At 41.9% G+C, this 62,502-nt stretch overlaps 1 protein-coding gene across 1 annotated transcript; it reads right to left on the bottom strand.

Moving 5' to 3' along the window:
• Positions 1-6,558: 6,558 nt before the first annotated feature.
• ABCG1 (ATP binding cassette subfamily G member 1) lies at positions 6,559-59,104 on the bottom strand. The gene is made up of 15 exons (XM_075772603.1): positions 58,928-59,104; positions 55,478-55,721; positions 24,095-24,212; positions 23,198-23,330; positions 21,117-21,167; positions 17,188-17,333; positions 16,370-16,493; positions 15,167-15,281; positions 14,330-14,478; positions 14,055-14,156; positions 11,619-11,787; positions 10,757-10,857; positions 10,125-10,283; positions 8,630-8,748; positions 6,559-7,377 (listed from the first exon to the last, which is right to left on the bottom strand). The coding sequence occupies exons 1-15, from the start codon at positions 58,967-58,969 to the stop codon at positions 7,149-7,151; spliced, it is 2,001 nt and encodes a 666-aa protein (XP_075628718.1). The 5' UTR covers positions 58,970-59,104; the 3' UTR covers positions 6,559-7,148.
• Between the last annotated feature and the right edge of the window lie 3,398 nt (positions 59,105-62,502).

Raw genomic sequence — 62,502 nt, 5'->3', positions numbered from 1 at the left:
TGTTGGCAATCGGTCTCAACAGAAATTTAAATCTCTTAAAAGAAGGTTCTATGCTTCACAAGTGCATAAAGTTATGGTTCATTTTAAGACTTCAAAATAAAAAAAAAGACTGAAGCTAGATTTTGTGCTCTACAGAACCATTATTCCTTCACAAACTCTACGTGAAGTGTGTTCTGAAACAGAAATATGCTAACATACACACACAATTAAAAGGAAACGTTATGCTCGCAGGCTCAACCTGCAACTTTTGGACACATCATATGCAGAAGGATACCTGGGGTTATAAAAACCACTCAGTGGGATACAAGAATCTTTTTATATGTTATGAAAACAAGTATTTAAGAACAGGACAGTAGGAGCTGATCCCTGAAAATGCTGCTGCCCCTGTCCACAAATAGCAGAGCTCATGATTAACTTCAGTGACACTCAGCACTTAATTTCTGCACTCACTAGAGCTGTGTGGCAGGGTTAATAGGACCTGTGTCACAGGCACAGCAATGATCAGCCTGTCACAAACTGTTATGGAGGACATGACACAGTGTCATTTTCAGCCTACTTCTAGTTCCCAATGGCTTTTCAAAACGCCTTTGTTATTACTATACTTTAGAAATGGCTTTCCACACAGAACCAAAGGAAAGGCATTCCTGAGCAATTGCACCCTATTGGGTTGTTCTGCTAGGGAAACGGATGCACGCGAGAAGACCGTCTTCTCAAAGAAAAAAGAACACCACGCGGGACAGTGTCTCTGCAGCTACCACTGAGATCCCCTCTGCAGAAATACAGACTGATTATCTACCACAGCCAACCTGCTCTGGAGGAGTCTGGGGTCAGCTACTGCCAAAACCTGTGTTTTCTAATATTCCTGCTTTTGGCAGGGATCTTTGCTGCCCTATGTGAATGTTAAAGGGAATAACAATCCGAACAGTCAGATCTCAGGGCAAAGTCCAGATGTTTTCTAACTTACAGTAGGGCTACAGAAACAAGGTAACTTAAACTACCACATCTATTTTTTAAGTGTGCTGCTGCACTGACAATGCAAGGCCAGTTTTAACGAGTTTACATCTTAGCAACAAACTGCTGGACCTGGCAGCTCCAAAAATCTTGGGCTCCAAAGCTTTAAGCTCTAAAGTTTAAATGTATGGGGTTTGTCTTCTCTAACTTGACGTGATCAGAGCAGGTAGGCAGACTATCTAAGGTACCTTCCTAGGCTCCTTTGATCCTCAGTGCAAGAGTTATGTACCTCCCTGAGGGCAAACCGTACTTTTTTGCCACCTTACCTAATTCCACATCTTCTGCCAGTGCCCAAAACACATGCCTAGGAAAGTCCACGAAGGAGATGGTCAGTTCAATGTGAAGAACTGCCTTCCATAGCTGCCTGTCTAGTCCCCATTAAGTAGAGAAGGAGCTCAGGAAACCAGAAGAAATGCATAAACTACAGCTTAGTAAATGCAGGAAGCTGAATTACACTGCTCTTGCTCTTGCAAAAGCTGAAACCACACTGGCAAAATGAGGATCCAGTGTTGCTTCAGCAGGAGTCCCTGCTCCTTGGGGAATTAGGAAGTACCCGAGGCCCATTTGTCCCAGAGATGGCCGTTTCTTTCATTACAGAGAAAAGTAAATGATTAACTTAGACTGGGCGTCTTGTTTTCAGACAGCTACGGTTCTGTGAGATAAACCAGCTCCAAAACCACTCTCCAGCTAATGAAAATGAAAAAGAATTTAATTGCATTGGCTGAATCCCGGTATCCATAGTTAAAAGCAGTATGCATGTAATTTCCTCTTACTCCACACCCGGATCCTAACAAGTAGAGCAATGCTGCAGCCAGCCACCTGCACCCCGAGCTCTGCCCATGCATTCAGAAGGAAGATCTGCCTCGCTGCTACTCCTGCAGCTAATGTCCTTTTCAACCGTATCCATACTAACTCACAAAGCTTGGCCCAAAACAAACACAGCTCAAGAGAACTGTTCTGGCCGGGAAAGCATTCGAGCTTGTGTTTACATCCCACTCAACCCAAGACAGCTGATGCACTTCAAAATCCTCCCTGAATGAGAATACATCTGAGTAGAGCTGGTGCCAAGCTGGGACAGAAAATGCTGTGCTCAACCCCCATAAGAAGACTCCAAGCCAGATTCTGCTGCACTAAGATCAAGGAGCATCAGGGCAGATCCCACAGGTACCAAAAACTCCCCACAGAACTGCCTTGACCCCAATGAAGGAGCCGATAACCAACCCTGCAGTGCTGGGGGGGCCTCCTGCATTATGCAGGACAAACACGCAGACCCTCTGTCGCACACGGCCACCAAATGAGGCTGGACCCGAAGCTCAGTGAGCAAAGGCAACATGGAAGAAGGTGCAGCAGGCTGCATAAAGAGGTACGCAAGCCCTTCGCACCTTCCTCGCTCGCATTTTCTGAGGAGAGCTCTTTTAAAACATCATCATTGCACCTTAAGTCTCTTCCTCTGCCCTTTGTTATCATTCCTGAATATGATTGTCACAGAGCAGGAGACAAAAGAATCATATTCCAGTGAAAGTTAACACTGGAAAATAATTAATTAAGATCCTTTCCTGCTCAGTTTGGAAAGTAAAAATGCATGCTGACATTATTCAAATGTAAAGCAGTCCTGGATTGACATTTCTGGTACAGAAAGAAAAAAAATAGAAAGTTCATTTTTCTTTACCAAAACTATGCAGATAGCAAAAGCAATTATGCAAAGCAACAGTAAATATACAGAAAAATATACACTCATCTCCACGCTTGATTTTTGTTCTCCTCTTCCCCTCAAAAGAAGTATTTTGTGATTCAAAAGATTAATTCAAGATCGCTGTAAAGCTATAATCTCCTAGAGATTAACTGAAAGCAAATGGACTTTTCAGTATAGTCTCCAAGTCTGTTTAGACAGCCACCATCTCAGTCTTCCTGTGCAACACAGCCCTCACTGAGCAAAGCACTTAAGCCTGGACTTAAAGACATTACTTGTTCCTCTGATTCACATGAGACTGCAGATGTGAGAAGTTATTAAGATACTTAAGCACTCTGTTGGAACAGGGCTTCAAAGGATCCCATTAGAGTCAAAACCATCCATCTGGTGTTGAGTAAATAGGACGGACAGGACCTCCTCCGTGAGGATCACTGGGGCAGTACACGTCAGTATGTACCAAGCCTCTTTCCAGAATCAAATGTTTAAGGAAACATTCATTTCTGTTGACAACACAGACTTTGACACAAAAGAGTGGACTGAAATGCCACTCACCTGATACATCCAGCACTTGGACTCTGGTGTTTGTTATCTCCCACTTACATAACCAGCTCTCCCTATTCTGTGTGTATATATATATTCCTCTCCTCTAATGGAAAAAGGCTATCTTGGGCTCCCAATATTAAGAAGCAAACAGGATTTCAGCACCAGATAGTCTTCTGTTACTCTCTCTGACCTATAAAGATGAAATTTTCTCAATTTCTTACGTGAGTAGAATCTGCTTTCCAAATTTTTTATCTAATTGTAAATAATAATGTTTTAAGTTCTTTTAAAATACTTTCAGGGTTTTTTAGATTATATGCATGTTTCCGCAAGGAAAACAACAAAAAACATTTGAAACACCTAAGTCTTAACTGATGCACACAGTAACCAAAGCAACATGTCAAAACAAGTCAAAATAAAACAAGGAGGCCAACAGAACACTCAAGTCTTCCTGCAATCCCAACAGAAATCACACATTCAGTCTTCAAGAGACCTTTAAACACCTCTAGCTTCTTACATGACTTTTAGCCAGACTGTGACTGGTTCGAATGGTAATAATGGCATTGATTTCAACCAGTTTATGGCTATTTATATGTGGCTATATAAATTGAGGATTTGAAGTCTTTACAATCTTGCTGGCCTCATTATTCTTCTGCATGAAGCCTCCAAAGCTTCACAATGTGCTTGCTTAACATGACAGCACATGCATGCTCAGTCCATAAAGCTGGGAATGCGTTTTATACCAGCCTGTTGGAATTTATTTCCACATAAACAGAAAAAAGCCAAGCTGAGACTATGTTAAAAATCTTTGCAGCATATGAAAACATAATCGCGGATGGACTTTAAATACTTCTGTCCCACAGTAGTGACAAAGGAGATATCATTAGTTAATTTTAGAGCTAAGGAGGGAAAGAATGATTATCTCATTTACGTGTAGCACTGAGTTTCAAGAGAATTAATTTATTTCTTTACTGGGATACTACAGTCTGAAAGTGTTCTTTAGAATAGTAACTTTCAGCTAAATGCTGTCAGCAGATGGCTGGGAAAAAGCATATCTAACAAAAAAAAGGGGTGACGAAAAATATTCCAGAGCATGCATTTTCTTGGGAACACCCATGGAGGACCAGACTTTTGGCTACCATAATACAATACAAAGTTACAGTACAGGAGGACATGATGCAGACTAAAAAGGTAAAATAAGAAAGTCTACAAACAGAGGAATAGGCACAGGTAACAGGACAGCATCCAAGGAACTCACACTGCTAAATTGGTCTAGATCGGGAGAAGACAGCACTGTCATCGTGTAAGTTAACAGTGTTGAAATGTCAGCACAGTTACTTCATTTGGTACACTGCAATGGATCTTCAGTGGGCTATTTGGTAAATGACATTGGTAAACACAAAACATGAACCCTGAAGGTATTTAATGCCATGGACATCACACGCTTTCATATGCAGCTAGCCTACAGCTGGACCAACAGTGTGCAACAAAAGAGTAATTTGGCAAATATAGTCTTTTATCTGCTTGCAAACAGCATTTGAACCGCCTGTAATATTCACAAATATTTTGAGTGTCTTGAAATAATCAAGGCACATTGTGCCAAGGGATTTCAGCTTGTGACTTATTTAAAAACTGTTCACAGTTATGAGTATTATTTAGAATAGTCAAATTCTTAATTTGTCATATCTGACAGCCGTACAGGTCCATACCTGCTTGTGATTATACCTGGAAAAGCTGCAAAACTGTATGAAAGCAACAAAACTACGCAAAGAGGTTGTGTAAGGATTATTTTTTTTCTTCTACAGTAAAGATTGACCTTGCTTTCACTGGTCAATCTTATTTTCAGGGAAAGTTCAGCTAACCTCCTAAAACATGTGACTTGACTTAAAGTCTTCCAGAACGCAGGCTTAATTCAAGGATCCTGAGTTTAACAGATAGACATGGTCTATGTCTGTAATGGTAAACTAAACAGAGCCTGCGCACGGGCCAGGAAAACTGGAAAACAATTGTCTTCATTGCTAAATGGCAGAGCTGCAGCCCAGCACAGCCAGAGCTTTCCAGACGCTGTTTGGGCTCTGTTTAGAAGTTAGTACAGTCCAGTGACCATTCCTATTAGCCCCAGTTGCCTGAGGACTAACAGTGCTGGCCCGGGCACTATTTAGTTAACTAGTATAGATGTAGCCATGGAGTCTTTGAAAACAGGCTGTGAATTGTGACTGCTGATGGCCAGCAGATGCACAAGGTCTCTCTTCATCTACTACTCTGCTGTTATGAGCAGCTTCCAATCTACAAGACTTCAGCATCTTGATAGGAATAATGCATTTACAGAATTTGTAGGTCTGACTCTGAGGTCTGTGACACTAAGGTAAACACACAGTAATAGCAGAAGGTAGTGGAATCCGCACAGAAATTCACCAAAGTGTCCAACATGAGTATGGGCCCCACAATTTCATTTTGGGTTGAAAATCCAAACCCATGAAAATCAGTGACAAAATTCACATCAACTTGGAACCAGAATTCCCCCTGCCAAGTTTACAAAGGTGAGATATGCAAAACAAATACATGCCTCTTTTAACAGTTTTGTTGGTGTTTAGATCAATTAGCTATTAATTCCCATGTCACGTATGTAGACTTTGAGATGAGAACAAAACTGGTTGGCATAATTAAATCTGCAGTATTACAAGGTCATTTGTACATTTTGAGGAGATTCCCACATGCAGATATAATGAACACTGCCATATGAGGCAGTCACAAGTGTTTTAACACAATACCCCAATCTTTGAATTGTGGATAGCTCTTGCACTCCATCAGGCTTTTGCAATTGCTCAGGCTTTAGGGATACATTCTGCTTTCACAATTTCAGAAAAAAAGATGAAGGTTTGGGCAATCTGGTCTAGTGGAGGATGTCCCTGCCCATGGCAGGGGGCGTGGAACTAGATGATCTTTGAGATCCCTTCCAACCCAAACCATTCTATGATTCTATGAAGAGCCTTGGAGTGCTTTGATTTTTTCATTAGCAGGAGGTAGATCAAACTGATAATGAGCAGAGTTAGTATTTTAAATATCACAAATACTGAGGATTTAAAAGACACTGCAAAAGAATGTTTTTTCAATCATTCAGCGACAGCTTGACCATGTCTGACTGCCTGTGCTGTGTACTAATGCTTCCATATACTGACCATAGGTTTAGTGCAGACTCAGAATCTGCCTTTTCCTCCTATCAGTACAGTTTTCAGATATGAGACCAGCTCGACAAGTAAAGCACCAGAATTCTAAATTTAGACAGAAACACAAATAATGACTTGAATCACTTTAGGTTTGTTTTAAAAAAGTATCCATATTAAAAAGATATCTTTACCTTATTAATTAATACATTTACAGACTTTTGGCCAGAAGGGGTAATTCTGTGGAAAAGAATTGCAAAATAATACATAGAAAACTGCAAAGATGAAACTCTGAATTCAAAAAGATGAGAGAATCCTATTTTCTTTGCATTGCTCACTTTGCATCTCATTAGCTTGTCAACTATAGATGACATTATACTGTTCTGGCTACCAGGACTAGTACCTTAGTGACCTTATCACGAAATTGGTTTTCATAAGCAAAGAAGTTCCTGCAGCCAGGTTTTTTTATTACAGTTACACTGCTTCAGTATTGATATTCTGTGGTGTAAAATTCCCTTCTATTTCTTCTTCCTAGTTAAAGCTAGAAAGTGTAATGAAAACATGACCCAACCCAACTGGACTGATTGGCTTAACACTATATGTTCACTATCCCATTGTGGTTCTAGGTCATAACAGCATCTAGCTGGGCACTGGAGACCAGCCTGCCACAGTGAGACAATGTCAAGTGCCCTCTATTGCATGTCTAAAGGTCTTCCTACTGCATTGGTTTAGCTGTTTTTCCTTTACCTCTCTGCTCGGATTTTGTATCTGAGAACAAAATAGGCAATTAGGCGCAGAGAGAAGAAGAAAATTCCAAGAACAATGAAGTCCAGGTAAAGTTTGGCATTTTCTACGTCCAGTTCTCTCAGAATGGCCTCTGATTTTTGAAAATGGCAAGTGTCATCTTTGTCACAATGCAGATCTTCTCGATCCAGTCCATAGATGGAGAGAATAACTCCTTCGAACCCATATCTAGAAAGAAGAAGGATGGATTACAAGGAAAAGTCCTGGCGATCTGGTTAGAAGTACCCTACCAGCAACACAATCCCTATGAGAGCTTGGCTGAAACATCGAGGGGTTCAATATCGTTCTGACGCATGTGTCTTGGGGCAAGTTCTATCCCTGTTACAATCAAGCAGATGACATGTCACTGGCATTTTACATAAGATTGAAAAAGGACAGAAGTTTTGCCTTTTACTGCTTCCAGTTAGTGTATAGTGCAATTTCTCCTAAGAAAAATCTCGAAAGAGAAAGCAGACTAATTTCAGCTCATACTCAGAAATTCCCCTTTTAAAAGTGACATCATTAATTCAGTTTTTTAAAAATAAGCAATGGGGATATAATTATGGTTTGAAGTCAAAAATATATTAAACCCACCATCAATCTAGAACATCTCCTCTCTTTCCTTCCTATATAGTTTCACTAACACTGCACAGGTCCCACATCTCCCCTGGCACTGGGTGCACTTAGCACTTGACTTTGTGAGCAGATACACACACCACCATGGATCCCATGTGTATGACAGCTCCCTCCAGCTTCAGGAGACTCCACAAGGACTAGACAATGGCTTAAGGCCTCATCTTGAATTCTAGCTGCTAATTCAGGGGGTGCGGTCTCTTAATCTTTGATAGGTCTCTGTGGAAAACCTCACCTGCCAAATGAGAGGATATTTCAGCTTGGGTGTTCTCAGTAATAGTGCAGTTTGGGCAGGCGGGGGAAAAGGAGGATGGGAAAATTCACCTCACCTAATTTCAGCTATAAATATTTAAGTGTATAGTCTAAACTATCCCTTGGTGCCAGCTACTGCAAAACTTAAAAAACAGGTCTTTATCCAACAATTCTACCTAGGATACAGCAGCGATTTATGCAACATTTTCTTCCAAAATGAGGTGCTGGCATCAATTTCTCAGTTGGGCATACTGTCCCTATTATTTCAGAAATCCACTATTGCAAAATCCGCTAAGATTTGCATGCTGTGCAATCCCACTGAATTCAAGGGGACTGACATGGACTTATGGCCAATAATTTGTACTGAATGTTCCTATTTATTTCACATCATATACAATGTAAAATGTAGTGAGATAATGTGGTATACATCACATGTACGTTTCTACTCGAACATGCCACGAACATGTCTCTTTGGCATACAAAATAACCAACCAAACAAGCAAAGGCAAACAAACAGCATTTCCAGACGGGAGGTTAATGGCCTCCCTAGCAGTACCTGACATAGGAAATGTAGGACATCCACTGGAGGTATGTTGGGATGGTATCAAAGCTGACAAAAAACCCAGAAAACAGAAGCACCGGGATGGCAGTAACTGGGCCCACAAAAGTGGCCACCTGTGAAGTGAAGGAATAGACAATCTCTTGTCAGACAGCCAGAGGAAAAAAAAAAAAATTAACTTGCTCTTTCATGTGATGTTCTGACTTCCAGTGAGGAAACCAGCCTTTGAAAGAGCTGACTTTCCTTATGGCAAATCCTCTGTTCTGTGCTAAACCCAAACAAGCAGTGCAACTTACTCTTTAGGTAGTGGGGAGCAAAGCCATTCAAGTCCTTCTTCTAATGCTATTCCCCAAAATTATCGCAGTTCCAAATACTAAGAAATTACTAATTTTTTTTACGAGATTTCTTGTGAGGGGGAGGTTAGATGCTGTTAGTGGAGGAAAAGGGGTCCCCCTCCTCTTCCTAAACCTTCTACTAGTTGATGACGTTGCTGTGCTAGACCTGTCCTTTGAAGGACTTGAACCCACCAAGAAGTTTACAGAGCAAGATGGGTGCTGGATTCCTTTGCTTCTCTGGGTATGAGACCACTTTTTCTAAAGATCCTTTCTCACTCACTCCCCACCAAGGACACACAGACCTCTCTCCTCATTAACCCCACATGAAGGGTAGCTTCAACTGGTCCTAAAACGCTGTAGAAGAAAATAAGGAAGATCTCCAGGTGGGTGGCTTTTGGTGGGGAAGATAGATCTTGACCCAGCTCCAGCCTGTCCTCTCTACATCCCCTCCAGGGCAAAGGGACATATAGGTATCTCTGGGGAGAGCAGAAGCACAGGGATCACACAACAGGACTATGCTGGTCTCCACAGGGTGGCACAGAGAGGGAATCAAGTCTTCTACTGCAGAAATCTTGATAGCATCAATGCATATCAATGTCAATACACTGTCACAAGCACCACAAAACAGTTGTTCTGCAGAATGGTCACTTCAGCACATCTCTTGCCAGGAAGCAGAATGGAGTTAGACAGCCAGCTTCCAGTTATGCCAACAGCTGCTTCTCTCCCTCCCTCTGCAGAAGTTTAGTTTCTGCGCAAGCCATTTCCTACCTTGCCTCCTTTTTGTATGTGTATGGAAGAACCCTCTCCTGAGCTACGGATCCTCATGGCCTACCTCCACTTTGCAGATGCACAGAAATGCATAAGTCTTGCATTTTCTAGGACCTGTTCAAGCCGGGATAAATAGCAAGTGACAACCCCTTGAGCAGGGGCAGGCACAGCCCCATTCAGGTGGGGAAGGAACTTCAGAGCCTCATATCCTGTGTGTGTAGATGCTGTTTAAGTTGATGCTAGTGGGAAGCATCAAGTAGCTGTATCAGAACAAGACAACTTTTTGCCTGTCATCTATAAACAAACGCCTTGGGGACACAGCAGCAGTCATAGTAAGCAGTCGGTGTTAGGAGACAAAAGGTTTTGGGACCACAAAACACCATCAGTACCTGCAGGGATGTAGAGGCTGCACCAATGAGAAGACCCAGTGACTGAGCCACCAGGGATGTCATGGTTCCCAAGGCTGCGAAGAGGACAAATCGCAGTGCATCAGATGGCTGTGAAGTCATCCAGTACACAATGCTGCAGTAAGCCACAGGAAACATGATCTGCAAGGAGATATGCTTGGAGTTAGTCCATTAAAGCCAAACATTCACTGTTACTCTGAATAGAATAAAAACATGAGGAGTTCTAGGTAGTCCAGAGCTCTCAGCCTTTCCATTACATGAGAGGCATGGCTGAAGAGAAAAAACGTATCTGCCACAGACTGTGATATCAATCTTACTACTTGGGCATTAGAAAACAGATCCCACTCACTTACAGCCCTTTTCAATTCCCCTTCTGCAGAAAAGCAAAGATGGTCATCTGTTTATTAAAAAAATATTGGGTCAGGTCTTGGCTTTTGTGAAGTCCTGCTGTTTATTCTTAGGGTGCTTCTGATTTGGACCTGAAGCTTCAGCACACAGATATGGACAGTTTCTCTGCTATTCAGATGAACATAATACCAGTACTAATCTTCTTGGCAAGTGGATTTGCCATGAACTTAAATGGTTCTTGTTTTATTGAAGAGTAGAGCATATACCTGAAAAGGAACATCAGCCATGGTTTTGGCGAGATAGTAGGCTTTCAGGCTGTACCAGTAGTTCAGATGCTCTCTAAGAAATACTCCCATCTCAAGAGGAACTACAGAGAACACAAATTAGTATGTTAGGCTGTCAGTGTGCAATATTGTTGCGCATAACAACATAGTTTATCCACATCTAATCCTGCGCTGCTGCGGTCCCATAGTGGGACTGGAACTCTGAGGCCTTTGACAAACCAGCAATAGTATCAATCACTTGTAAATGTAAGAGGTCAGCCCTCAGAGTTGTTCACTGTTTAGACTACGTACCAGTCTACTCAGATGATCTGAACCTCCCTTAAAGAGGCTTTTTGAATTAAAAGTGGGGTCAAAACTTGAAAGAACATAGTTGTTCCTTTTGGTCCAACAGGGAATCCAAAGTAACAGCATTCCCAGGGGAAGTATGGAACAGCTCATACTGCAGGAGTTTGCTTCTGACACCACATGAATACACTGATCTTATGCAGGAGTGACGACTTGGAGGTCCTAGAGAAATTACATCCTCCCTGAGACCAACCACAAGCTCAAGACACAGTTGAGATGCACTGGCACAAGGGGAAATTCCAGTTCAGGACTGTAACGGTGAACTTTCCAAGTTGAGAAACACTGGCAAAATTAGAGAGAGAGAGGTGCCACTGGAGAAGCCTATCTCTGTTTGCCTCTACACTGCAGGTTAGTGAGTGCAAGATTTATCCCCACAACTGTGTTACAAGTAGAAGCACAAATCAAACCTTACCTACACGAAACAGACACATTACAACACCCTCTCAGCTTACTGCAATATCTCCTTTTCAATTGATGTAACAGTATGACTGGTACTCACATGTAAGGACAGTTGGCATGAGCGCAGCAAACATAAGAAACAACATGGAAAAAAACAGGAAGCCGGAGTTGCTGAGGACTTTCTTAGCTTCATTGCCAATGCCTAAGTAGAGCAAGCCGATGAGTAACCCAATGCCAATGTGTGAGGTGATACGCAAGTGTGTCAGGACCTACAAGCACAGAAAGAGCAGTATTTCTGATCAGAACATCTGGGCTCAAAAACAATGGCAGTATGACTGAAATCAGATATACAGGCTGCAGAAAGGGAGTACTTATGTCCAGAAGAACTTATACAGAAATGTTCATTTCCTACTAAGGAAAACTTACTGTAATGAGCTTCCCAGTGTCAATGAGACACACAGCTATTACAGTAAACACAGGCAGAAACTGCAAATGGTGCAACCTGAAATCTTACTGTTTGACAATGTGATGGAGCCATTGGCCCTCATTCATCAGGAGGAGGAGACTTTCTCTCTGACTAAAAGATAAATTTCCCAGCGCAGAAGAGAGGCAGACAAGGTATTTCAGGCTTGCACAGACCAAACTAACTTCATCAGGCATAATTAGCCTTCTGTGCCTTCTCTGCAATACAATATATCTACAACAGGTACGGAAGAACAAAAGAAATAATACAATTTGGAACAACTGCAAGCCTTTACAGTTGAGCAGAAAAAAAAATACCTTAAAAACAGCACTGTTCTTCAATCTATGCATCGGAAAATAAGTTACAGTTTTCCCTTGGTGGAGACAAGGAGAGGACCATATGATCCATGATTAGTGCTCACACACCTCTGAGATATGCCCTCCAAGTGTACCAGAGACAATCTGATCAGCTTGTTGAGCAACATGGAGAATGTGAAGCTGTATGTACACTTTGGATTACAAGAGCTCTTCCACATGAACATGTCAGTTTTTATTTTTGACCAAATATTTGGTACTAGACCAGATGTGCAAACTATTCCAGATTGCAGGAAGGCAAAATTCAACAACTTAATCCTTGAATGACAAATGCACTATAATGTACAACAGCAAGGGAGAAGAACAAGTTATGGCAAAGAAATGTGCTGGCAAAATAAAAAATGGGCATAATATATATGGTCTGGAAATAAGAAGATGCTTCCTAACCACTAGAATTGCATGGTTCTGCCATATCTTCCCAACCAGAGCAGTGGAGAAAACAGCTGATTGCTTTTACTATGGCATTCAACATAGTGTTTCCCCTTCTGAAAGGGAAGGATTACTGTGCTTATCTGACAGTAGGGGTCTGGACACAATGGTCCAGTAGGTTTCTTCCAGGCCTGTAGTTCTGTGTGGACATGTCTACACTGGAAATGGTAGTGTCCTAAAGAGATACCTGCCTGGGTGCAGGGCAAAAGCAGTGTAGCTGCAGCATTTGGAGCTCAGTGAAGCTCAGCTTACCTTGTCACAAGGGTAACTTACTCATGCTGAGCTCCACATGGCTCAACTGCCTTTGGTTTCCAAACTGCCTCACCTGAATCCACCACATGCCCACCAGTATAGATATAATGTCTGCCTTTTCCCTTTTCTAAGGATAGGTATGTCAAATTAATACATCAATATATATTAATGTATATATTGTCTTTTTTCCCCTTCATGTAAAGCACTGAAAACCTTCCAACATGCAGAAAAAGCCACAAACCCTCCTCAGATTTATCAAACTGCAAATTTGCCACAGAGAAAAGCACTTGCCCAACCAGCACCCATTACACTGTACACAGGTGAGTTCCTTGGGCAGGTGTGCATGTAAGGTCTAGCTGAGGAAGCTCATCTTCTTAACTCACACCTGTTATTGAAGGGACAATCCTATCTAGAGGATATTTCAAAGCATCAATCAGACAAAGTAAATAGTACTATCTCTTAAATTCACAAACCACTCAGCTACTTAGACATATGAAAACCTTTCTTGAGTAAAAAAAAAAAAAAAAAAGTCTCATTGCATTTTGTTAATGCAAAGTAGGCACCCAAAATATTTAATGAACATACACGAAAACTGCAAGGTTTGAGACTTTGAAGGGGGTTGTTTAAGACTTTAAGTATTAGCCTTACACCACACTGAAATTATTATCTCTGCCACCCTGAACTTTCTGGGAAAACTAATTTTATCACACACTAGTACAACTTCCCACTCACTTTTCTATAGGATAAAAAACTGTACAAGGGACCTGCCAACACAGATGGGATTTAAGCTTTAGGTTTTTAGGCCAGATGCTTCTGAGTTCCTCTGAAGAAAACTGTTGTTCACAATGAAGATGGTACAGTTAATAGCAAGGCTGACAGATCAGTCTCATTCCTTTGAAATTCTGTGATGATCTTCATGCATGGGCTGTTGGACAGGATCTTTAAGGCGTATCACACTACCTCACAACCAACTGAATAGACCTTTTAGCTACAGAAGTTATTATAAAGGCAGTCTTACCGAATCCCTCATGATGGTGAGAAAAGTTCTTTTGAAGAGGATACAGAACTGGGTTAGGCAGCTGGCAGAGAAGCTGTGGCATCCTTCTGTGGAGGACGAATCCTGCGGAAACACATGAAAGAATAAACTTCTTTCTTTGCAGTATCTTCATTCACAAAACCCCACTCTCATCAGCTGAATGCGCCCAGAAACCTCCTCCACTGACTGAGGATTTAAATTCTCTTCCTCCCCCTCCAGCCTCAAGCCATGCTTGTTAGTTGCGATATACAAAGTACCTCTTCAGAAGGCCGGTGCCAGAGGAAGGGATTCAACTCATTCTCACCACCAACATCTCTCTTGTAGTCTGTGTCGCATATCCTCTCCCGTACTGCCCTTACCAGCCGGCCGTTCTGGTCTCCATATTCACCAGATGCTACTTCCATAACTATAAAAAACAGAAGGTAAGTTACTGGTTTACACTAAGGACTAGTTCCAAGCCTTATTATTAGATCCCCTTGATTCTGTAGCATTGATAGAAACAGGAGTGTTATCTAGAACAGGCTCTAAAATGCTACATGCAAATTCATATGCATATACACATAATTTAAATTTATCTTTCTATAAATCTTCAGAGAGTTGTCTTCATCCTGGAAGTTAAATGAACCCTTTTAGAGGAAAGGCAGTGAATACGAGAAAGTCTTGGTAATAAAAAATGACAAAAGTCTATTTTTGTGGTCCTCACTGCTTCTTTGGAATTAAGAAACAATGAAAAAACCTTCAATGCTATTAGCTGTACAATACCACAGTGGTATCGCTCAAGATAAAAAACCCAGAATACTGGAGCCACTTTGAAAAGCCACTAAGATTAATTACTATGAAAAAGTAAAGAATATGTTTTATCTTTCATTTTCTGGACTTGGACTTCCACCAGAGAGAAATATTCACTAAATTTTACCACTAGATGGCATTCAAATTACTTAGAAAAAATCTGTGTAATTTTATTTTGAATTTTGGTACCTATATGTACACATGCATATACGCACAAAAGTATAAAACACATCAGGGTCCCCATTACCCTGAAGGTGCTAATCAAATACAAAATAAATTAAATAAACTATTCAAACTGTCCTTACCAAAATCTGCTGGATTGTGGTAGGTTGGGCAATTCAACCCCAAATCTCTCAAGTAAGGGACTAGGTTTAATACCTTCCCACGGTAAATGCATTGACCTTGACTTAAAACATAGAGCTGGAAAACAAGGCGAAGAAAAGAAAAGAAAAGGAAAAGGGAAAAAAAAGGAAAAAAAGGAAAATGTGAAATAGTATCAAAACATTTGAACCTGCTATCTGTAAGACAGCAATCCACAAACCAAATGACCTCTTCTTGTCCCTGTGGAAGATTTGTCACCACCTGGAACTACCTTTGCATGGAATTGCAATTAATGGAAAATGGAATACTTAAGATTTGAATTCTGCAAACATTCCCTCCAGGACTGAAAGCCCATTAACACTGAAACAGACTAATTCCAGTCTTAGACACATGCTGAAAACAGGCAAGAAACTGTAGAGCCAAGCCATCTAATTTCCACATATTATGGATATTTTGGGCTGGGAGACAAGGCTGGTGAATGCAGGAATGGAAGGACAGGTGGAACATCAGAGCAATGGGAAACAGCTTGATTATTCTTAATTTCAGCCACACTACTGACTTTAAATAAACCTCCTTGCCAGACTGGCAATCTGCAAGAGCTTGTTCACGTATAGTGTAGTAGGTTTTCCCTTAGCTCTCACAGGTCTAATTTAAATCTCCTAACAAGACTGAAGTAAATTTAAATCTAACCTAAACATGCCTGGTCCACATCCTGTTGTTAGGTTGGAGAAAAGATCTCCAAATGACTTCATGTAAATTATTATTATTTCACATAAATAAACTCTTCTGAATTTACATCTGTGTAGCTAGGATGAGAATGTGTACTAGTATATTGCAAACATTAACACCAAATGCTCTTGCACTTAAATTACTCTAACTTACTTTACTGACAGTTCTGTGCCCAGGAGCAGTGATGGGTGAAGACATGAAAATCACAAGTGCGATAATCATCATTTCACAAACATACCACCCAGATTCTTTAAAAAATTACAAGTAAATAATGGAAACAGGCAGAGAAGAAGAAAAAAAACATAATCAGAAAGTATATCTTGCTGTTATTTATTTAATTTCTTTATTTAATTTGGAACTGTAGACTAGAATTATTCATGTTTTTACTTAAAGAGTGTAGGTTTGAAAGTATAACCTACCTAAACCAGGCATAAAGAGAAAGAGTTTGAGAATAATACCTGATCAAACAACTCAAACAGTTTAGCACTGGGCTGGTGAATCGTGCAGATGATGGACCTGCCACCCTGGGCTAAAGCCTTCATCAGAGAGACAACCTGAAAACATGATGCACTATCCAAGCCGCTGAGTAAAAAGAAAGAAGTTTGTTATCCACATGTCCATAGGCACCACTCAAAACCAGCACACGTGTTTGCTACTTTGGTCTCTCACTATTATCTTTTCATAAATTTTCTCTGTACAAGTTTAATTTTATCATATGCCAACCTTATGCTTGTATTTCTCCATCAATCTTTTAATTAAGTTGGAAGCATGCCTGAGAATGAAAAATAAGAGTATTCTCAAAACTGCCTTAAGGGACTTCTGCATTTTAGGACTGCAGATCAAAATGCTTCCAACTTTAATGAACAGATACATATTCATAGTTCTCCCAGCCTCCTCCTACACCGATCACAGAATCTGATTCTAAACATGCTACATTCATTATTAAAAGTCACACTTTAAAATGCTTATATTTAAGCTATCTTTGCTTGAAAAAGAAAACTCGTGCCACAATTTGAAAGTATTTTCCTCTCTCTCTTCCTTTCTGCTTCAGTTTGCCTCCCTTAAAAATTATTTACAGTCCCATGGTCTGGCGGTTACAGCAGTGATCCTAAGCACTAGTACCCAAATCAAATTATTTCTTGTGGCCTTATTCAGTACTTACAGGCACCACAAAATGAGCCTTTTCCAAGGACTTAGAGGTGAAAAACCTTTCTGTATCACTGTTCTACTACATAAAATAGTATTTGTCTATCTTTAATTTTTTGCCTTGATATACCTGGTTGGTTCATCAAAAAACATGACAGGAGGGTTGTTCACCAGCTCCAAAGCAATGGCAAGGCGCTTTCTCTGGCCTCCAGAAAGACTCCCAGTCCTCGTATTGGCACATGTCAGCAAACCGAGGGCTGTCAATATTTCCTTTACCTAAAGGAAATAGAACAATGCGTCACTTAAATTTGTTTGCACAAAAGAAAAGCCTCTTTATGGATTTTCATGGAGAACATGCACTAGCTCATGACTTTGTTTCACCATCCATACACTGAAGCTTTTTTCCATCTAATGTAGCATTTATTAGACTCAGTGGGGCTTAACGGTCTACCATTTACTATTTTGACCCAAATTCTACTTGTTCGTCCTACATGATCTGTCTCAGTAAGTAAGCCTTGCCTGTGAAAATGGAGTGGAAATCAGTTCTTCTGTAACACCCCTTGGATATAGCACCCATATCAAAAGAGCTTTGCAGCATGTGAGGAGTTATTACACAGTGAAACCAAGAAGCTTCTTTCAGTAGAACAACTAGGTTTTATTTACAAGGAATTGGAGAACTGTGTAACAAAAATCAGTGCTTTCTATAGAGCAAGGACCAGCTATTATCTCATCTGTTCTTCCTTCACAGTCTACTCTTTAAAGCACGGCCATTGATTTTAAGTGTTTTCATTCTCCTCAGAGCCAATTCAGTTGTCACACGTACTCTGAGATGTTTGGGATTTCCTCAAGGCACAGCCTCAGGAAGGGCACAGCTTGTCCCAGGGTCTTTGGAGCAAAAGGAGAACAATCCCAGCCACTATGAATTTTTCTGTTCCAGTGACTGTAGGTCTGGCCTGGTAGCCCCATATGAGGAAAATAGCTATTTGGTGTCAATAAAAACATAACATAGAGTGAATCCAAGCGACATTGCTCATGCAATTAAAAAATCTATCACTTAAGAGGTAGAAAGAAAGCCCAGACATTTAATACTTCACTGAAGTATAGGAAAAGGAGTCTGTCATTTTTTAAATAGTTGCTTGGATGGAGCCATTTTTCCAGAAAGGCTGGCTAACGTGGTAAAAAATGGTTAGACCAACCAGGGCCTGACCCTTCACTTGTCCTGATTTTGATTTCCAGGAGCTACCTCTCTCAGTGAAGGGGTTAAAAAAGAAGAAAACGCACTAACTCTCGTTCTCAGAAAGAAGAACCCAACCATCTCCTTTCTTTTATCTTTACGAAGGATGCTATGGGACATGGGCAGCCCAAGCTAGGTCAACTAGAAACATAAACTATGGTTCACTGGAGGATTTTTCACTAGTCCCTGTTTTAAACAAGCATCTGTACTCTTGTTAACACAAGGGCATAAATTCGTAAAATTTATCTATGATAAACATTTTCCTTACAATTTACAACAATAAAATGAATGATCTAGTCCAGCACAGGCCAGTAATGCTACCCAGAAAATGACTGCCCTTCTAATATGTGTTAAATAAATGCATACAGCACAGTTTTTTTCTCGAAGAGCTCTTTGTAATTACACTGACAGTGTGAACAAGTGAATTAACTTGCTTGGCCTAACTTACTAAAGTGTAAATGAATTAAGACTTTCAAAGTACAAATAAAATTAACAGCTGTTTCTAAACAAATGTATTTTCCAATAAAAAAATATGTGTTTAGCTTATTTTAAAAAGTATTTGAGAGAATCAAAGCAATCTTAAGTTACCAAACATATGTAGATTCCTGCAAGTTTCCCTCACTGGAGCTCTTTCTGATTTTCAAGGATTCTCTGAGATTGAAGAAATGCCAAATGTTCCAATTTGGAAATAAATACAGACAAAAGACGTCCACAAAAATGGCTGCTCTGCCTTTGAAGTTCCCATAGTTTTCACATTTCAGGCGAAAGTTTACTTTTCACCAGGCGGGTCAGAAGCAGTTTCATCTTCTCCTTTACAAACCTCTGGTAAGAATCACATGCCAGCTACTGTCAGAGATGTCTTTTACCAGAATAAGAGACTCCTCTGAAATGATTAAGTCCAACAAGTGAAGTTCAAGCCCCCATCAGATAAAAAAAAAAGAATTAAACTGGCATCTGGGGAAGAGCAGGAAGCCTCTCATGGTCCTAAGACAGCAGGCCACAACTTTCTCACGTCCATGCTCTACTCCCACTCCTGTGTCCCCTCATCTCCTCCTTCCTCCTGCACAACTTGAGTCCTACAAAGTGGCTTCTTCCAGTCACCTGCCTGATTTCCTAATTTGCCCATGGAGGCTCTCCTCAGCACATGGCTTTGGGAGGACAAAATGCACCAAAATGAAAATCTCACCCTTCTTTCTATTTATGAAAAAGAACACTGAAAAATCATGGAAAGCTCAAAACTTGAATTTTACAGGAGTAAGTATAGCAAAAACATTGGGACCTTCCTATACCAATAGTAACTCCCTTCTCATTGGTGGGACAACTGAGTTACTAAGCTGCTGGAAGACTTGTCCAGAGTAACCTACATGTCCCTAACAAAGGTAGAAGAAGCCAGCTTTTCTGGAAGGTAAACCTCAATGTTTGTCATGGGGCCATGTTATCACATGAGCCCCATTAGCCCTCAGCATAACCCCCACATAACAGAGGCTTCCTCCTTGAGGAGGCAGCGTATGAGAGATCATACTGTCTCCTTGTTGGTCCTGTCCCATGCTGGACTGAAACATAGCTTGAGGCCAGCCAAAACACCTCCAAACACTTTCTGAGCTACCGTTTCGCTTTTCATGACTCTCTCGACAACCCAAACCATCTCTGCTTTCACCAGTGCCATGATCTTTTGTTTATGTTTAGCTCCAGACATTATCCCCCCTGGGTATATATGGTTTTGAAACACGCTGTGCAGCACTGAACTGTTCCTCTCCTAGGCTGCGGCATGCTCTGGTAAGTCCACCCCAGCACAGACAGATGCCTGAGCTCTGAGTAACCTTAGGAATACATAGACGTTTTAAGTGCAGAATAAAGGTGTAGAAAGGACACATTTCCAGCCCTTTGAAGTATAATTGAGGTAACCAAATTCAGTTGAGAAAGCTGCCTCATGCACAAGCTAACGTGTCAGAAGCCATTTTGTCCAGTCACACGCCTCCAAGGTATTGTCTTTAAAGGACAGCCCTGTGTCAGACAAAATGACGGGGAGGAGACATGGCAATCGGATGGGTGAGAGGAGCACGCTTCCTAGTGCAGGTCCAGCTGGGTTATAGGTCTCCATGGGCAAAAGCAGACCAGGACTTCTCTCCCAGTCAGGAAAGTCATGTATCAGCCACACGCAGAAGCAGGACAGAGCAGCAAATGTGCAAGTGTAAATTGTGCAACTCATTTCAGTGTTTTGGAAAAAGATACATGCATGTTTTAGCCTTGTTTCCTACTTGTCCAAACCTTGGTCATCCAGCACAGCTTCAAAATATATTAGTCTGTATTTTAACTGCACTAACTTGTCCAGTGCAACAATGTGCCCACCAGTATAGCCATGAAGATCAATGCATTCAAACACAAGCACAGAAAATTCTGCAGCAGTTAAAAGAACGGCTGAGTTTTTCATTAGTCCATGGAACAATTAAGGCCTACAGTCACCATTGCCAGACATGACTGATTTATCTCGCCACACACGAGATGCCTAAGCCCTCAGACACGCATGTAAGAGAACCAAAGTTGTTAAGGTAGATTAAAAAAGAATCCTATAAAACTTGTGAATTCATTTCAGTAGATCTTTTACAATTATCTATGCAGTCTCATACTGAAAGCAACTTTCATAGACACTGTTAAGTAAACATTCCCTCATAATGATACCTGTCAACTTTGAGGTTATGATTTATTCTATCATTACAAGTTGAATGCAATTTGATGTTAGACAAAAATGCCTGCTTTACAGAGCTCACTCCATGGACCTCTGTGGCACCCCCAAAAATTCTCAGTTTGATGGACAGTATACATACCATTTCTCTCCTGCCTTCATCTTTCTCTTGAAGTTTCAGATGAGCAGATACCTGGAATGAAATACGATAGAATTTGATTTTGAACTGGTCTGAAGCACAATAACCAGTTACAGTGAATGTCTCAGGGACAACATCCCAACGTACCATTTAAACTTCTTTCAATCCAGTCAGGAAAGTTTAAGTCGAACTATAATGCTCAAATCACAAGCATCACATATGCCTGTGCAGCAGGTAACTGAGTATAATCTGACAAGCAATCACTCAAGCATCTGACAAAAAGTGTATTAGAAAGGCAATTCTGCAAGTCAAAGAGCTTGAGAGGAAGATGGGAGAGTCATGTTTTTTGCATAGCCACTAACTTCCCAAGCAATGCTAGAATCACAGTTGTATTCGGTCTGGCTGAGATGGGGTTCATTCTCCCCACAGCAGCCCTCACGGTGCTGTGCTATTGGTACCCAGCAAGGTGTTGATACCACACCAGGGTTCTGGCTACTGCTGAGCAGTGGCACAGCACCAAGGCTGTCTCTCCAACTTTCCCCTTCACCAGTAGTCTGTGGGTGGGCAAGATCCTGAGAAGGGACACAGCCAGGACAGCTGACCCCAACTGAACAAAGGGATATTCCATACCATATGACATCTGCTCAGTAATAAAAGCTAAGAGAAAGGAGGAGGAAAGGGGGGCATTCGTTATTTACAATGTTTATTTTCCAGAGCAACCGCCATGCATACTGAAGCCCTGCTTCCTGGGAAGTAGCTGGACATTTCCCACTGATGGGAAATAGAGAATAAATCTTTTGGTTTTCCTCTGCTTCCATGCGTGGCCTTTTGCTTTTGCTTTAGCTTTATTAAATGCCCTTAACTTGACCCATGGGTTTTTTCCATCTTATTTTTCTCCCCTCCCTGACCTGCTGAGGAGGAGAGTGACAGAGCAGCTTAGTGGGCACCTGGCATCCAGCCAAGGTCAACCCACCGCAACAGTTTATTTGTGCTTCATCCATATCATAAGGATAATAAAAAATTCTGCCATTCTCCAGGATGCGAACAAATGAGTACAGAAATAAATAATCTTGTGAAAGATGTCAACTGCTGTCCTAAGAGGCAGCTCCACAAAACATTATGATTAACCTTTATTAGAAGCAATTAAACTGTTAAGTAATTATTTTTGTCAGAGCCTTGATTGATTAATTTAGACAGCAAGTATCATCTGGGCCCAATTTTACAAAAGTGGTTCTATGGGATTTTGACTACAATGTTCAAGTAAACAAAAGAGAAGAAAAACTTCCTCACAGAGAAGAGCCTTTGCAGAAAAACAGTCACATAAAAACTACAGTGATTTCTTCTGGCCTTAAAATTTGTGAATTGATGCTGGCACACAGCATCTGCAACCTTAGCCTTATTTTGATAACATCCCCTGAGAAAAACTGACTTGTTTTTCACACTGAGCAACAAGCACTTCCAGACTGATTGGTCAAGTTGGCAATTAGTAAACTTCTTGATGCTATGAAAAAGAGCAAGAAGAATTTACGTTGCCTGTAAGTAAATATTATTTATAATAATATGGGACTATTCCATTCCTATTGTTTTCCTGTGAAGAACTGGAAGAGATTTTATACAATGTCTTTATCAAAGAAAAGGCACAAAAGAGTAGAAATAGCAGAGAGACCATGGTCAAGTCAAAATAGCACTATGCAGTCAGAACATGGAAGATGGGAAGACAAGGGCAGATGGTTACTCAGCCACTACCCAAGAAAAAAGATAGTGCCTATAAAGGCTCCTTCTGTGCAGAACTGCAGGTTCCATTGTTTGGGAAGTCTAAGGAGTACAGCCTTAGATCTTCTTCCAAATCATAATGCTGGTCACAAATTGAAAACGATAAAGCTGAAGCAGCTCAGAAAACCCCTAGAAGGATGAGCCTGAAATGGAACACAAGGCATCATCAAAGTCCAAGCACTTTCATTGAGTGGGATCAAGTGGAGATAATGGCTCGTGGCATTACGAGGAGTAAGAACATGTGCACAATACACAGAGATTTTTTCCATTTTCTTCTACCCAAATAAATGAGAGCAAGAACTAAAGCTCACCATCATAGCTTCCTGGACAGTCAAATGAGGAAGGAGCATGTCATCTTGCATGATGTAGCAGGAGACTTTGCGAAAAGAGCGCAGGTCACGAGGTTGTCCATTGATCAGAATTTCTCCTTTCATTCCTGTCTCTCTGAAACAAACCAAGAAAATAACCAGAGGTGAATCTTGCCTTCACTTGTGCTGCCACAGGCCTCAGTATATAGAAGTCTTAGGTAATTATTGCCCACTATGGAATAAAACTGAGACAGTGGATAGAAACTAATTTATTTCATGATTACACTCTCTTTCAAAAGAGGCTTCATGCAATGTTGCTGAAAATTTTACTCGAAGTTAGTACAAAGTGTGTGCTGTCTTAAATGAATGTCTGAAAAAATATCAAGCTATTCAAGTAATTTTTTTCCCCTCTATCCTGTTCCTTATGCCCTAATGACAACAACACAGAGAGACACTTTGTATTTGGCCATACAATAGGGGATTCAAAAAGATGAACCACAGTCACTTCACACATTGCAGTTTGGTCAAGAAGACATCAACATTATGAAAGCAGTGACTAAAAAGGGTCATTTTTTTCAAGTGTTCATAAAATGTGACTTAAAAAATATCACAAACATAAGACAGTGAGTCAGATTTGTTACACAGCTAGAAAGGAGAATTTTTTTTGGTGTTTTGGACTTTAAATTGCTTCCTATTTTTGGATCTGACTTGTTAACAGATAAATCCTAAGTGACCAGAACAGAGACAAACAGAAAAAATATAAGCAATAAGAATCTAACTCAAAATCTGTGAAATACCTGTTTTCTACAAATACTGGGGTACGATTTCTTCTGCTCTTGTCTCCAAGAAGCCACCAGGCTAGGTGATCTTATCTTACTTGGGATTTTCATTGTTACTGACCTGTATCCTGCCAGAATGTTCATGAGCGTTGACTTCCCAGCTCCCGAAGGACCCATAATTGCAACAAGTTCTCCACTGCTGAACTTCCCTGAAATTCCTTTTAAAAGGGTCTTATAACCTGAAAGAAGAAAGAAAAGTTCACTAAACCCTTCACAATCACGTCTGGTGGGCAATGAAAGTTTATTTCCTCTAAACAGTAACGATGAATAGGCATTAGCAGGTACCTACTGAGAGGATGATGGTAAGATCAGCACACTGCAGTAACTATCAAACACCAAATTCTGAGTGGGAGCCGCAACCTCCTACCACTACAAAATGCAACTCATACCACTACAAAATGCAACTCATACCACTACAAAAGTAGTATGGTGGGATTACAGGATCACACATTCTTGATTCACTCTAGGAAAATTTTCAAACAGGGCTAAGAAGACTTGCTGCTATTTTCTAAGTGTCTTGCCAGAGTATTTTACTCGCATGCTGATGTTTCTGTACCATATCTAATACTCCACATAACACCACAGGCTTGGAGCAGACTGCCCTCCAATCACTGCAACTTCAATGCCAAAACTCTGCCCTCTCACCAAAACTACTTTTTGGAGTGTAATAGCCATGATCCCCAAGACAGAGCCCTAGGCTTTTGTTCATTCTGCGCTGAAAGAGGTATGACAAGAAACACAGCAAAAGGAGACATACAGGAAAAGACAAACCTCCTTCATTCTCTTACCATAAGGACTCTCTTATCATAAGAACTCTAAAGGCTTGCCTAGACAGGGAGACTCACCACAATAACTCTGTAAAAATAATTCCTAGGGAAATACTTATTCCAGATTAAGGAAAATATTTATTCCAGATTAAGTACATGCAGGTTTTTTTCTGGTTTAGATTAATCCACTTCAGAAGATCATGCCACAGTAAGTATGTCCTCAGTCAAAGCTCTTCTAGAATAACCACAACACCAACTTCAAATATCTCACCTTTTTCCTGAATAAATTACCTTTGTCAGTAAAACTTCCATTTAAAGTCCCAAACTCCATGTTACTGTAAGTATAAGCAAACTGGACTCCAGTGAGAATTTCAGATTCAGATTTAGTGGCATCCACCTTGTCCTGACTGATTCCCATTTTAAAGCATAAGAACTGGGTGGGAAGGGTGGAGAGAACCCTGACCAGCATTTAGATTTTTCAAGATCTCTTTCATTTTTTCAGTTGCTTACTTTATTTTAATTACCAGTGCTTTTAGTTAAAACCTTTATAATAAAAAAAATATTAAGTAGGTGTCAAAAAACAGTTTCATATATTGAAAATGTTTCTGTAATTTGATTAAAACCAAAACAGAAGGGTGGAAGATTCATTTATGTGCAGTGTTGGGGTCTGGCAATCCTTCTTGCAATATTGGTGTATATGCAGGCAGCATTTATATTCCACAAGTAAAATATCTCAGTGCTGTCATTATCATTAACATAGATTGTAGCTGGAACGTTGGAATGGTGTAAAAAAATAACATTGTCTGCAAGCGCCTAGAAAATCAATGGTGGATTATTTTCTTCTAATCTCTCTTTCTTCTTAACTCCATTATTTCTTGTTTTCCTTTCATCCCTACTTACCATTCTCTTAAAATTTTCTTATTTTCTCTAGTCTCAGTTCACAGTACTTCAATGCCACAGACAGCGAACTTTGGCATCAAAAACATTAATGTCATGCTGCCATGGGATTCCCAAATCCACAGCCAGTACTCTGAGCATTCCTCAGCCAAGGAGGAAAGCAGTAGCCACAAAAATTCTCTCTACAAATATTTGATCCTACCTTTTTCATGGCAAATGTCCTAGAAAATGTAACTGACCAAATGTATGAAAATAACAGTTTGCTTGAGTGACTTTTTTTTAAATGGGACAGTAATTTTTCATTCTAAAATCTTATCTGGGACCTGAAAGAAACAACTTGTTTGGAAGCTACAAGATATCATGGGTATGAAAACAACAGTAAGAACAAAAGCAAAGACAATCTATCAAAAGGAACAGCTATTTCAAAGAGAGAAATCCGTGGTACCCCAACAAGGTCTAACAAGCTTGTCCCTCACACCAATGTTACCATCTTTTGAAATCAGAATTTGAAGTAAAAGTGCAAGGAAGAGACCAGACCTTTCAAATACAACAATATTTACTAAATGGGATCTACAGAGACAAAGTCGTTCATACTATCCCTTAAGCATAATGAGAACCAGCCACCTCCCAAGCCTATTAAGTCTGTAAGAGACTCAAACATTAGACTATACCACCGATTATTTCCAATATGCACACATCCACCACACACACAAGTTATCTGCAGCTGGGAAACTCTTTCTCACACTGGTCAAAGCTGGCCAAGTTGGCCTGTCATTAACTTCCACTGGGATACGCTTTCTTTCACCGGATCCCGCACGTAGTGCATGGGGTAAAGTAAACATTGGTGTCTGCCTCTATTCCCTGTCTGCCCTGCAAACCAGTTCAACATAACAAAAGATTGCGGGTTAACTCCATTACAATGATTTCTATTGTGTGGGCTTGTTCTGACCCAGATTTCCAGTGGCAAAGGGTTCTTGTCAGAGTTTCCTAATAGTCAGCTCATCATAAGTGCCAAGATCAGGACAGTAAATATTGCACAAACTTATAGGGGAGCATAAAGAACGTGTACAGCCACGAACACTGAGGGAGGCAGAACCTAAAATACACACTGTCTGAAAACATATATCAACATATGCATCATTACCTAAAATCAAAGCCTTTCCTCTCACTACATATGACTGTGAGATTTAACATTACATCCATTAAATTCACTTTTCCAAACAGGATTTCACAAATGATAGTAAGTTTACCTTTAATTGCAGTATTTCCCCCCCCCCATTACCTGCACTTGTTTCTGCCCCTCTGATGGAGATTTCCATATTAAGTATTTTGCACACCATGTTAAATCAGAGCGGGACACATCTCTGAAACTCATTTGCAAAACAGTAGAGGAACATGATTTAAGAAGAAAAAGAAGAAACTATGAATTTTAGATCAGGATCCCAATCATTGGCACTTTAAGTTGCTATAAACTCAAAATCATCTCTTCTTTTGAGTGGAAGCACATAATAAGCCTTTCTATTACAAAGGTTAATTTAGCAAACCCACAAAAAGATTTTACACTGTAGCTGTAGCGTGGTGCCCTGTATAATCCTTTATAAGGAATTAAAGTCCATAAGTAACTACAGTCTTCTCTTTCAGAATATTGAGGCTAATCTTCAACTGAATCAGTTGACCTAAAACTTCTATATTGGGCCACATGTCTTTCACGAGAAACAGATTATGCATTTGGAGGGGATTGTATTCTTACAGTACAGGGACTGTTTCACATCCATCTGCCGTATATTAGGAATTTCTAACCACCTTCAGTCCTGGTTTACCTGGCCTACCTAATTTTTCTCAGATGACCAGTTCATGATCTGTGCAGCAAGGAGTTTCGCTACCCCAGATTTTAATAAAAGGCTGAACCTCAAAGCAAATTCACACTGAGATTGATGCATATTGTGGGCCACTCAGTTCGAGCACCACAGTGGCTGTCTCCTTTTGGACTGGACTTAAATGAAGACCGAGTTTAGCATCATGTCCTTCAAGTCTTAAAACTTTTTTGATTTCCAATGATATCAGTTTTCAAGAACGATTTAAAATATGAATTTGTCACCAGGACATTAATACGCCATCATCGACCAGAACAAGCACTCAGCAACTTCCTCAGTCCAACCCACTAAAAATAGAATACAAAAAGAAATCAAAACTGAAACAGAAAATTCGAGTGATGCAAAAATTGTTGGTGTTAATTTCACCTCACGTTACATTCCAGAGTTCAATGGCTTCACTCGATAAGCAAAATTTGTTTCATTTTCCCACGTTAGGATTTCCCATGGAAAGCAAACTCCAGGCACTGTGACATTAGACCAGATTCGTAGCCAGAAACACATGACTGGCCTGAACAGACCCCCATTTAAGAGGAGGATTTCCCTTACTCCCTGGCTGCAACACAAAGCCCACAGCAGCCCCTTGTTTAATGAGCTGATCGAGGATGATCTCTTGTATTGATGAAGATTCCAGGGGAGCTCTTGCTGCTCAAGTCACCAAAATTTTTGCTGATGGATTCAGCAAGGGAGAAACAGGTTGATGGTTTTATCTGCTTCCTCGTGGATTCTAAAAGGATTTCTGGGGAGATTTGGGTTTATTATTCTCACAAAAATTATGATTAATCTGGAAAGAACCACCCCCTCCCCATGTTTAAGGTAGGAGCGCATGCTTCAGAATGTGTCTGAATCAGCACCAAAAAAACCATAACCAAAACTCACTCCTACCCTTACAGCGAATTTCCTCAGATAAATACCATCTCCAGTTTTTTGACTAAAATGCTTCATTCATTTGCATTTCATTGCTAGTAATATACTCATTTGGTACTCAGAGAAATGTCACACAGACTCCTAGAAGTTTCTAGGCACTGTAGCCTAATTCTGCATCCATCAAGAGCCCGTCTCAAGTCCCAGGTGAGCACAGCAGGCTTTCCCCTGCTCGCTGTCATTACAGCAGGATTTGGCCTTCACAGTGTATCTGAACTGCTCCTCTCTCATCACAAGCTCTTCTGAAGGTAGGAAATAGCCTTTGGGACCCTGCAAGTACCAGTGGCCTGAAATTGCTCAAAGATTTCTCAAAAAATTCACTATAACAAATAGGCAAAATAACTGAAATACAGGTATAAATGACTGAAAACCGAATCACAAAATAAGCAGCATTTTGCACTTAAAAGTCAAAATCAAAGGCATCATAACCTGTTCTTTCCACACTTCCTACCTGCAGCCAGGTAGAAGTGCACCATTTATTAAAAATTTTTATACTTATATATTTTTATAATTTTATATAGTATATATATAATTACTTTTGTGCTGCTTTTTTATATGGGATGTGACTTATTACTGCTTAGAAACATCTAGTTGGAAATACAGAAGACACTCTGTATATACTATATGCTATACTATACTATACTGTACTATAGTACTGACCTGCTTCATTTTAATACCTTCAAGAAGCAACGTACTTTTTAAACAGCAATTTAAATACACTATTTTATTCATTTACAGTACCATCAATCAGATTGTTCGTTAAATCATGAGGAAAAACCACAGACATTTCTTGGTACTGTGTACTGGCCCTGTTCCATTAAAGAAACTCCATTGAATTTTCCTCTTCTATTCTAAAATTTATAGGCTTAATTCTCATTTCCTCTTGTTTCAATTAAAAAAGAACTATGCCGAAGTCCAGGGAATTCTCCACCACAAAACCCGAATAAGGGAAGTGGAATCAAGGAGCCACATCCACACCTTTCCCCTTGAGGCAGGAGTAGGGAGTCCTCTATTATAGAAAAATGCTCCTAGCAAATCTATGACTTTGCTGCTGCCCCCAAGATCCACCATACCTACACCTCCATGGCTAACGACCACTCCCTGGATTACCTACTGCACCACAACGCAAGAAAGGGGAAAAACAGAATAAACAGGTCATGTGTCCTATTAAAAGGAAAGTTAGTGACTTATGCACGAAAGAAAGAGCTTGCAGAAGTCCATCCAGACATGGAAAACATCCTCATGGTATCTGGCAGACTTTTCATTTGCAGACTCTTTAGATTTATATCAGAAAACTGAACAGCTGGGGAATGCTGGCAAAAACTCTGCAGAGTAGCACAAGATGAGAAACACACGCACACACACACACAGATAACAACCCAAGGCCAGATTTACACTAGAAGCATTTGTAGATGTAATCAAACATTAGCTAGGAAACATATTTGTTTATCAATTTTACACCAGCAAAATGTCTTTCCCAAACACCTAGAATGTAAATATACCAATGAAAAACTACGCTTGTCTGATTCTTCTCAATCTATTATTCACTTTCTGCATCACAGTCCTTGTTCTCACTCCTGAGAAGCCACTGTCATAGCAAAACATCGACACGTTTACTGCTCGAGACTGCACCCATCCGCTTCATCTACAGTTTTATCCCTGCAGGGGAGGGGTACGCAAACCATTTAATTCCAAATTGGACTGCTTTTTGCTTTATTTTAATATAAAATACAAAAATTTAAATCAATTCCCAATGATAAGATGAAGATACTTCATCTTTCTCACCTAAATCAAAAGTTAGTTCAAAGCCAAGCTGTTTCCCTAAATTGACATAACATCAGAGAGGTGTCTTCCGGGTATTTCTAGTTCTGCTATTAACCAGCCAGGGCACCATGTTCCCCACTCACAACAAGAGTACAGAACACTGTCCTCTCAATGGTATGGACAGGGTTAGTTAATGTTTAAGTAAGAGTCTGTAGATTCTCAGATGAGAAGGATTATCTGTATCAACTGATAATTATTTAAATAATTTGAACTTTAACAAACTCTTGATGTGGATTATTTAAATGGGTGTTTCTTTCCCAAGCTCCCCACTGAGCTCAAGCAGGCTTAAGTCAAAGTCTTTTACAGGTACCCATACTTGGGAAGAACAAGAGGCATCTTTTAACTTCCAGAGAATGTGTGGCACAGAAACAGCCTTCCTGAGAAATGAAGTGAAAGAATATATAGCTTTAATAATAGGAAATTTCCTAATTGTATATTGGCCTGAGCTGTACTTCTGTAAAGCCTGGGGGGCAAAGTCACGCTAGAAATAATAAACTTGTTTAAGGTAACTGTCTACCAAATAAAACCTGTATGTAAACTCACAGGGCACTGGTACATGGCTTCCACCACCATTTGTGTATCACAAGTGAATAAATCTTTTTATAAATCATTTTTCCACTTTAGCTTTAGAATCCACACATCCATATATATTCTATTCTATTCTATTCTATTCTATTCTATTCTATTCTATTCTATTCTATTCTATTCTATTCTATTCTATTCTATTCTATTCTATTCTATTCTATTCTATTCACCTGTCTCTTAGGGACATAGAATAATAGGATTTTCCATTGTTTAAGCTCTGAGCCCTGCTTTAGGGCAATTAAGGGAATTTACAATTGTAATGCATTCTTGTACCTTGCCTCAGAGAAACGACCTTCATTATGTAAATGTCTATAAACCAGCATGCCAGGCACCAAAACATCAGGACAGAGAGGGCAGAAAAGCCAAGCCAGTGCTCGAAGGAACCAAATCAACTCCTTTTACCTCAAAGTCCTTTCCAACTCAGAAATGAGGTATCTGTTCCTCTCAGCCTAAAAATATAGTAAGTCTTTCATGCTTTACCAAAAAAAAAAAAAAAAAAAAAAAGAAAAATAAAAAAAGAAATCCCCCTGGGCAGCAAAGCTCTTTCTTTGTGGTGGACTAAACTGCATTTGTTAACAAAGCCCACAACCAGGCCTTACACATACTGCTCTTGATCCACAGCTGATTTCCCACTTAGTGATCATGGGACAGATTATTCATAACTCAGATGGAGAGCTTAGCCCATGCTCACAGTGAGCCTTGTAGCGTTCCATCTACCTAATTTATACATCTAAAAATTTGACATTTAACCTAAATTCACTGTTTAGGACCCATTTATTACCAATAGAGAGAAGCTGGCACACTTAACAGGTAATTAATTCTACCTATTTTGCATTCCTATTCTGGGAAGTGATAAATAACCCTCTGAAAGTGCATCTTCCTCTTAACTGTAGTGGGAGCTCAGCACAACTAGCTTAGACTAGACACCAAACCTCTAGATGCTGTGACAAGTCTCATCTTTTGCCTAAAAATCATGGCTGATTTCAGTATCAGTCACAAATAAAATGGGTATCAAGATATTTTCTATGTTTTTTAAATGTCAGTTTGATCATGGTCCCTCGTTTGCTTGCACAATTGCAGTAATGAAGCACATAAATCACACACACAAAATCTTCAGTTTGGATTGGCACTCCACATGTTCAGATGCTTCCTACAAACACACCAAGAAGAGCATCCTGTCCATGTTTAGGATGAACAAATGTATCAGACGTTATGTTTTTACTTTATCATCAGTATTTAGCACTTACTTCTCACTCTGCTAACTGGGGACAGTTCAAAACTCTACACATTTTTGCTTCAAGCTACCTACTAGCTCAAGAACACAGCACTGTATTGGTAGCACTTGGTTTAAACTTAACCAGAACATCTCAAAGCCTGAAAAATCTAAATGTGCTTCAGGTTAGATGTTAATCAAAAGCTAAATATTTGAAAACAAACTTAAAAGCCATTTTTTAATTTTGTTTGTCTGGGTGTCTATGATTTGACTTCTATCAGCACACTTCCTTTGTGGTAAACGTATCAACTTCCTTCCTTCTGTGGCAAGTCAGTAAAACAGTAAATTGGAGCCTAAAGGGAGATCGTAAGCCCCCAAGCCAAGATTTATGACATGAAATCCCTAGTTACTGTAGGACATGTCATATAATAAAAGAGAATACGTTAATGAGAAGACGGCAACCTAGTTGAGAAACTAGTTCTAGCAGAGGGAGAATCTTAAACTAAACTGTAGATTATAAAGAGAATGTCATTGTTCTCTCAGATCTCTGGACTAGATACTAAACTTATGCAAGACATTGGATCTGACAGTCCACGTTGTGTAGTCAACTAAAAAAAGCCCTAAGTAAAGATTTCACGCTTTCAAAACTTTGAAATAAGGGTTGTGTGCACCATGGTCTTTCTCTATTATACTGGCTACTCATTGCATTATTTTAGTATCTGAACACTGCTTTTCTTCAGAATAACTAATTAGATATGACAGCCTGTTAAGCTGCAAGCTCTGCAACCCTGTAATTTTGAGTTTGATGGTTTAATAGACTATACAACTTCACTCACCTTGTCTGGTTGTATCACATCTCCTGGCCAGGCAATGTTTCTCTATAAACAAGATGGGTTTTACGTACACAGAACCTGTACCACCAAATAACAGGAGACTGAAGCGCTTGCAGGTGGACACAGAATTTACACATTTTCTTGAAACATGCATTCCTCCAACAGTCCAGAGGAGCAGAACAGGTGTCAGTAGCATGGTGGGCACACCTCCTTGCTCCTGCAACTATTGGTTACACCTTCCCATCGTGCTGTGAGACAAATGGTTTTTGTGCCAGCCCCCTTTAAGTCTGCGTTCTTTACGGCTATGACCAGGCAGAGCTAAAGCACGTAAGTAACCCGTCAATGCAACCTGAGCCAATAACAGGCCCAGGTAACTACTAGACACCCTTCTTGTTAAAGAAATATCTCATACTGGTTGATACTGGTCTCACTGGAGCAGCTGCTCTGAGCCTTTCCTTGTATTCACCTTTTCTGTACAGCTCCCTTTAGCTGGTCCTACAGCAAGGTTACAGCCTTCTACAGAGCTTTACAGGATGATTATGATTATATATGGGTCCTGCCTATTAATTGCAATCAGATACATCCATGGCAAGATTCGGTTCTTGTCTGTTTCTCTGCTGAATGATTTTGCCTGAGAGAGTTAAAGCTGTTCATCTTCCCTACGCATGCACGTGAAGCCATATGCCTGCAACAGAGGATACAGAGTGATAATTAAATGGGTCAATGAACGAAAGTAACCCTCAAACATGAATGCAAATAAATCTGTACTTGCAGCAAGACCTGATGGCTTCAGAAGCAGTATTTACATGTTGAAGCATTTAGAGATCTGGGGCATAGCTTGTACGTTGCCTGCACAGAAAATAGCTACCCTAATTTATCTTCAACCCTTGGGAAACATGAAAAGGGAAAAAAAAAATGTATGAATGACGCACAGCTTCATCTTTCCTCTGAATCTAGTGGAAATGTCTTTTCAAAGCAATATCCATAGCCTAATCCTTGTTTGATAATTGCTTTTTGCTGCCTTTTTTTAATTGCCTTTGTTTCTGTTACTTAAGCGCACAAGAAAGGTCTTTCCTGACAAAAGAAGAGCCAACACAATTTGAAATGAAAGGCTGACACATTCCCTCAAATGACAAACTGAAGTCACGAGCCTGATACATACACTTAGAGATGAAAGCTGTTTACGTATGCCAGTCAGGCAGAAAGCAATTTCTCATAATTGCAGTACCTTTATACCTCAAAGTACAAATAGTATTATTCACAGTCTTACAAACAGATAAAACCAGAACCCTTCCCAACATCCCTTCCCTTTTGAAAAAAATCTTCAAGTAGGAGATATTCCAAAATAGCCCAGCAGCTGTTATGAACTGAACTGCCCCATCTGGCTTCATTTCAAAGTGCAGATCCAGCTGGGTCACTCTGCAACAAGGGAGACAGAAACCCTTTCTCCCTCAGAGAAGACCACTTCAGGTCTCCTGTGTTGATGTTCAGAGCCACCACATTTTTTACTGCTGCTGTCTCCCTTCCTCCTCCCAGCCTCTCTCCACCCACATGCACGCACAGAGCAAGAAAGCAGGAAGCGAAAAAAGCAAAAGTAAAACTTTGGCTCTCTCCTCCTACCTTCCTGTACAAGGGCTAGAGAGAAAGGCCCTGGGGCTTTCTAGAGTTACAGCAGAAGGAGCTGAAGTTACGTGGCACCTTGTTCCTCCAAGCTGGGCCTGATGGCAGTATCTAGTCTGAAGAGCTTGGTGTGTAAAGAAAAGCTTTCCCTAATACTTCTGGCATACATCTTTATCGCAAACTCTAGGTTAAACTGGAATCTGATTAAATGCCTCCTGCAAACTGCCTAAGAAAAAAATACACTTTTTCCCAGACTATTAGAAACAAGAGTTGCTGTTTAAAACACAGATTTCTGAGATGATTTTCATTCTCACAAGACAACATTTTGTCCCTAGCCCTTATGGACATGATGAGCCACATTTCTTGGATTTTGAAAAATGTTGTCAGTCCTCGCCACTGCAATTTAAAAGCTGCCACAGTGTTTGACCTTAAAAAAAAATCACAGTTCACAAGTCAGCTTCAATAACTCAAAATATTGCATTTGACTCCAAATAAAAACCAGTTTTTCACAGCAGTCTTACTCAACTGCAATAGTGAGGACACTTTGTTGCAAGAACTTTCTCTGAAGAGAAGGCAACTGCCGAGCACCTCAGCCATCTGACCTGAACAACTCCTGCACATCCTGCTCCTGCCTCTTCCCACTCTCCCAAACCAGTTCTACACTGCAAAGCGCAAGAAGCACCTTCACCTCCTCACATTCCCATGGGTCCCATCCCATCCTCTCCCACAAGCATGCTGAGGAATGCCTGGAGCCAGGAGGACCCTTTGAAACACACTCAGAGGCAAGTATCAGAGGTGTTTTTAAAAGTCAATTTTAAACTCATGCATTGAGTCTTTAATTCTACTATATACACCCAGGAGCAGAGACACAGAGAAACTTCAGCAATTGGCCTCCAGAACTGGAAGAGCTCAGTGAAGAACAGGAGTCGTGTTCAAAAGAACATCTGAGGCTGAAGAAGCTCCTGCAGCAGCGGGACATCCCTGTGGCCCGCAATATGGACGGCTGGAGCATGTGTCCTGGGAGACCTCTACTTTTAGAAATAGCCACACTGATTCTGCCTGTTTCTCCTCAATACTCTCAACGCTTTAATGAAACAGAAACACAGGATAATATATTTACTATATTCTAGCATTAAGCTAGTAACAGATATAGCCTGTGATCCTGAATGCAAAAATAAAGGAAAAGCTGAAGTGTGTGTGGAAATAAACCCTGGATTACCTCCAGTTCTCGCATTTTACTTAGAACAACTGTGTTTTTATCTCTCTCCTTGAATATTTACACTAATGAAGTTGCCCAAATTAAAATACTTTTCGTTGTCAGCAAACTAAATATAAAATCCTCTAAACACCACCAAACTATCATCTTCTGTAGCATGTCAGTGCTGAATATGTTACAAACAAAACCCAAATGCACAGGGCACTGCTGCTTCTGGAATGAAAATGAGTTAAAATATGCAGCTTTCAGCAGTTTTATTTCTGTTTTTTTGTTTTGTTTTGGTTTGGTTTTTTTGTTTTGTTTTGTTTTGTTTTGTTTTTTTGCAATTCGGAACTGAAGAAGTTGGCAGCCTTGTGGGGACATACATCCACTGAACTATGATAAGCTACTAAATTTCCATCTGTTTTAAAAAGCACCAGCTGACCTACATTTTATGTTATGGATTAGCTGAAGCTTATAGAGTAACATGTACAAAGCCTGACTCTTGCTGCTACCCTGAGCAATTAAATACTTCATAAATAATATGTCCCGTGTAAAGGTAAGAGTCTTCCAGAGGAAAACTCTCTGGCATTTCACACAGAAAACAGAAATAATCATTTGACAGTTGCACTTAGATTGCAATATAAATATCATTAAATTGATTAACTTTTCTTTCACATGCTAAGACAATTCAAACGCATGCAGTAAAATTATTTGAAGTTTAAAAAAAAGGCTAATGAACTTTAATTCAAAATTTCAGGACATGCTAAAATAGGGCATCAGAATCATTCAGTGTTTTGGAAACCCTATCATTTCTAAATTACCTACAAAATGATTGGTAAAACAAGTCAGGAAGCAGTAACTCATTTCATAATAACATGATTTCCACCTCAGGTTTCCATTTTGGTTTTATTCTGAGGCAGAGAGAAAAATCTTGAGTTCTGTGGTGGATTTTTTTGTTTAGTTGGTTTTTTTATTGTGCTGGTTTTGGCTGGGATAGAGTTAATTTTCTTCTGAACAGCTGATATGGTGCTGTGTTTTGGATCTGTGACTAAAACAGTGTTGATAACACACCAGTGTTTTGGCTGTTGCTGAGCAGTGCTTACACAAAGTGGAGGCTTTCTTTTTTTAGCCTAGGCTGGGGGGTGTACAAGAAGCTGGGAGGGGACACAGCCGGGACAGGTGACCAGAGAGATATCTCATACCATATGACATCATGCTCGGCAATAAAAGCTAGGGGGAAAGGGGAGGAAGGAGGGACATTTGGGGTTATGGCATCTGTCTTCCCGAGTGACCCTTCCGCATGATGGAGCCCTGCTTTTCAGAAAGTGGCCTGTCGATGCAAAGCAGTGAATAAACTAATTTTGCTTTGCTTGCATGTGCAGCTTTGCTTCACTTATTAAACTGCCCTTATCCATGAGTTTTGAGCTTTTGCTCTTCTGATTCTCTCCCCTGTTCCGATGGGGGGAAGTGAGAGAGCGGCTGTGTGGGTGCTCAGCTGCCAGCCAGGGCCACCCCACCATGGCTGTTCCTCCTAGGAAAGGTGAAGAGTCACGCGTTTGGCTCATTTTGGATGAAATGAATGGTAACCTACACTCCATCGACCATCAGTGAAATTTCTTTTGTCCATAGAGACTGGGTTGCTGTCTCACTTGGACACAGCCTCTTACACAGTAGAAATCTATGTGGACTCAGATGAATCTGACTAGCCGTCAAGCCTGTCACAATGCTACGAGAGCCTAAGGGAAAATGTGGTCTACTGTCTATTAGACAGTAACTGCTCATGCAATCCGTGTTTTTAAAAATATCTGATACAGTTAAGTACAGTTTAAAATCTTGTTGTGATATGAGCAGCTTCATTACACACAGTGATATGGCAATTGCAGTCTGCCAGGCTACAGACTGTCTTTCTAAGGCCAGTGCACTGAGTGCCATACGGGAGATGCACGAGTTCAAAGTTTTCATGCAAAAGTTTCTAAATGTATGTGACAGAAAAAGGGAAACTAATGACAATTGTAGCCTGTGTGCAAGTGGAAAAATAAGCAAACCTCTCATCTTGTTAGTCTTCACTTCAGTGCTAGCTAAATGCTTTTGATCATCATGTGCAAGTGGTGAATGCACCACCTGTGTCTTTGTGCCAACAGGTGAGATGACATAATGCTGACAGGGGCTGCAACAATGCGGGTAATGGCACAAGTACAGAATATTGCTCTGTCATTACCTCACAACATTTTGAAAATATTACTACTTATGTAAATTTCTATATGTACGTGTTGAAACTGAGTCACCATTCCACTTCCAAAGAAGACCTGAGTGAAACCCAACAAACTGCTTTTAAGCTCTGCTATCTGCCCCTAACAGAGGAGGTTCCACTTTTTACAGTTGTTGTTACTGTTACCACAGTAGCCTCTACATGTCCTGGTCAGATTTGTGCTACTATTTTCTTAGTCAACTGACCACATATTAGATCTTGGAGCAGGGATAGAATCTGATCCATTCTATTCTTCTCTCCCACACTTTCCATTTATTTGCTGATGATTAATTGTTCCACCACAATGAAAGGGTTTGCCACAGTATGTTTTCCTACAAGGATCCAAAGCACTGATATAAGACCCTTATCACCAATAAAGTGAAGGTGTCCTGATTTCGGCTGAGATAGAGTTAGTTAATTTTCTTTCCAGTAGCTGGTATAGTGCTGTGTTTTAGATTTAGTATGAGAATAATGTTAATAACACACTGATATTTTCAGTTGTTGCCAGGTAGTTTTAGCGCCTACACTAAGTCAAGGACTGTTCAGTTTCTCACACCTGCCAGGTGCGCAAGAAGCTGGGAGAGCACAGCCAGGACAGCTGGCCCAGGCTGGCCAAAGGGATGTTCCCGACCCTATAACGTCATGCTCTGGATTCATATATAAGGGGAAGCGAGCCAGGAGGCAGATTCGCTGCTCGGAAACAGACTAGGCATCGGGTTGTTTGTTTTTCCTTTTGCATGTGGTGAGCAATTGTACTCGTACATCACTTTTTATTATTATTATTATTATTGTTGTTGTTACATTATTATTATTATTCTCTTCCTTTGTTATCCTATTAAACTGTCTTTATCTCAGCTCATGAGGTTTTTTTTTTTTTTTCATTTTCCTCCCATCCCCTGGAGAGAAGGACGGGCGTGCGAGCAGCTGTGTGGTGCTTAGATGCTGGCTGGGGCAAAGCCACGACAGAAGGTCACACCAGGATTAGTTTCACATGGAGTGGTAAACTCAAAACGTAATCAAACCCAGAGTTTGGCTTTGCCCACAAAAATCCCACCATCTGTTATGCTAGAAGAATGCTTGGGGAAACTGCACAAGACATGCTGTTCTAGAGGGATGTTTGCTGAACCTAAACCAGAAAGTCATTTTGCAACTGATGCAGAAACAAAATCACTGAATGGGGCATGAGTCCCAACATATATAAACGCCAAGTATGGGACCTATGGATTGTGTGGAAAGAGCCTCAGCAGCAGGATCTCCATATATTTGAATTATATTGGCCATTTTCTGCAGTAAGGCAAAGCAAGTACTGGGTGACAAGAGTCCTTGTTTAGGTAAAGGACCTTTTCTGGAAACTGGGAAGAACTCCCTGCTCCCTTCCATTCCCTCTCCATCCACCTTATCTGAATCATAGCTCCAATTCCCTGATAAAGGCTACCTGTGCCTGTCATAAAATAGCATGGGTGGTTCAAAATCAGCAGACCCTCTCCTCAGGGTCTGACCCACTGAATGCCAGCCCAGGGACAGCAAAGACAAGGGTCACCCACAGGGATGGCCCAAGAGTTCAGGGGGGCAGAAGTCTCTTTAAAGGCAATGCATGTAAGAAGATGCAACTGCCTTTGGGAAGGTTTACATCTGTCACTTTTTCTATCTTGCAAAGCCGTAAAGAAAATGGTGTAGGTGGACGGCTGAAGATTGCTCTTCTCAAAGGCTTCCTCCTGAAATGGGTGCCTACGCTCTAATACTGACTAAGCCACAGGGCTTTGCTTCTGATCTAATTAGATAATGATACTGCAATACAAAAGGAGAGGTTAATCTTGACTGTATCTTCAATCTCCTTTCCTTGTGTACAGTTGTAAACACCCTGGAAGCATTTGGAGCCACTTCTTCCTATGCATTTTAGTGCCAGCACTTGCACAGAATGGGTACATATGTGGTTAATTAGGGGAGCTGGAAAAAACAGAGACAGGAGAGACAATCTTTCAAAACACACTGGGCAATTCACATAAATCCTGAGGTGTATTAGTGCCAGTGTAGCTAGCAAAAAAGACAACAACAACAGAGCTCTTGCCACCCCTATCCCACTCCTCTCATCCCTGTGAAGAAAAGACCACAGAGCACTCCGCTCACACCTCTGTGATTTGTCAGGTGTAAGGGGTGCACAGTGTGGATCTTCTCGAGCATGACTGCAACCAGACAACATCGTCATCAGCTCTTTCCCCACATAAGAGGTGCTCGGGGAAGGCAAATGCAGCCACAAGGGCAGACGGACACCCACTGTGTGCACAGAGCTGTTTCTGGGAAGTGCCCTCCGTTTGCAGATCTTGGGTGCTGCTATTTGCCTTCGCCAGTGCAGCCAAGGGACTTTTCTAGCTCCCAAGAACATCAGCCAGAAGAACATCTCTACCAGGTTCCTGTTCTTTGCACTACTATCTCAGTGGCTCTTGCAAATCAAAGCACAAGTTCCCATTAGTTTACATAAAACCATGGCATTTTCCTTCTGCTCCCCAAGATACACACTCCTTCCAGTTTTCTGTCACCAGCAAACCACTAGTCAAACAAACAGAGGTAGCACACATTTATCTGGCACGTAAGCTTACTCTCCTTTACACCCAGCAGAAAGTGAGTTGCAATAATACTCAGATTAATAGAAAAGGAAATTCAGACAATGATGTTGGCAGTTATAAACAGGCAAAATTGCCCAAAGACGTATGAACTGGACCCACCACTGACACACACGAGAGCTCCATTCTTTCTGACAAATTCCAAAGAAAACAAGAACAAAGCACAAACAATCTGATTACGAGAGAAATGACTGAGAGCAGAAAATTACTCAACTTATGTAATGCAATAAGCCTCTATTGAAAAGCATCAGCAAAATGCTGTCTTTATTCCATTCTTTAGACCACTGGCATTCAGGTGGATAAAATAGCTTCCATTTTACAGCCATTTTTCCTGCTATTTTAGCTTGTTATGCTGTTAATCCAGTAGGAACAGACTTGAACCACTTCTAAGCAACTGATACTCTTTTACTTTTCATTTTAAAAAAAATCAGGTTGTTACTGCTTTTCTATAATTATATCATCTTGTCACTACAAAGGAGGAGGAATATACACCTCTATAAAAATGTTAAGTTTCAAAATATTTGTTACAGTGACACACAGCCAGTTTTCGTACATAAATAAATATACTTGAGTGTATGGGTGTATGTGCATATACACACACACATATATATGAAAACATAATAATATATATGTATACATATACTCACACGCTTATATTTACATATATCTATATAAATATATTAGATGTACCAATATATACATTTAACATATTTGTGTATATATATGAAGACAATGCACATACAACATAGTCACAGATTACTAAAAAGAAAATTTAGAAATCTTGGTAGAAGCAATACATTACTGTTTGCACTCTGAAAAGGGGGCCTCTGAGGGTCCAAGACATGCCTGTATTGGATGATGTCTGCTGGCACATTTCCACCACCATATAAACAGCCTTGCTCTCTCTCATTTGTAGTGCTGAGTATCTGGACAGGAGTTGGAATCCAAGTCCAATTCTTGAACTTGGAATCTCAATCTAAGTTGAATCTCAATCCAAGGACTGAGAGCAGCCCTGAAGAGAAGGACTCGGGGGTGTTGGTTGATGAAAAGCTGGACATGAGCCAGCAATGTGCGCTTCCAGCCCAGAAAGCCAACCGTATCCTGGGCTGCATCAAAAGAGGTGTGACCAGCAGGTCGAGGGAGGTGATCCTGCCCCTCTACTCTGCTCTTGTGAGACCCCACCTGGAGTACTGCGTCCAGCTCTGGGGGCCCCAGCACAGGAGAGACATGGAGCTGTTGGAGCGAGTCCAGAGGAGGGCCACAAAGCTGATCGGAGGGCTGGAGCACCTCTGCTATGAAGACAGGCTGAGAGAGTTGGGGTTGTTCAGCCTGTAAAAGAGAAGGCTCGGGGAGACGTTATAGCAGCCTTCCAGTACCTAAAGGGGGCCTACAGGAAAGCTGGAGAGGGACTGTTTACAAGGGCATGTAGTGAAGGTTCATGGAGTAATGGCCTTAAGCTGAAGGAGGGCAGATTTAGATTAGATATTTGGAAGAACTTCCTCACTATGAGTGTGGTGAGGCAGTGGAACAGGTTGCCCAGAGAGACTGTGGCAGCCCCCTCCCTGGAAGTGTTCAAGGCCAGGCTGGATGGGATTTTGGGCAACCTGGTCTAGCAGAGGGTATCCTTGCCCATGGCAGGGGGATTGGAACTACATGACCTTTAAGGTCCCTTCTAACCCAAACCATTCTATGATTCTAAGTCAGAGCAAGTTTTATTAGGTTAAAACTGTGGGTAATGGGAGGGAGTGGGAAAAAGATGGGGTCTGGTTTATTACGCTGGTAGTCAAAAGTCTAGTTTGGCCCAAACAGCATATTGGTTGACATTCAACACTGACATTTCACATGAACTGCATTAGCTTCTCTATTTTTTAGAATGTAGTTTTAGCATTAAACCATACTAACAAGTGAAAGTGTCTTTTAGGTAGTAGGCCATACTCTTCCTTCAGCAAGCTTTATTCATTTCAGTTAATTTGTATCGGGGGTGATTTTCACCCCAAATGTTCTATCATTAGCCAACACTCCTGGCAGACTGTTAATACCCATTCATTGGATAATCTCTACCCATTACGCCATTGCAGTTATTTTGAGGTTCATTTGGCCCTGTACTTTTAAAGTGGTACAATATGAATGTCTGAGATGAATCACAGGTTGGCTTCAAAGTTAGTCTTATTTATTGCAGACTGTGTGTCACTTTTTGCCCCAATTCACTTTGCTTAGGAAGCACTTTATTTTTACTACCTGTCAATAAGAATCAACCACTGAGTGTTAAAATGTCACTGCCATGCCCTGTATGGGAAGGCCTGCTTTATTTTTATTTACTTGTTTTTATAATACGTAGATGGCATATTTAGAGTCTATGGTATTCAGGAGAATGATGCTAATGCTTCTGTTTGAAGAATAAATACATTAAGTGTTACTATGCATATTCTGGAGTTTCATCTTTCTTTTAGTGTCCCAGGTGTCATACTATTACTGGACAAGACACAATTATTCTCTATGAACACCTAGTCTTACAGTAATCCCAGGGTTCATGGAATTGTGACTACTTTGGGTAATGTATTTCTCCTTGAGGTTTAAATCATCATTTTACCAGACAAGAAATCAAATAGTCAACCTTCTTCAGGAATGTCCGTCAAGCTTCTCTGACTGTTTTTAATATAGCTGCTCAGACATACAGTCATAATTCAGCCTTTAAAACAGCAGAATCCAATTTATTATAATCACAAATGGCAGCAACTCGGTTCCCTGTTTGCAGTTACTCACAACTTTCCTGAAACTTTACATGTGAGGGTAAAAATGTGCCAGTGTGAGTTCCATTTCAGTGATGATTTACATCACAGGGAAACTTTCTGTGGGCTTAAAAAACTGGCCAGGCACATTATTTATTTTTAAATAGCATAGAAAAATCAAATCAGCCAAGCAAGTCTCAAAATAATACTCTTTGCTCAGTTACATGATGGCAAGTCACACTGAGGACAAAGACTGAGTTGAGGCTCAGAGGATCAACAAGTGGACCATGTGAAGAGGCAGCTGGTCAGTACACCTGTCTGACCGAGCCCAGCCTCTGATCCCTGCAGTCCAACCTGTGCTTCTGCTAAACACTGTTCCCAGCTGTCTACCACATGAATGCACACTCTACTGCGAGCCCATGTGCGTGAATGTGACCAAGTATCATGATGGACTCTCCAGTGGAGTGAGAGGCTGCAAGCCTGGGAGCCTGCAGGTCCAAGTGCCAACAACTGGAGGACACAGGAGTCTGGATGAGTGCCCAAAACCCACTGGTGGAGAGACCTGCCTCGTGTGCGTGTGCAACCCACAAGCAGCCAGCAGGAAGGAACAGCAGTGAGCCACCGGCAGTGGTCAGGTTTGCACAACTGCCGTCTGTGTTTAGGAGGGTGCCATAAAGGCACTTCTGTGCTTGTGCTGGTCCGTAGGCTGGAGGAACGTAGTGCACGTATGGACACGCGCGTGTGCCTATTGGGAATACATGTCCTGCCTCGTTACTAACTGGACCTGCAAAGACAGAACCAAAGCTGCCACGTAGCAATTGGGCTGGGGCAGGAGGAATCCCTGTGGGTCCTGAAGCCCCACCAAATTCGGCTACCACCAAAAGTCTTGTTTTACAATCACCACCATTAGAAACTCTTGCAGACTTCTTGTGAAGAATTCGCAATTATGATTACAAAACAGATCTGACCCAACTGGTTTTCAGAAAGGTCTCCGATCCCGCATTTGCACGCTTAATATTTATTTACGGTCAATTTGCTCCTCTGAGGCAAATTCTCTTCCATGTAATTCTTCAAGACTCAGGGTTAAAACCAAAACCCAAGAACGACAGTAACTTTTCATGGCCAGCTTTGCACAGGTGGACCTCTCTGCATTTTCTTCCTTGTCTTTCTGATTCTCAGCTTTCCCTGGTGGCAGCATACAACCTTCACCTCTCTGAGTGGAGAAGGAAGAAGAGCTCAATCCCAGACAGCCACCCACAGGCTTCAGTTTTATGAGCCTCAAATACTATTTTAGATAGTTAGGCCTCACTATTCATATTCAGCAAGCTGGCTGAAGTTCATGGCATTCTGACCCAGGAAAAATAACTGCCCTTCCTCTAACAGAAAAGTATTTACCTTCAATTCCCTTCCTTTTCATTGCGTACTCATTTACCAATTCTAGCCGTGTTATGCTGGTGCTGTTAAGAGTGTTTAACTTCCTAAGTACCTGAGGTAATGACTGGATCATGACTAAAAAAATTACACTAGCCACACTCTGACTGTGTAGCCTCATCCATCTGACTGCTTCCACAAGCACAAAACAGATGCAACAGGGTACAATTTCACTCTGTTGCTTAACAAGGGTATTAAAACCTTCAGATTAATTTTTTTTCTTCAAATTTCTTATTAACTAGGTGCATCACTTCATTTGAAATACATTTCTTCTCTGGTCTGGCATAAAAGCCCTCTGAAGATCAGCAAGAGACAGAGCAGAGGTCTCATTCTCATTTAACCAAGAACCTGATCACCGCATGTTCCATCTTCTCCTCTCTCCTGTAGCAGATGTACTGCAATTATAAACAACATTTGTTATTATTCTAAACATGCAAAGCAGGAAGAAATATGATTCTTACACAAAAGATGTAGGCTGTAGATACTAGATGAGAGGCAGATGGTTAATTATCTTGTAAAGCCAAGGTCTCTGCCATTTATTTTTCTTTGGAACAGATACGTAACAAAAAACGAGCAAACAAACAAGCAGTTAACTCAGTTCAACTATTACATAATTCCACTTACTTCTTTCTGATAAGAATTTGGATGGCTTCATCCCTATCCTCTCTGAACAGAATTAAGTCTTCAGAGTGCATCTGTTTCTCCCACTGAAATCAGCAAAGTCTAAATGAACTGTAAATGAGACTACAAGCCTAACAGCAACCAGAAAGCCTAATCAGGAACCGCAGTTACAAAGGTTCCTGCAGCATGACTCAAGACATATTGCACCATGCGTCTCCAGCCATACCATTTCCTAGACAGAATCATTTTGTCCTCATTCCAGAGACACTTCCATAGCACTAGTCCTTCTGTATTTTATACTACCACTTACTTTCTGTATCTGATATTCATTCTAAAATCTTCTTTTCTAAGACACAAAGTAACCAAAGGCCAAATTAAACTCAAAAGTCTACACTAAAGCACGTAATTCACAAGGGAGCCATTTTCAAATATCTGAATCATCACCAATGGGATATTTCAACAGGTCTCCTGATAATTATTTCTGGAACAAATGAAATACCTAAGCACATCTACTTGTAGGAAGCTATTGAGATTCAAATAGTTACTCAAAACAACCAAAATTGCTAGGCCGCCTATGCATGTGCTGTGACCCTTTCCCATCACACTTAACTTGTTGTTTTGGGGATGAACAAGTTAAAGAATTAGTTGAAAAGTGTGGTAATTCTTCCATACATGTTTTATTATACCATAACTTCTTTTCATGTATTTGAAAGTTGGTGAAAAAGTGACTGCTTTTTGAGGGATTTGGGGACCCCTCGTCTTCCCATTTCCTAATTAAAATAGGCTTGATATCTAGAAGATGCTGCTACAGCTTGGTCCTAGGCTTAATGAGGACTCCACCAGTCCTAGGCATCAAAGCTGCGCTAGATGAAACCAAACCTTCGTACTAGAGAACCAAATTTTCCCCATGGTGCAGTCTAAGTAAGGGCTGGTGGTTTTGCTGTTCTCTATACTGATGGTGTTAAACAAAAATTGCAAGCTTGTAGGTTTAAAGCAGGCAGAGTGGGCAGGCAATATGAACCACTAAGAGCTCAGCTTGTTACTGTCCCAATGCTTTTGACAGAGAAAAAAAGACACAACTTGTGCAGAAGTCTCTGATACAAGATTTGGTTATATAAATTGCATGTGATGGCTTTTGGAAGTAATACCTTAAAAAAAGGTCATTTTATCAGCTTACATAGATGTCATGGGCAAGTTTCAACAATTATTAAAGTTCTTAAATAAATGAATCTCACAAGAAGGTAGATGGATAGTTCTCAAATAAATGAGAAAACACATGAAGCAACAGGAAAGAAAAGAGGAGGAGCCAGCGGTCAATCAATGAAGAAAGCTTCCGAGCCTCAGGGTATCTGTACTGGGCTGTGTGCTGTTAACTTTTATTCCTAAACAGTTTGAAAAAGGAGGTAAATGGCGAGGTGACAGCATGAACACCAAAAGTCTGCTTAGGTTCAGAGAGACAGTCAATGATTTACAAAAGAAAATCCATTAGGAGCTAGTAAACACAAAGATACTACACCTAGTTCAGGAAACCTCTGAGTTGCAAGGTACGAGAACCCAAGGAAATATTATTACACGCCTGCCTGCTCTTGAGCTCTTTGCCAAGCATTCAGCCTGGCCTGCTGTCAGAGAAGGGACACCGGGCCACATGGACCTTCTCTAACTTCATACAATGGCAAGCTGACCTAAACTCCCAGATTATTTTTGTCAAAAACTCAGTCTTATGTTAGACATCCTTACGCAACTTAGGAGTATGCAAGCCACAGACATTCTGGGGATAAGGCATGGTCTTTTTGGTTAATGCATTTGGGTTTTGCCTCCAGGACATTCATCTTGAGACTGAACACCCACCCTTAAGTTTGCAATGCTTCCGTTTTAAATCCAAATCTGTTCATTCCTCTGTGCTAAACTATCATGTAAATTTTGCTGGGTATTTTCCTTGTATGTTGTTTGGAGTAAGTCTTGCGATGTTAATTTTCATAGTAAGACCAAACACAGTTTTCTAATAGAGGACAAAGGTAGCCATCAGTTTAATGGGTACAGTTGTGAATTATAATGCAGTTGGGTCTGGGTCTGCCACATTTTGAGTAGTATCGTGTTCCCTAAACGGTGTCTTCACAAAGCCAGCCAGTTTACCCAGAACAACAATGCTACAGGGAAGTGTGAAGGAATTAATTATGAGACTACAGAACTGAACTCTGAGATCTTAAATCCCCTGAGAACAAAAGACTTGCCTTAGTAAGCAAGGTACACTTAGACACCATAGGCTTACAGAAGGCACTTCCCAAAATGCCATGTAAATACACAAGTAAAAATGGACTCTAACAGTATTTTCACTCTTGAGTTAGCTCCTATTCTTGGCTGCTTTTGTGATTTCTCTTGCCTTTTACTGAGGTTATGGAAAACCCTGATGAACCACCTGATGGCTGAAGCCTTCAATTGCAAAGTGACTCTTACTTAATCTTCCTTCAGACATATCTTCAGACTATGGACTGAATTCTGCTTTGAAATGTGAAAAAAGTACACCCATATGATGGTGCATGCTGTCTCTACCTCCTCAACACCTCGAGCAAGAGATGACTGCATATGGGCAGAGGACAGCAAAGCATTTCATCAAAACCCACTCAGTGTACAGAAAGTTGTAGTGGAGGGCTGTCAGGGTGAGTTACAGCCAGCCCCCAACACATGCTCACTGTGAGATGGAAAGAGGGGAGATCATAGCTCAAAGCCCTGACAACTCCTCATCACCACTGCCATCACCACTTCCCTAGCATACACATTCTGAAATGTTTTAATTGGTAACTCTCTAAAGCTTCCTTCCTCAGCCAGAAGTTTTCACAACAGCAACTAATTAAAATTTGTTGTATTAAAACATTAGCTATGATGAAAAAGAGTCAGGTCATTGTTAATAAAGTATATGGCATAGAAAAAGAAAAAAAAAATATGTTCTACTCACACAAAGACTGAGTCAAGCTCAGACACGTTTCCAAAAAAAGCTCCAGATTAAAAAAAAAAAAACACAAAACAAAACCAACATAACAGCAAGTTCAACATGGAGGAAAATAAGTAATGCTGAAGTAAGGTCATACTCAGCAGGGAAACAGGATCAGCCAAAGGGGCTGACCAAGACTTGTCCCCAGTAACCTCTATTTTATACAACCCAATCAAAAGGATGCTAGAAAGAGTTATATATCACTTAATAAAACGCTGTGAACTATTCCAGTAACAGTGACTATTCAGTATATTTTTACCATCTTGAGACAGCTTAAGCGTTAAAAGAAAAACTGCATGGATTTTATCAAGGTTGAAACAGATTTAGAAATCCTCTGCTAAAAATCATGTTTCATTGTCATTAATTTCGCTAACATTTTAAGTCACTGAAAAAGAATCCACAAAATATTTGCTTAAAGAGCTTTTTACTACTATCGCAGTTCATTTCAACCAGCTTAACTTGTTTATTCTTTCTAACATATGGATCTTAATTTGCATACATCCCACTCCCCGAGATGAAAACACGCTCTCAGACAAAGCAGGCGAAAACGGACAAAACCAATACAACCCATCTGTCAGAGAAAGGCAGAGAAAAAAAAAAAAGAGAGAAAAAAAAAAAAAGAAACCCAAAACCTCTCTCGGAAAGTGGGTTTTGCTCTTTACTGTTCTGCATCTTTTCCTCCCATCTTAGCAACAGCGCCTGGAGCAGCCAACCAGGGCCCGGGCGGCGAGGCGAGAGCATCACCGCCGGGTTACTGCAGTGCATTGCCCGCCAGTAACCGCGCCGGGCCAGACCCGGGCCGGGCATGCGGCACCTCGACCGCAGTGCACCTGCTGGGGAGGAGGACAGGCTTTTTCCGACTCCTCCAGCAAGGATTAGCAAATAATTTAGGGCAAATCCTCCCCTCCTCGCCCTTCCCCTTCCCCCCCCCCCCCCCCCCCCCCCCCCCCAATTTTTTCGTTTGGGTTTTCAGATATCTCTGGGGTGAGTGTGCACGCGTGCGTGTGAAAACTTTTAAATGAAGTCACAGAAAGGATATGGCAAAAAAAGCCTAACTACGTGAAAAGAAACAGGTCTGTCCGAGCGCACATACCGGAACTAATTCGTAACAGAGCTCCAAAGCACATCAGTGAAACCTAGCCTGTGTAAAGCTCTGCTGACAATTTGACAGTGAGTTAAGTTTCCATCTTACGCAGAGATCAGTATTAACATAATATACAGACCTCTTCGCTGAAATGTAGGTATCTAGCTGTTCTGACCACACTATCTCGGACTCTGACAGCCACTTTTCGCACTTCACAAATACCAAGCAACCTGCCAAAGACTCCGTGTTTCCCCATTGGACACAACGGAGCCATCCAGAATAAGCACGGTCCTTCATTCCCCTCCTTCCGCTCCTGCTGCTTAATGTGCTGAATCTCAAAGCTATGAAGCAAGAATCTTGTGAGAAAAGACAGCACTCCGCTGGTTGTTTCCACAGGGTCTGAGCCATTAGAACAAACCCCAAATAACAGAAATACCGCATTTTCTGCTGAACATGAATTGCGGTATTGCTACTAAACCACGCCATAAAAATACCCAACCACATTTTGACCAGCTGGAGCCCGTTCTCTCGGAGGTTACTAAAGACCAAATCCTACCAGAACTTACACTCGAACGCAGCACAAATGAGTCATTACAGTCCTAAAAATAACAACAATCTCCAACTAAAATGTTGCCTAATTAACCATGAATACTGACAAGTATTTACTAAGGGGAAAAAAAGTAATCCCTGAATTGTTGTGGACTTTTGAAAGCTAATTTATTACTACTTTCTTCCTGGATGCATTCAAGTTATGTAGGAACAGTATTTTGATTCCCATCCTACATTATAACAAAAACACCTAGAAACAATAGGACACATGTTCTTTGGTGGGTATACAGAATGTATATATCTTTTCAAAGTAAAGCTGAATTAATTTGACCAAGACAGAAGGCTCCAAACTACTTTTTGTGCCCCCTCCATATTTGGGACTTTCCATAATTTTATCCTCAAACCACTCAGATTACTTTATGGAACTTTTAACAAAAATGGCAGAAAGCTAAGGCACTGACTTTTCTCCGAAATCCTCTTGCAAACAGCTTTCAGGCAATCCTACAATTAAAACCTACGCATCTATCATTTTTCTATAAACTGGTAAAACCAATACATGTCTCTGTGGTTTGCATTTCAAACTGCAGTTCAAACAGCTCAGAAGCCAAGATCCACTTTCAGATCTCTTTCTCAACCCTTAGATAAATGGCTTTGTGACAAGACACTGAAATTTGGGCCACAGTTTGTTCTGAAGCTCTGTGGATCTTGCTTTTCCTCATTTAAGAAGCCCATATTGGATCTAACGGAGGACTCTCCTCTTTTTCTTTCCCTCCAAACCAGCTGGCTCCCTTGTCCTAAATGAAAGAAGAAAGCATTCTCGGACTAAGTGGCCCTATGATTTCTTTGTTTGCCGAAGTTTCCTTTTCCTGGCTTTGCCAGTTTACCTTAATCTTGCAAACACGCTGTCTGTGCTCCAGCAGTCCTGCAGCTCTCTTAGGCAAATCTGGAACCTTGCTGACCACAGGAGACCCCTGGCACATGCTTGAACAAAGGCTGGATTCAACGATTGATACACATTTCTGGTTCTGGAAGATCCTTACCCTCAGAAGATCTGGATTAAGTCACTTATCAATCTCTTTCCTTCAAAACTGAAGAAATAATTGATCCTACCACTTGACTAATTCCCTAAAAGCTTTATGGGGAAAATGCCAAAGTCATCTGAGACCCCCTGAAACTTTCACCTCTGTAACCTTTTCCAAAATCCCGTTATTAGTCAGAACTCGTACTGAACGGGATAGGTCAGATACAGCTGCTTTGATCAAGGATTCACCTACCAGATTCCTTCCCTGTTAATACCACTGACTTCAAGAGGAATTACACCATGAATTAATCAGGTTCAGAGTCATACCAATCTTTGCTATGAATTTGATAAAACCTCATTAAAATGAGTAGAACAGCATTTATCACATAAATCTGAAAATGAAAATGCCCTTATTTTTAAAGGGAAAATGAGAATTAATAGATAAATTAGGCATTTTAAGGCTGAGACACAAATCAATGAAAAATTCTAATTTGAAGTCTATGATGGCTTATTTAGCTTCTTTGTTGTTGACAAGCAATGCAAATTCACCTTTCCTTGTGCTTTTAATAAAAAGTAAATTATGTTACATACTATGAGTTTCATTGTCTGAACAATACAGCTAAGTACAGAACACAATGATAGCATTACTAATTATTCCTCCTTTTGTTAATTTAGAGGCTAACCTTGACATTACTTTGCAATACCATTTTTACTGAAGTGAGTACTTTTTTTTGTTGTTGCTCTTTAGTTAAATTCCTCTCCACCATACTGGCACAAATTGTCTTTACAAGGAAACTATACTTCTCCCTTTGTGATCCAACACTCATCAAAGGTTTTAACTAATTCATTACAGTCATGGAGAAAGATGTGGAAATAGCAGAGTTTTTTCCCAAGCTCTGTTTCAGAATAGAAACACTATTAATTTAAAAGGCACATTTTCTTAACAGCATCCCTTATCGCTAATTGCCACGACCAGTACCCAAGAACAATGTGAACTGAGAGACATCTCCCGTTTTATTTTTCTTTTCAGCTTAAGCATACCAGTTTACTGTTTTTTAAAAATCAGTTGCATTTCCTACACTGGACTTTGTACCTTCAGGAATGTGTTTTCTGCTACTCTTCTCATAAAAAAGTGAATTTAAAAATTTCACATCACAGCAATGACAGATCCTTTTAGCACAGGGAACCCACAAGCAGTGTAGAGCTAAAACATCCACCAGTGTTTCAAGGCACAATATTGTCCTTTTGTTGAGCAGACTAAAACCCACTGCAAAGTCCCAGTTTCCCACTGGAGGAGAAACCAGTTAGAGGCATTCAGCATAGTTTTACATATAATGTATTCATCTACAAGCCCACCAGTTTTAAATAGGTATCATCTCCAAAATTGCACACAAACAATTCTATTGCAGAACCACTAAAACAACTCAATGAATCTGACAGTTTGGCCCTTACCTTCATTTGAAACAATTTAGACAATTGTCTAATTTCTGTAATGGAAAATCTTTTCTATTAAAACCAATACATTGGGTCAGTCCCTGGAACATGGTTGGGGGGAAAGTTTGTTTATAGAAGGTTTCTATAACATGGCTAGCAATTCACTGAATCATATAAGTGTTGCTTGGAAGGGACCTCTGGAGGTTGCCGAGTCCAGCCTTCTGCTTAAAGCAAGATGATCACCAACACAAGATCAGGTGAGCTGTGGCCCTGCCCAGACAAATCTTACACACCTCCCGACATGGAGAAAGCACACTGTCTCTGGGTGACCTGTCCCAGTGCTGCACCAATCTCCTGGTAAATAAGTATTTCTTAACATCCACCATAAGCCACCCAAACCGCAGTAAGTGGCCATAGGCTCTTGTGTATCAGCTGGCATTACTGACAGGAGTTTGGCTCCACTGTCTTTCTAACTGCCCTCTAGGTAGTTGTACGCCAGAATGAGATCATCCTCCAGCTTCCCCTTCACTAGACCAAACAAGCCCAGCTTCCTCAGCCTCTCTTCATCAGTCCCCTGACCAATTTTTTACCCCTCTGACAGATCCCTTCCAGCTTCCCAATATCCCTGTTGCTCTGGAGGGCCCAAAACTGAATACAGTATTCCAGTTGTGCTCTCACCTTTGATGCGATGAGAAGGGTAACACCTTGCCTCCATCTGGCCATGACCTCCAAAGGTAGCTCATTATATGGCTTGCCTTGCAGTGAGAGTACACTTTGGCTCATATTCAGCTTGGCACTGACTGTAAATCCCCCAAGTCCTTCTTAGATCCTTGGCTAGCAGAAGAGTGCCAAGACCTGCTGGCAGACAGCAAGCCTCACAGCCACTCAGAGGCTTGTCCTTAGCAGGCCAAGGGAAGACATATGGTGCCAGACCGGGTGAGGAGGGGAGAGTATGAACTCACCAACAGCCAGAGAAGTTTAATCTCCTCTTTCAAATCTAAGTGTAGTGACACAGTCATAACCAGCCATGCCCTAGAGCTAAACACCACCAATGGTCTGTTTCAGCAGCAGAACATTTTGTCAATGTGTCATTTTGTTCAAGCCAAGTCACTCACAGATGTGTCAGCAAAAGTGGACAGAGGTTTTTGGTCTAGAACCCCTTGATCATTTTTGGCCAATGAGAAAGAGACTCAGTTAAAAACCACAAGTTTTTAAATCTTACATGAGACATGTTGGCATAGTTCCATTTCTTGGGGGGACCTTCAAACCTTCACTGTTTGAGTTTGTTCTGATAAGATAAAAAGTAATTTTGAGTATCTGGAAGTTGATGTCAAACCAAGTTGTCCTCCTATGGACAGTATGGCTACATGCAATTTTAATAACGATTTAAAAGAAGGCAGGTGTGTGCACATACAGATTTGATGTTGAGAAACCCATTAAAACCTCAAGTTTGCACATCCTTCAACAAATGAGTAACTGTATGCACAGGCTGTCCACATACAGTAACAATTCCATGGCCACAGATCCATTGTTTTTCATACCACATGTTTTTAGACTATTAAGGCCTTGATGTTGTGATAATGACACAATTTCCAGGCAGCAGCAATGTACTTTGTGAAACAATTTCAAGTGGAACCTTTAAGCCAGTGAATTTATAGATTCAGAGCAAGTGCAGGTATCAAGTAAGGCTCAGGTGAGTGGCACACTGGCAGGGGCTTATCTCTTAAAAAGAACTAAAGCACACAACCATACCAATTTACATTACTAAGAGAGAATTCCTCGAGGAAGAGCAATTATGTCATTTAGCACACAAAATTCTCCTGAAGATGTCAATATTTTCTCTTGGGCTTACTTCTTTTCGCTAGCAGGAATTTACTGCACGACCTAGTTTTCCTTTCAGAGATGACTACTCTTACACATACACAAAAAACAAAAACTCTCTAGGAAACACACAGCTACACAAAGTAGATGAAGGTATAAAAAGAATGAATGCAAAGCAGATGAAAAAGGACAGAGCTACCTTACACCTACCTTTCAGAACTGGAATAGACCAAGAGCATATGAAGAAGAGAGCTGAATGTGCCCTCTTTACTCCCATCAGTAATCAGCACCAGAGGAAGTGTCTCAGACACAACTATAAGTGAAAATGGATTGTGAGAAGGAAGTGGTAACACTTCACTTCCTTGAGATGCATCCAGTATCTGTATCATTTTGGTGTGCTCTGTGTTGTAGGCTGTGAACTCTTTGCTGTGTATCATTGGCAAAGTAGCTAGCAAGAGCATCCTGGTCCTTGACTAAACCTCAGGATTCAGCCCTAGCAATAGCCAGTGATTTCATCAGTTAAAAGAAATGGTAAGCTTGGAGAAACCCATCATGGAACACCAAGAGACATGGATGGGCTCACATTCCTATAGCTCACAGCATTTATTTTCAAACACAGCGTTTTAAGAGAATAATTTTTATCCTGGTTTCAAATGCCTTCTGAAATTCCAAGGTGCTTGTTCTGAAAGAGTACTGAAAAAATAACCATTTCACAAATCAGCCAGCTGCAAAAGTAAAAAAAGCATCCTCTTTCCCCCGACCCCAATCTTTAAATTACTGCATGCTCTACCCACCCTCAACAATAAATTGCAGACGTGCAAGATCACAGGACAGATATCTGGCAGCACAGCAATACTATATTTACTTCAGATACTTTAGAATTGGGAGACAAAAATAAGCAGTTGTACAAACTACTGCATCTATAGTTTCTTGGATTGCAAGGGGCCATACACCCCACTGCATCAGGCTCCAGCAAAGTTTCCCTGTGCCAGCTGAGGGGCAGCGGGTATATGAAGAAGCCAAGCAAAAAGCAACTGTGAAAACATACTTCCTTCGTTTGCTTTGCTTTGCCATCCACAACAGACTTATTCCACCTATCATGACATGACCACCCACATGGGCAATAATGTTTGCACGTTAGCCAAAACAGAAAGTTTTCCTCACCTTTCTTCCTCCACCATGGTCCTTCTTGGATAGAGTATGACAGTTCTTTAAACTCAATATTCACAGCGGGTCTGCGGGGTAGGTAGGAGAAACGATGAGCTTCTGTCAGAGTATTGTCCACCTTTTTTAAATGTCCATTCATCAGTCGAACGTCTTGGTTATCTGTGCCATTTGAGACCACTTCATCCACCGAAACACACACTGACTTTGGCTCGGCCATGGTACAAGCAGAATTGCTGCCGTTCTAGAGGAAAAAAGTTGGAGAATGGACAAAGTTCACAGACTTTTGTTTAGGAACATGTTTCAAAACCTTCTGCATTAGAAAAATGATTATTTAAGTAACACAAGAATCCAGCACAGTAATGTGTTGAAAGGTGAAAGGGAAAAAAAATAAAACAATCTTTTGTTTGTTATGCCAGTGTCTCAACAGAAGATGTAAAAAAGCTCTTGCACTTGCAGCACACCAAGGCCAGTTCCTTTAGAACCAGTTTCCCCTCAAAGGGTATATACACAGCACATTAGTATCTTCAGAACAGAGCAGCTCTTGCACTAGAATAATACATTTGTAAGTTCAGACCCCATTGTATTTGGTTTCTCATGCACTCAAAGAATTTGGTTCTAGTTACACTGATTCCAGGGCTTGTATTGGGACAGAGCTGAAGTGGGAAGGGAGCTATAGCTGAACAAGTATTTGTGCAGACATTTCAAAAAGCCACTCAAAAAGTCTGAGAGCTTTTATTCCTTTGGATCAGAATATACTTCTGTAAGTGTGAAATTGCACAAGTTAGATTTCTGTTAATTTTGAAATGTTGTGCCTCATTTGCTCCTGCACTGATAGTTCTGGAGACTCTGCAACCTGGAACAGTACAACTTCTTTCCTAGAGGTCTGTCAGGAAAGCACAGCACTTTCCACCCAAAATCCTTGCACACTTTCCTTGCTTGACAGTGATCCCTAATGGAAATCTTATCAGCTACACAAACATATAAAACCCTGCTCCAGTACTTGCACCCTTGACACTGTAAAGTCAATGCCCTATGCTTACAGCCATACCTCTTACTATGCTTTGCCCATCATAGCACTCAGTACAATTCCACTTGGCATTTTTTGGACTGAATTTCTTTCCCCTCCTCTCCTGACCATGACAATAGCCTGCCACCTGCCTTTCTCTTCTTTTTTATTATGTACACAAAATCTGAACTTTTCCCATTCCTTCTACCTGCATGGGCACCCTGCACCAATATCAACAGGATTTGTGTAAGGCCAAAAGTAAAACAATAATGAATTTTCTTCAGCTAAACAGGATTTTGAACAGTTCAGAGGTTGTTCGTTGGCATCTGCTGTTTGGAATACATCATAAGCAGGGCACAGTATCTCCACAGATGTCTATTAGAAAATTTAGTATTTTTAATACAGATCTGTATTGGAAAAGATTCTGTAGCTGGCTTGTGCGCTAGGCTTTCCATGCTGTTGCATCTCCGCAATAATCTACATGTCTCAAAAGGTATCTCTTGGAAAGCATATGTGATGCACTACTTTTCAAGGCATCAGTATTGAACACCCTCAAATCAAGAGCTGCAGGTCATGCCACTGCCTCCCACTACTTGTCCTCCAATGCAAATAAGAAGTCACATTGCCTTCTTTTCACTGCGCCATTTTCACCCTCTCTGTCATGGTCAGTGGTCTTCCCATTTACGTTGTAAAAGGGGTGCTGCTCAGATCAGACACTTGTCATGAATGCTGATAAAAACATTTACAAAAAGTCCTACATAACCACTGATGAAAAATATTTTAAAAAGTAGTCCTACATAACCACTAGATAGCTAGCCTCTTCATGTTCCTCATGCACAAGTCCCAAGTGCTGGATGTAAAAATCAGCTCTGCTTACCACATTTTCTCAAGAAAGAGATTTTAATTGTGCTCTCAGCTTACTCAGAAGTCGAGTATCCAGTAACACTTACTCGCGATTTCTTAAATAGTTGACTATAACGGTATGTAATTTGAACATAACAAGAGTAATGTGAAACATCTTAGAACTGAACAATTCTGGTAGGGGAACCTCCCTCTTCTCTGAAAAAAAAGAGAAGGTGAGTTAACAATATTCTTTCCTACGTGTTTTCAAGGCTTACTTTGGCACTCGTAACTGGTTCAAAGGAACCACTGAGCACCTTCACATGTCAGAGGGAATATCCAAAAACTAACTCTCAATGAGCAGGTCACCTTGAGTATTCAGGAATGGTTGAAGCTTCTCCAGTTTAAAACAATTCAAAAAGAAACACCCTTTGGACAAGGTCCTCATCTCTGCCTACTGAATCATCTGGAAGTACAAAGCCAGAGACTTTTGTTCCCGGGGCGTTAAACAAACCATTTCAACCACCCAGCGGACTCCGATGCCTGTTTTCAGCAGAGGGTGACAGAGTCCTGCCAGCCCTCGGTCATACGCCTGCTTTCTCCAGGGACCACCGGCTGTGGGCGAGGATCACCCCCCGGGGACCACCGGCTGTGGGCGAGGATCACCCCCCGGGGACCACCGGCTGTGTGCGAGGATCACCCCCCGGGGACCACCGGCTGCGGGCGAAGATCCCCCCCGGGAGCCTGGGGCGGCTGAAATGGCTCCTAGTCATGGGATCACCTTTGCTTGAGAAGAGCTGGGCAACTCCCGTGGTTACGGCAGGCAGAGGCTCAACGGAGCCCTGCACTACTGCTCCTCCAACACACCCGAACTCCCTTCCTACAGGCGCTACCACCAACAGACCGCTCGTTTCTCCACTGACATACCGGCGTGTACGTACGGCCGTGCATTTCCAACTGCTGTCCGTTTCACCCCCCCCCCGCGCACCAGTCACGGAGAGCGTGTGTTCTCAAACACTGTGCTCACGTCTTAGTTGGTTCCGTACAGTTTTATTTCCTATACAGTTTTATTTCGCCCATACGCCGAAACAGACTGCTTCCCGGCGCCCACCGGGCACGGCAGCAAACGCCCGCCCGTTCCCTGCGGCAGGACGGTCCCACCGGCTCTGCCTGCTACTTCCCCAGCCGCCTCCCGCCCCATTGCCGCTCGCCCCGGGTGTTGCGCGAAGGTTACGGTCGCTCCGCAAATCTGTTTTGAAAAAGACGGGGCGCAGCGGCGCAAGGAGCATGCTCGGAGCAGCCGCTAATCCCCCGGCCTTAGCTACAGCCCAGAGGTAACCAGCGGTCAAGCCCCGAGATGCACCGCCCTCCCCTCACACACACCCCGCCGGCGAGCGGGGGCCGCCTCGCACCCTGTAGCCGGCACCCCCCGGCGGGACGCAGCCCCGACCCCGCTGCCCGGCCCCAGTTTTCCCTCAGGGACAGCGGAAACGCACCCCACGGAGCCCTCGCTCTTCCCCACCACCACCCTCGCACCTCGCTCGCCCTAGCCGCGCAGCACCCCCGAGCCCGCACCTCGCCGCGGCCCCGGCGCGCCTTACCAATGCGGTGCCCAGGGAGAAAGCCGCCATCAGACATGCCATGTGCCCTGCTGCCCGCCCCGCTGCTGGCGGCGGCTCCCGCTCTGCCGGCGCCGCGCGGAGCCCTCGAGTGCCGCCTCTCCGCCCAGACTGGCTGCGGGAGGGAGGCAGGGAGGGAGGGAGCGGCCTCCCGCCGCTCTGGGGCCGCCTCCGCCCCGGTCCGCTGCTGCAGGCACGGCCCCCACCCGCCCCCGCGGCCCCCGCCGCGGGCCTGGGGACAGCCGGCGAGGCTGTGCCGGCGGGCCGAAGGACCCGAGCCCACAGGGGTGCCCCTCAGTCGTGGGGCGGCGTGGGCAGCGTGTCCCCGCTGTGGGCGCCAGCCCGTGCCGCGGGTGCCCGTGGCTTTCCCTCTGCCGAAACAGGCGGCAGACACTTCTCCAGGGGACTGGCCGCTGAAGACGGCAGCTGGTTGGACATCCCTGCGGAGAGGTGCCGGGCATTGCCTCCACACTCGTAACTGGCACAGCTCGTCCAGCTTCCTAATGAGCTCCCGGAGGGGACGCGGGATGGCATTCCCTGAGAAGATGGGGAATCGAAGCACCATTTAATTGTGCCTTGTGCCATTCTGCCCACATGAGGAGGAAACGGCTCTTCTGGCCCTCCGACTCGCACGCCACTGATTTATAAGCTGAGCAAGCCGCTGTGGTTCAGAAATGGAGAGAAAGGAAGCTTGTCACTGAGTTTCCATCTTAGTTCATTTTTTCCTCAAATCAAAGACATGCATTTCAGCAAGGTCCCGCAAAGACGCTGCCTGAACCACACGCTTGCCCATGAATTGCAATGGGTGGTGTTCACGTGCCCTTAGGGTTGCGTTGGCGCTGCTGACTTGAATCTAGATCCGTGTCTAGCTTTTGAGTTAGATTCATTAGCCATGCTACCCCGTGGCAGAAAGCGCTGCCCAACCAGTTCACCAAGAAGCCAGATACTGAAAGACCCACCAATTAATTAGCCGTGCTAGCTGGTGGCAGAAGGTTCTGCCCAACCAGTTCACCAAGAAGTGAGATACTGGAAGACCCACCAACCACCTGAAGTGCCTCTGCAGTTATGTACCCACTGGGCCCCTTTAGTGTGTGTGCTGGGGCTCCCTCTCTATTCCTCAGGAAGCAGCAGGAAGAGGGGATAAATTATAGCAGGAGTCTGAGAATTGGATTCAAAGCATCTACCAAATGTTATATTCACAAGTTCATAATCTGTGAAGAATCTTCTAACCAGGGAGTTTGCCATAACGCTTGGTGCTCACGTAGCATTGTACAGACATGGAGGTAATCTTCACAAAGCCCCTGGAAGGTAGGTAAGTATTTTATCCTCGCTGACCTGTGGAGGGCTGTTTACCACAAGCAGCACAGCACTGCGGGAAGGGAACTGCTGCACAGAACATCTGTGCCGGGTCAGACGGGGGCCTGTCTCCCGCAGTACCCTCCCTCCTGACAGTGGCCAGGAGGTGGATGCTCAAAGAAGAGCTTAAGCACGGGGCTAGCTTGTATGAGATGTCTCCCTGGTACTCTTCCAGTCTACAGCTGTTTTTGGTTCAAGGACTTCCGGACTTGGTGGTCGCTCCTGAATGTGCTAATAACCCTCAGTAGATATCTTTTCCGTGAACTAGTCCAGACTCCCCCTTGGAAACACATGAACTTTTACCATCCACTACAGCCTATTGCCAAGGAATAGAGTGGGGAGACTCACTGAGATTGACCTTGGATTCAGTCTGTAGGTGTTGCAGGAAATTATTTACTTATAACTCATGCAACGAGGAAGAAATGCCTACCTGTTGTGGAAGACCAAACATGGGTGGGCCCATCCAGAAGTCCTCGCTGAAGGCTTGACCTGTGTGTTGAGAAGAAATTTCATAGAATCATAGAATGGTTTGAGTTGGAAGGGACCTTAAAGATCATCTAGTTCCAACCCCCCTGCCATGGGCAGGGACACCCTCCACTAGACCACATTGCCCAAAGCCTCATCCAACCTGGCCTTGAACACTTCCAGGGATGGGGCATCCACAACCTCTCTGGGCAACCTGTTCCAGTACGTCACCACTCTAACAGTAAAGAATTTCTTTCTAACATCTAATCTAAATCGACCTTCCTTCAGCTTAAACCCATTACCCCTTGTCCTCTCACTACATTCTCTGATAAACAGTCCCTCACCATCTTTCCTGTAGACCCCCTTCAGGTACTGGTAAGCCACAAGTAGATCTCCCCGGAGCCTTCTCTTCTCCAGGCTGAACAATCCCAACTCTCTCAGCCTATCCTCACAGGAGAGGTGCTCCAGCCCTCTGATCAGCTTTGTGGCCCTCCTCTGGACTCACTCCAACAGCTCCATGTCTCTCCTGTGCTGGGGCCCCCAGAGCTGGACGCAGTACTCCAGGTGGGGTCTCACAAGAGCAGAGTAGAGGGGCAGGATCACCTCCCTCGACCTGCTCGTCACGCCTCTTTTGATGCAGCCCAGGACACGGTTGGCTTTCTGGGCTGCAAGCGCACGCTGCTGGCTCATGCTGAGCTTCTCATCAATTAATACCCCCAAGTCCTTCTCCTCAGAGCTGCTTTCAATTCTTTCCTTGCCCAGCCTATAGTCGTGCTTGGGATTGCCCTGACCCACGTGCAGGACCTTGCACTTGGCCTTGTTGAACTTCATGCGGTTCGCACGGGCCCACCTCTCCAGCCTGTCAAGGTCTCTCTGGATGGCATCCCTTCCTTCCAGTGTGTCGACCACACCACACAGCTTGGTGTCATCAGCAAACTTGCTGAGGGTGCACTCGATCCCACTGTCCATGTTGCCGACAAAGATGTTGAACAGTGCCAGTCCCAGTACCGACCCCTGAAGAACGCCACTCGTCACTGTTCTCCGCTTGGACATTGAAGTATCTCCTAATGTTAGAAATAAAGAGAAGTGATGAAGCATTCCTCCAGTGAGGGTCTAGGGTTTTAATTAACTTGATTTGGAGCATATAGCACCTAAAATTTATTCAAGTTTGTCTCTTTTATTTTCCCTTATAAACATTGAGAAAACTGCATTCAGGATCTGAAAAGTCAGGCTGTGAAATACTGCTGTATATGTGTAAGGCATTTAAGAGGTAAAACAAACTTTGTAAAGACATCACATATTTTGACTGCAAGGAGGAACGGAATAGAGAGAGCGGGTGATACCCTGACCTTAGTGAATGTGCGGTACAGACCCAGCACAGTGCTTATTCTCCATTTTAACTTCTTAAAGGCTCTGGAGGAAGAAAGGAAAACAACATAAAGGCTGTAACAAAACTTAAATTTACAGTACTGAAATCTGCTGCACAAACAAAAGTTTTAGCTCTGTTTCACAAACCAGTCCTTTGCAGGAAGGGACACACTGCTGTCAGCGGCAAGGCTGCCTGCACTGCCCACCTGGGCTCACCCGCAACGCCAGCTAGGTCGTCTTACTGCCCCTCGTTCACAGGCCAGCAGTGTGCAAGGGGTAGCATTGCACTGTGTTTATGCAACATTATATGCCCCAATCAATAAAGTGATGGCTTTTCTAGCAATATTATGGTTGAAGTAGTGTGGACT

The sequence above is a fragment of the Balearica regulorum genome, chromosome 1 (genome assembly GCF_011004875.1).
Source record: "Balearica regulorum gibbericeps isolate bBalReg1 chromosome 1, bBalReg1.pri, whole genome shotgun sequence".
Classification (NCBI taxonomy): domain Eukaryota; kingdom Metazoa; phylum Chordata; class Aves; order Gruiformes; family Gruidae; genus Balearica; species Balearica regulorum.
This window is presented reverse-complemented; position numbering and strand designations above follow the sequence as displayed.

Bases quoted from the DNA above. Each gene is read 5' to 3' on its own strand.
- ABCG1 (XM_075772603.1), bottom strand. From the start codon at position 58,969: ATGGCATGTCTGATGGCGGCTTTCTCCCTGGGCACCGCATTG. The intron at 21,168-23,197 runs GTGAGCTTTAGT...ATTTCATTCCAG, and splicing joins CTGTCCAGGAAGCTATGATG to GTATCTGCTCATCTGAAACT. The intron at 17,334-21,116 runs GTATGTATACTG...TATTTCCTTTAG, and splicing joins ATGAAGGCAGGAGAGAAATG to GTAAAGGAAATATTGACAGC.